Here is a 72089-nt window from a genome sequence, read left to right as displayed (position 1 = left end):
TGTTTTTAAAGCCCAAGGCCTCATGAACAGAGCTCTTTCCAGGTAATATAGTATCATCTGCATACTATTGATGAGTTATGTTAGGAAGATTTCTAGTAACAGTAATGCCCAAGATCTTCTTATTCAGATATGCATTTGAAACTGCTCTACCAAATGCTTCTGCCATAATAATAAAGAGGGAAGGAGATAATGGGTCTCCTTGTCTAATGCCCCTCAAAACTTTGAAAAAACCTTTAGGCATCCCATTAATAAGGATAGAGATTTTTGGAGTAGAAATAAACTTGAAGATAAGATTAATCCATTGGTGCGAGAAGCCGAACGCCTCAAGGACCTTACAGAGAAAATGCCAGTCTATCATATCATAAGCCTTTTGTATATCTAGCTTCATAAACATACATGCTTCTTTTTCTCTAGAAGCTGAGTGGATAGTTTCTTGGATTGTAAGAATACCATCCAAAATAGATCTTCCTAGAACAAATCTTGTCTGCACCTTAGAGATCAATTTGGGCAAGACACCCTTAAGCCTGTTAGCTAAGATTTTGGAAAAAAAATTGTATATCGTATTGCATAAGGCAATAGGATGAAATTCACCAAGGTGTTCTAGCCCATTCCTTTTAGGAATCAGAGTAATAAAGGAATAATTGATCTCAACCAACAAAGACCCTCCATTTCTTGAAGCTTCAATAGCTTTCCAAAGATCTTCCCTCAGAATGTCCCAGCATTTTTGAAAGAAGAAGGCCTAAAACCTGTCAGGCCCTAGAGATTTGTCAAGGTTCATACTAAAAACTGCAGACTAAACCTTATCCAAAGTAATTGGTCTATTCAAACTTTTATTATCTTTTGGCATAATCAGTTTAGGGATCACTTTTAGCATGCTGGATTGGGCCTCCCTATTTGATCCTTCAAAATTATTTAATAAACCCTTAAAATGGGAGATAAATGTATCTGATATTTCTTCTTGGTTCTCTATGCATTCACCCATAGAGTTAGTGATACTAGAGATTTTACTTAAGGATCTATTATAAATGGTTGAGTTATGAAAAAAAATTGTATTACAGTCTCCTTCATCCAGCCATTTCTCCCTCGGTTTCTACCTCCAAAAAGTTTCTTCTTTGGAGAGAATGTCTTCCTATTTCGTAAGAAGCTATTTTTCTAACATATAGCTTTCCTTATTCATACCATACTTTATAATGTGTTGGTTCAGATTCTTTAATTTTTCTTCAATTTCTAGCTTTTCTTTAAAGATATTATTAAAATGTTCTATGTTCCATCTAAGAATATTTTCTTTTAATAGTTTTAGTTTAGAAATGAAGATGAACATTTTATATCCTACAAAGCTTTCTTGCGTCCACCAAATCCTAATTAGTTCCAAAAATTTCGGGTCTTGGAACCACATCTTCTCACATTTAAATGGATTTCTAATAGGTTTAGATGGTTCAGACAACTTAGTGCATACCGGGAAATGGTTTGATCTTGCATAAGGTAGTATGAAAGAGTGATAATTTTTATTATGCTCTAATATGTTTCCTAAAATAAAGAACCTATCTAACTCTTTCGTAATGTAGGCATCATCCTTTCTTCTATTATTCCATGTGAAAGATCCATTGTATAAAGGGATATCTATCATACCATGTTTATCTATCCATGCTTTGAATTCTAGCAATGAAAGAGTTAAATGTTGCATCCCACCTACTTTTTCATTCAAGCAAACAATAGTGTTAAAGTCTCCTCCCATTATAATTGGGTAATCTTTATAATCAAGAAAGACCAAACTTAATTCACTCCAAATAGCTTTTTTCCCTAAGGGACTGTTTGGAGCATAAACGTTGATCAAAATAAATTTCAAATCTAATTTAAGGCTTTGTGCCTTGACACACATCCAATTATTGTTGTTCTTAAGGTGATATAAATCTACTTTCTTGGGATTCCAAATAATACCTAAACCACTAGATGCTCCATTGGCCTCTAGGAAGAGAGAATCCCATATACCTAACATCTTATTTAGTTTAAGACTATTTGACTGATTTAATTTTGTTTCTTGAATTAAAATTACCTCTGAATTAATTTTTTTTAGATATTGTTTAATTAACCTTTTTTTTCTAGGGGCATTTAGGACCCTAGCATTCCATGTGGTAATCCTCATGTTGCCTTGGGAAGGCACTTCCCCTTCCCAATATTCAGTAATTCATCTTTTTTGATCTATTCTCTGCAGAGTCCATCAGCTTCTCTTAACTCCTTCAATGATTTCCTTCCCCTTTTCCCTTTTAATTTGCCATAAATTAGGGAGCTCAGTCCTTCCTGATTCATGTGTAGACCTAAATCTTGTTGATAATCAATCAAACTGTGTACTGAAGGGGGCTTGATATCCCCTGATTTTCCAAATTCTTCCATTTCTATTTTGTTATAGACCTTGCTTCCAATGTCATCCTTATCCAAATCTGCCTCATGAAATTCTGCCATATCATCAATGTCTATCCTGCTCTCATCCTTATCAACTTTATATTTCTCATACTGATCCAATGATTTGTCCTCCATCTCAATCTTTAATATATCTCTCCTGAGATCCTCAGTTGTGTAGTCTTGACCCCCTAATCTTATAATTCTTTGTATTAGTTTCTCCTTCTGAGACATAGTACTATTGTTAATGTTGTCAAAGCTAAAAACCTAAATTAGTTCTTCTGATAACTATTCTAACTCATTATCATCTACTACTAGAGTCTTTTCCTTAGGAAAGTAATCCACTTCTTTGTTTAAAAAATTTTGAACATCTGTAACAATCAAATTCTCAATATTATTTCCTTCCTTCATCTTTCCTAACACATATTCTCTGGAGTAAAAGGAGAAGCAGTATGAACATCTGGAGTCTGCTAGAATTTAGAAGATGATTTGATTTTCTTATTGCTAGGAGTGACTGCCTCGACATCCCCACATTCATCTTGAGCCTGTCATGGAAAAACCTGTCTTATCTTTGGTGATATGTTATCCTTATTTGCTTCTTCTGATAGGGCAAAAAAGTAAGTTATTTTTTGCCTCAACTAAATCCATTTTCTCTACATCTTATGATGTCTTGCCTTGGTCTCTCCCTATATCAACTACAACTGTAACAACCTCTGGTGGAGTGGATTGTATTTCCTTGTTGCGATCTACTTTCCGTGTTTGCTCCATATTTTCTAGATGAGCTATCATAGCTCCCTTGTTTTTGTATGCCAAAGTAATATCATTTTCCAAATCCTCTTTGATAAATGTTTCCTCTCTTTCCTCTACCTCAAACCTATGTGATAAAGCTTTGGATGAATACTTATTTTTCTTAGTTTTGCTCTTTTTTGATTTTCCTTTCTCTTGGCATGGCACTGAAGCATTTCCATTGACTATGATTGATTTCATTTTGTCACTTTGATCAATTACATCATTATCCTTTTGTTGAACCCCATCCTTTGAAAACCTCATAACTGGTTGAGCCCTATTTCTATCTTCAGGTTGAGAGCATGATTCAAAATTTGTAAATTGTAACCCCAACTTATTTCTCAAATGGAAGATTGTTGGAAAAGTAGTTTGAAAATCTGAAGTAAGAGGTAAGTTTTGAAGACTCATGTCATTATGAGCCTCTATTCTCATAATCTCTAAAATGTCATCTTTATATTTATGTAGATTAAGCTCATATTCTTCCCTTTTAGTTTTAACCTTTTTATGAATTATGCATTCTTGATTAAATTTGGTGTTTATAAGAAGTTTAACATTGTTATCAGACTCATACAAAGCATCAATTCCAATAAATTCTCCTAATGCTACCCCTATCAGTTTGAGAATTTCAATTTGACTTAATTCTAGAGGTAGGGATTGCATCATGAACCAGATATGGCACTTAAAATATGCTTGTGATAATTTAAAGTTTGGTGACCATTCAATAAATTTAACAAAATGACCATTAAACAAACACTCAGAGACCTTTATTAACTCATCTCTAACTAACTTGTCAAAACAATTTAGATATAATACATTATCACCAAAGTAAGAGATACTTACCTAACCTCGACAGTTTTCTTCCAGCCAATTGGACATGAAAAACATTTATTTTCTAGATCTAGTCCAAATTGCAAAAATGCCAAGGTTTTTGCATTCCATTCATGCTTCCTCATTTTCCTCACTTTGAATCAAAATTGTATCTGTTGGATCTACATTATGGTTCATGATTTTTGGGGATTTTGCTAAACTCTCTTTATTTTTCTTAGTCGATCTTCGAAATGGGGGAACATATGATCTCAGTGTTGCAATCATAGGCGTGTCTAGATTTTCAAGCAGAGTTTTTGGAACCCTAGTTTCTTCCTTTGAAGATGAAACAGGGATGTTGTAGCTTGCAGTGAGATATTTGGTCATGTTAAAAAACCTAATTTGTTGCTTTAAGCTTTCTACTATGAATATTGTGTTCGCGTGAAACATTTGTGGCTTGTTTTGGCTGATCCCCTCCTTGAAAACTGTCCTGACAAACCCATTTATCTGTGCATCTTGATTCTAGTCCTTATGATTGTCTGATTCGGCGAGGATGGAGAAAGCATTGCTGGTTTCCAAAGCAAATTGTGCCTTATTGCTACTATTCACAAAGTGCTGGGAACGAGGTTTCCATGTGCTATTTGCAAAATTGTTCTTAGGATTTTCCCTTTTTCCATTCCTTGCACGTCTACTTAGATGTGTGGAAATTCCTTTACCGTCTGCTCTGAAGTAATTCAGATGTCTGCTCTTATTCGTATGACTGCTATTTTTTGCCTTTTTTTTCTATTTTTAAATATTTATTAAGTTTAATTAGTGATGAAAATTATTAATGATGTTTTAAATTTATTTAAATATTATTATTAATATTGGTTTTAATAAAGATGAATTTAATTGATTTAAAATTGAATTGGGATAATCGTGCAAATCATTTAAAAATAAAATGGGTTAATGGTAGGGGTTAACTGTGAAACTTATTGCTTGGAAACATATATGAAAATTGGAGACCTTAAACTATACTTTAACCCAACCATGTGATTCAAAACAAACCAAAACATGTACTTGCATCTTGTTTCTTATGCTATCTATGTTTGGGGTTTCGGGTTGACTAGATTATTGGCCAATTCTAGGATGTCTACCAGAGGCTTGGGAGTTTTGTGAGTGTGGTATCATGCTGACTCGATCTTGGTTACTTTTACTTAACCATGGTATGTGATGGTATGCTCTATGTTGAGTGTGTTTATATTACTGATTACTGTTTTCAATGTCTTTGTGGGATAGTGAGATTTATGCTTTGAGATATCTGATTTAACCATTTATGAGTCCTTGATCAGTTATACTTGGGTTACTCTCCAGTCACCTTGATGGGACTAAAGTGTTTTATTTTATCTTGGTGATGTCATGTTGTGACATGTTTGACTTAATTATTTTTGAGTCGTTGATCAGTATTATTGGGATACTTTACAGTTGCTCGTTGAGAACTGATGGATATTGTGATTTATCTTGCGATGCTTTCCAGTTGCTCACAGAGAACTGATGTGATTATTATGATTATCTTTATGATGCTTGCCAGTCACTTGTACAAGACTGAGGTGATTTTACTATGATTCTTTGATTTGTGATTCTATGAGCCTAGGGTAGGTTATCTACTTGTAGTATCGGGAACTGGCTTGCAATGGGGGTTAGGTCCCTAAGTGGCTACTAGGGTAACTCATTGTAAGTTGTTTAATAAGTGAAAGCATTACACTAAATGAGAATAAAATGAACCTAATAAGAGTCTTGTATGTTCTCGCCCATGCCTCGAGTGCTAGTATAGACTAGGATGGGAGTAGAGAGAATGCTTGGTTGCAACCTTGCATTCCATAGTATGCCTTGTCAATACAAGAGGATACTACTAGCCGCATAGGGATCACTAGGGACATTGGGGTCCTAAGAGACTGCTTGGGCAACTCCAACGTGATTCATGCAATGACACTTGCCCACTTACGTAGTAGGTTTCCTACGTGTCTTGTGTGCCTCTAGGAATTAGATGTTGATCTATCTTAGAACCCTTCAATTAGATTGCTTTTAGGATTTCCTAGACTTAGAGAGTATATTTTGATATGTGGTTTAATATCATGTTTGGGACTTGAGACTATCTCCTCAACGCGGTGGGAGTGGGCCATTTAGGTTCCACACGGTCGGGTGATAGTGCTTTTTCACTCTTACCATTGAGATCCATCTGTAGTCACCATGGCTAGAGCTTCTTGGGATGCTTGTTTATCATGTTTAGATGATGTTATTTTACTGACACATTTCCTTATATTAATGATTAGCATGTGATAGATGATGTTATCTACTTTGTAGGATCATGTTATGCTTTATTCTAGTATGTTAGATTTCCTTATGCTTAGGTTGTAACATGTTTTAGTAGTGACATCCCTATTATGATAGTACTAAAGATTTGATTAGTGGCTTGGGATGTCACGCACAGGGGATGGCCAGGGCCCACGATGGTCTTATGATGCTATTGACGGTTGGAAGGAACTGCGTGCTTAGTTAGTTGTGTTTTTTGATAGATGGTTATATCTTTTGATGGATGTATCATGTATGGTGGATGGTTTCATTTATTTTTATTATACTTTGTATCATGGATTTGAAGAGGATGATGTATTTCTATTTCTACATATGTAAATTCTCATAAGCCTTTCATACCCTATGACATGTATAGTGGATGATTAAGCATTCTGAATTAATTTGCCAAGAGGCATTTGGAACAAATGTATATTATTTAAATGGACATTAGACTTTATAATTATTCTTTCATATGGATGTGATATTGATGGACTTAGTATTAGATTAAATTTATATGTGATTCAATGTCTTGGGATTCTTAAGAAATGTAACTTGTTATGTAAGCTTTAGTTGATTGTATGTTATTGCTTCTGCTACTATGTGTTTGATGTGAGTGATTTATCTTTCTTGTTTTCAAATTTATTTTTTACCAAACTTAGTAAAAATTTAGGTCATTTCTTTTGGGTCCCTTGGTAGGGTGTTACATCTGGTATCAGAGCCTGAGTTTCTACATTGGGAGCTCTAGGTATATTGGAACACCACTAGTGTTAACTAGTTGAACAAAAATGAAAACTTTAAACTATTTTGTATATCCTTTTCAAACTGAAACTTGAACTAGTTGAATTGAAACAGAACTTAAACTTTTAGTTGTATATTTTTCATACTTCAACACTTAGACTTCAAACTAAAATTATATGTAAACCTAAATATAAGAAAACTAAAAATTGAAACTTATTCTATTTTCAAAACATGTGTCTTTTATCTATGCTTTACCATAGTATGTTTTATGGTTATTATAGCATCTTGTATCTTGTTGTAGGATGGTATCTAGGTCGAGATCTTCAATTAGAGGTCATAGCCTAAGTCGTGGTAGAGGCCCTGGATGAGGCAAAAATATTAGTGTACATGAATTTGTCCACAAAGACCTTAATCAGGAAGGGAATAGGGAAGAGCATGTTAGTGAGCATCAACAAGAGAACCATAAAGAGTAGCAGGATGACTTAGCGAAAGTTGACTTGATGCAAATGATGAAGACCATCATTGATCACCTACCTCCTTGTCAGGGTGTTGGTCAAGATGGGGCTCATCAGGTAGGATATGAGCATAGACCTAGGTCTAGGAGCCCTCGGAGGGATCGTCAAAGATTGATTGTATCTACTCAAATGAAGGACCTTCAAAGATGCAAGGTTAAGCCCTTTAATGGGTTGGGTTCAAGTTATGTAGCTGAGCAGTGACTTATTGCTCTTGACAGGGTTTTCGCTATGCAAGACTTTAACAGTAATGTCAAAGCAAGGTTTTCTATCACCAACCTAGAAAACTTTGGAGCCACTTGGTGGACAATCGAGGAAAAGAAGTTGGGCATAAACATGAACAATATCACATGGGAATTATTCTTAGAGAGCTTTCGTGAGTGATTCCTACTGGAGGAATGGAAGCAACATAGAGAAGATGAGTTCCACAACCTGAGATAGTTCACTATAATCATAGTAGAGTATGAGCACAAGTTCTATGAGCTTATGCCCTTTTTGAGAATTAGTGACAACCCAACACAGTTGGCACAACATTTCATCAAAGGCTTGAATAACCGTCTAGTTGGGGGTGTTAAGATATTTGAACCTGAAACCCTTAAGGGTGTGGTACATCGAGCCATTCTTGTAGAGCATAGTGTTAACCTAGGGCATGGGGGTTTTGTGGGAGCACCTTCAGCATTAGGATCGAAGGGTAATCAGGGAGTAGATGGTAATAGGAAACCTCCTTTTGGGGGTAATTAGTAGCAGGGAGGAACTTATCCTCCAGCATAGAGTGGTGGTGGTGGTTCCAATGCTAGGAACTATCACAACGTGCAGCATAATAAGCATAACCAGTATGATCGGTCATCTTAAAGTGTTCAGTCTTATCCTAGTGGGGGTAGTGTCCAATAGTCTAGTGCACCTAGAGTTCAAATGAGCTTTGATGGAGAGTGTTTCTCATGCATAAAATATGGACACAAGTCGTCTCATTGTCCTCAATGGAAATCACAATTCTTAGGCCAGAGACCCGCAACTTCAGAACCTATAGTTGGTGACATGGGTAGAGCCTAGAGAGTGTACTCAGTGGAGTCATATCCTCCTACAGGGGGAAATATTCAAATGGGATCCACATAGTGAGTCCTTAGCTTCACTTTTCTTGTAGGCTTCCAAGAGTAAGCCTAAGTCTAGCGGGGTGGATGTAGTGCCTGCCCCTAAGTTGCATTTTTGCTATCATTGCCAAACTCTTTTAGGCTAGTTTTATGCTTGATGTTTAGTAACATTACTTTCAAATTATCAGATATTGTTTTAGATTCAATTAATTTATGATGAGATGACTTGGTACTCTATATTTCATGTATGCATGAGGATTATTATAGTGCTTTTAGTTATTGATGATGATTAGTTAGATGGTTTATTATCCTATGTGTTTTCTTATGGATACTTACCCCATACTGCATGTATATGGTGTGTATGTTTGTTTTCTTTATGTATGGTATTTCTGATGTGATTAAGGAAGGGAGTCGTAGTCACCTACTAGTCAAGATCTACATGATGTACCACTTCCTACCATTGCCTGTTTAGCTTAGAATATTGTGTTTGTACATGCGTGATTTTATGCAGGTTGCAGGTATCGGGTATCGACTTCCCTGAATTGCTAGGATGAGTGTACCCTATCACATTATCTCAATGGTAAGAGAGGGGAGATAAATTCTTGAGTCCAAATCCTAAACCTTTAAGCCATTTGTCCTAATTCAAAATTAGGACAAGTATCTGAGTTGAGTACCCTCTAAATGCATCGAATGATGTCAGTTCATGATTATAAACCTTTAGTTTGATTTTTTATGTGTTTTTCTTTGATGGGTTTTCGTATGTTGCTTTATGAGTCATTCGTAAATTTTCTATTAATTAAGTCTAATTAAAAGATTAAATTAATGATTTAATTTAATGGAAAATTATTATGATATTTTAATATTTAATTATATTTAATTAATTGGTAAATTAATTAAATAATTTAAATTTAGAATGTGATAATATTAATTTAATTTAATAATAATATATTGGGAGTTCATTTTTAAATAAATGCTAAATATTATTATTTAAATTAGTAAATATTTTATCAATTAACATTTTGAAAATAAATTTAGAAGTGGAAAATATATTAATTTATTAAAAATTTCATAATCACATGATGCGTGCATGAGATTAAATTTAATAAATTAATTTTAAAAGAGTCAAGTGAAAATTAAATAAAGTAATTAATTAATGAACATGCACGAAAAAGATAAAAAGAAAGATAAATCAAAGTTAATAATGAGTTAAGGGTTGTGAGCAAGGAGTTCTCTGGGGTGAACGCACAATTAGTGCCCCAATTTTTGGGAGAGAACTCCATATCACAACTTGGGGGTTCATTTTTGAAGGATGACAAATTTTGGATAAGGGAGAAATTTTCGGAAAGGAGAAGGTTCTGAGAGGAGGAGTTTTCTCTACAATTTTCTGGGGCGTAGCGATTAGCATTAGTGTCTAGGTAGATGCTTGTGAATTTCACACATTTTATTATGCTCTTTCTCTTTCTTGTCTTCATCGTGTTTGTTAATGGTTGTTTGAATAATTCCTATGACAAATGTATCATGTTATGAGTTTCTGGTAAGTTTGTTAATTCTTCTGCACATGGACGGTTTAATGGATCAATATAATCTTTTCTTCAATAGAATTAAAATTGGAATTTAAATGGGGAGAGGTTGGTAATAAATCCAAAGAATCTATTGGTGAATTATATTGATTAGTTATGTTACCTCTATCAGATCAATTGGAATTATGTATAAAAAAATAATAATAATAAAAGTTAAAAGGGGGATGATTTAAATAAAATCGCCTCGTTCAAATTTGTAATACAGAATTCTGTGATATAAATTAAATTAAATTAATTTTAAAAAATAATAAATATATATATATTCTGAAACGTATTGTTTAAAAAACATTTTTTTCAAAAAAAATTTAAAAAATAATGTAATAAGGTGGGGTGGGGAGGGAATAACCCCGTACCCCCACCCTTGTTTTGGCACGAGTGTCGACAGCCACTGCAAGAGCAGTGTTGTCGCAGGTCTGTGTCAGCAAGCGGCCACGGCCAGTGCTGCTTTAAATGCAGCTGTGATTATTAAATCACAAGGGTGTATTGATATTTTTAAATTTTTTTTAAAATTTGTAATTAATTTAAGTTTTAATTAATATTAAGTTTTATTTAATAATATTTAAAAATGTTTATTAATTTATATAATTATTTATTAATACTTTTTAATCAATATTTATTGATTAAAATAATTAATTATTAATAATTTTATTTAATATTTATTAATTTATTTAAATAATAATAATAATTAATTAATGAAAAGGTAATATTTTTAAATATTTACTAAGTTTAATTAGTGATAAAAATTATTAATGATGTTTTTAATTTATTTAAATATTATTATTAATATTAGTTTTAATAAAGATGAATTTAATTGATTTAAAATCGAATTGGGATAATCGTGCAAATCATTTAAAAATAAAATGGGTTAATGGTAGGGCTTAACTGTGAAACTTATTGCTTGGAAACATATATGAAAACTGGAGAACTTAAACTATACTTTTACCCAACCATGTGATTCAAAACAAACCAAAACATGTACTTGCATCTTGTTTCTTATGCTTTCTGTGTTTGGGGTTTGGGGTTGACTAGATTGTTGACCAGTTCTAGGACATCTACCAGAGGCTTGGGAGTTTTGTGAGTGTGGTATCATGCTGACTTAATCTTGGTTACTTTTACTTAACCATGGTACGTGATGGTATGCTCTATGTTGAGTGTGTTTATATTGTTGATTACTATTTTCAGTGTCTTTGTGGGATAGCAAGATTTATGCTTTGAGATATCTTATTTAACCATTCATGAGTCCTCGATCAGTTATACTTGGGTTACTCTCCAGTCGCCTTGATGGGACTGAAGTGTTTGCTTTGATCTTAGTGATGTCATGTTGTGACATGTTTGACTTAACCATTTTGAGTCGTTGATCAGTATTATTGGGATACTTTTTGGTTGCTCGTTGAGAATCGATGGATATTGTGATTTATCTTGGGATGCTATCTAGTTGCTTACAAAGAACTTATGTGATTATTGTGATTATCTTTATGATGCTTACCAGTCACTTGTATAGGACTGAGGTGATTTTATTATGATTCTTTTATTTGTGATTCTATGAGCCTAGGGTAGGTTATCTACTTGTAGTGTCGGGAAGGGGCTTGTAATGGGGATTGGGGCCCTAAGTGGCTGCCAAGGTAACTCATTGTACGTTGTTTAATAAGTGAAAACATTACACTAAATGAGAGTAAAATGAACCTAATAAGAGTCTTGTATGTTCTCGCCCATGCCTTAAGTGCTAGTACAAACTAGGATGGGAGTAGAGAGAACACCTGGTTGCGACCTTGCATTCTGTAGTATGCCTTGTTAGTACAAGAGGATACTAGTGGTCACATAGGGATCACTAGGGACCCTGGGGTCCTAAGAGACTACCAGAGTAACTCCAACGTGATTCGTGCGACGACGCTTCCCCACTTACATTGTAGGTTTCCTATGTGTCTTGTGTGCCGCTGGGAATTAGATGTCGACCTATCTTAGAACCCTTGAGTTAGATTGCTTTTAGGATTTCCTAAACTTGGAGAGTATCTTTTGATATGTGGTTTGATATCTTGTTTGGGACTTGAGACTATCTCCTCAACGTGGGGGGAGTGGGCCATTTAGGTTCCACGCAGTCGAGTGGTAGTGCTTTTTCACTCTTACCATTGAAATATGTCCGTAGTCACCATGGATGGAGCTTCTTGGGATGCTTGTTTATCATGTTTAGATGATGTTATTTACTGGCGCATTTCCTTATATTGATGATTAGCATGTGATAGGTGATGTTATCTACTTTGTAGGATCATCTTATGCTTTATTCTAGCATGTTAGATTTCCTTATGGTTAGGTTGTAGCATGTTTTAGTAGTGATGTCCCTATTATGATAGTACCAATGATTTGATCGGTGGCTTGGGATGTCACGCGTGAGGGATGGCTAAGGCCCACAATGGTCTTATGATGCTATTGACGGTTGGGCGGAACCGTGTACTTAGTTAGTTGTGTTTTTTGATAGATGGTTATATCTTTTGATGAATGTATCATGTATGGTGGATGGTTTCATTTATTTTTATTGTACTTTGTATCATGGATTTGAAGAGGATGATGTATTTCTATTTCTACATATGTATATTCTTTTAAGCCTTTCATACCTTGTGACATGTACAGTGGATGATTGAGCATTCCAAACTAATTTGCCAAGAGGCATTTAGAACAAATGTATATTATTTAAATGGACATTGGACTTTATAATTATTCTTTCATATGGATGTGATATTGATGGAATTAGTATTAGATTAAATTTATATGTGATTCAATGTCTTGGGATCCTTAAGAAATGTAACCTATTATGTAAGCTTTAGTTGATTGTATGTTATTGCTTCCACTACTATGTGTTTGATGTGAGTGATTTATCTTTTTTGTTTTAAAAAAAAAATGTTACCAAACTTAGTAAAACTTTAGGTCATTTCTTTTGGGTCCCTTGGCAGGGTGTTACACTATGTTTCCATAAGACTATTGGTTGTATCGGGCATTGACAGGTTGATCTTTTGGTGCAACAAAAACTTTGTCCTTTCTAACACATCCAAGTTTGGCCATAAAAAATGATCATGATCTAGTTGAGGACAATTTAGGAAATATAACTTCTTTGTAGAAAGAACATCTAATATTATCATCTTTCCCAATCTACATGCTATGTGGGCATCTATTGTGGCTAACCAAGGTCTATCTAGTATCACTGGACAACCTCCAAGAGTTAATTTTTGAGAGAAAATGACAAAATCTGTAGGGTGTTCCCAAGAATCTAAAGTTACCATGACATCTTCAACTACACCATCAGGTTTTACTATGGATCTATCAAAAAGTTGTAGGATAGTAGGTGTTTCCCCCATGTTATGAACATATAATTACAACATGAGATCTTTGGTCATAACATTGACGGTTGCCCCTAAGTCAACTAAGACATTTTTCACTTAAACCCCATTGATTTTTATGGGAAATACATGACTTCTTGGGTCTAAGTATTTAGGAATTACAAGTTTTTTGACCATAAGATCAGATAGTTGTCCCATGGCTTGGATGCTCTGAGGATCTTTCCCCTTCCTACTAGGCCTTTTAACACAGACACCTCTAATAGCTTTGGTATAGAGTGACACTTCCTTGATGGCATCTAGTAAAGGAATTTTAATAGTCATTTGCTTTAATTGATTCAAAAACTTAATAATAGCTATATTATCAAGTGTGGGTATAACTTGAGTAAGCCTTTAAGGGAAAGGATGAGATATAATTCTAGGATCCCACATTGGTGTGGGAGTAACTTCAACCTTTTATTCCTGATATAAGAGCATCTTGTGTCAATGAGAAATATTGCATCAACCAAAAACATGTTCTATTTTCTATAGCAGTCTATTGATTGTGAAGTTGTCATTGATGCTTTTGATTTCCAGTTGTGCATGGTTGACATCTTGTTGAGGACCTATTTTGGATCCTTACCCTAAGATCCCATAAGCTAATGTTCCTTGTGTTTTATGTTCTATATCATTTTCCCCAACCTTTATTTACTATGATTTCGTCCAACATGGCATATTATCTCTTTTGGCATGATTTTCTATGATGACATGGCATCTTGCGCGATTAGGAGTCAACTCATTGCTTGTGTTTGGACCTATCTTTAAGTTTGCATGAATAATAAATGCCCATTTCTTTGGTTATGGAATACTCCTTTAAGGAAGGACCTATATTGTAATTAAATGCATGACTAGCTGACTTGTGGTCTAGTTGGCTATATATTAACTTGGATTAGATATAGGAAGGAAGATAATAAGGAAGTAGGAAGTTGGATAGATAGAAGAAGTATCTAGATGACAAGTTTTCAATTCTAAAATTGTAATTCATCGGTTGTAACCTGAAAGACCTCATAGTTGGATGCATTTGATGTTTGTTAAGTATGTTTTATTATAAGAGATGTGTAATCAATGAATAAATCTATGAACGGGTTGTCTCTTTGTTGGAATTCTATGTTTTTCTTCTATGTGTACTCTTTTCAAGTTGTTAGGAAATTGGATTTGGTCTTGGACTAGCTCCTTCACCCTCTTAGCCTCGTGTTAGGTGGTATTAGAGAAAGGTGTTCTTTCCTTGTGCATTAGGGATCATGGAGAGCCTTAATTAGATTGGTTGTAGTGTGGCAGATCTTGAATCTAACCTATAACTTGCAAAAGGTTACAATCTTGTAGGAACTATTATCAAGATGGTTTGAGGTAGAGAAAATACAGATAAAGTTATAATGGATATGTTGAGGTAGATTGTAGTGAGAGTTAAAGTTGTTGAGACAACCCAAAGAAGAGGTTTACATCTTAAGGATGCTAGTGATGATGAAGAAGCAATAGCTAATCTAATCTTAAACCTAAGGTACAACAAGATGAGGAAAGGCTCCTGAGAGTTTTGTTTAGAGAAAACTCCAAACCTGTTATTGAAGTTGTTGTCTATGATGGAAGACTTGAGAGTAATGTTTTATTGAATTTGATCTCTGAGATGGATAAGTTCTTTGAGTATAAAAGTACTCCTAAGAATAAGAAGGTTAAGATGGTAGTCACCAGGTCGAAGGGTCATGTTTAACTTTGGTGGGATTATTTGTAATTGAAAGGTAGAAAAGAGGAATAAAAAGGATGAAGACATGGGCAAAGATTATTGGCAAGATGAAGAAGAAGTTTCTTCCTACAAATTACCAAGTTAATCTGTTAAGGAGAATGCAAAATTTGAGACAAAAGGACATGATTGTGAAGGAATACACTGAGGAATTTTATAAATTGAACATCAAATGTAGACATATAGATGATGAAGTTGAGAGGGTAGTTGGATACCTAAAAAGCTTAAGAACATCAATTTAAGATGAGATTAGCTATTTCAAGATGGATAGTGTGGAAGTATCATATCAGTGTGTCTTGAAGGTTGAAGAACGGTTGGCAAGTAACATTATCAAAGACAAAGAGGAAGAGGTAGTAGATTTCAAAGAAGTGGAGGTAGAACCTATGGAAAAAGTAGTAGATATAACAATGCAATGAAAGATAAAGGGAATATTGAATGGAAAGAAGAACTTTCTGATAAGAGAGGTAATTGCACTAGAGGTAGCTATATTGGTTACCCTAGGAATAATAATGGTGGAAAGAGAGAAGAGAGGTCTTAGTTTCAGGGCACTTGTTTCAAGTGTGGAGCAGAAGAACATAGGGCCTTTGAATGTACTAATTATGGCAAAAATATTGGAGTTAGTAGCATACATACTTTGGTTTGTGAAGAAGTTGTTGAATCACCTAATGAACCTAAGCATGGTGAGAATCTGCTGTTGAGAATAATATTGTGGAATGAGGAAGTTGATGAAGAACCTATTCCAATAGAGAGTTTATTCAAGACTAGATGTAAGGTTGCTAGAAAATATTACAAAGTAATCATTGATAGTGGAAGTTCAAATAATTTAGCATCACAAGAACTAGTTAAAAAATTGTAGTTGTAGAGGTCGAGACATCCTAAGCCTCATCATGTTGGTTGGATCTAGAAGGAACATGAGTTACTAGTGAGTGAACACTACCTTGTTAAATTCAAAATTGAAAATTATTATGATGAAGTCTTGAGTGATATTATGCTTATGGATTGTTGTTATATTATATTGGGTAGACCTTGGCAATATGATAGACAAGATTTGCATGATGGTAGATTGAATCACTATACTATTTGGGTTTATGGGAATAAACAAGTATTGTTTCCTTTGGGTAGAGAAACCTAATGAGAATCATTGTACCACAATAAGAGTATGTTTGGTTGAAGGAAATCAATTTGCCAAAGATGTAAAGGAGCAAAATGTTTATTTTACCTTGATTCCAAGGAAGATTAAGAAAAAAGATGAGCTTGAGCATGCACTTGAGATTGAATTCTTGTTGGTTGAATTCAAACATATTATTTATGATAATGTACTTGATGTTTTACCTCCTGTAAGAAGTATTAGTCATTGTATTGATCTGATACCTAGAGCTAGTTTTCCTAACAAAGCACCACATAGGCTAACACCTACTAAAAAAATGTTGAATTAAATAGTCAAGTGCAAGAAATGCTCGATAAGAGTTTTATTTGAGAAAGCTTTATTCCTTGTGTTGTACCTTTTGTATTGGAACCTAAAAGAATGTTGAATGGAGAATGTGTACTAATTCTAGAGCTATAAACAAGATACCAGTAAAGTATAGGTTTCCTTTGCCTAGGATGGATGACATAATGGATTGTTTGAGTGGAGCAAAGTATTTTACCAAAAATTATTTTAAATGTTGCTATCATCATAACGAAATTAGAGAAAGAGATGAATGGAAAACTACTTTTAAGATTAATGAGGGTTTGTATGAGTGGATGGTTATGCCTTTTGGTTTAACTAATGCACCTAGCACTTTCACGAGGTTAATATCAAAGTTCTAAATAAATTATTGGGAAATTTTGTGATTATGTATCTTGGTAACATTCTAATATTCAGTAAAACTAAAGAAGTCCACCTTGAGAATATTAGACAACTATTGTAGAGATTGAAAGAAGAAAATATATTGATTGATTTGAGGAAATGTTCATTCTTGAAGGAGGAAATTGTGTACCTTGGTTTTTTTAATTTATGTTGATGGTTTGGAGATGGATCCTAAAAAGGTAAAAATTATTCTTGATTGAGCTAAACCTAAGAATGTTGGATAAGTTAGTTCATTTCATAGATTGGTGAGTTTCTATAGGAAATTCATCAAAAAAATTAGTACAGTATGTAATGCTTTGACTGAGCCTATGAGAGGAGATAAAAAGGATTTCAAATGGACACATGGAGAATGTAAGAGTTTTGAAACATTAAAATAGAAGATTGCATAATTACTTGTGCTTGCTTTGCCTTATTTTAATAAGGTTTTTCAAGTTGATTGTGATTCTAGTAGAAGTGTTATTGGAGATATTTTGATTCAAGAAGGATAACCTATTGCTTGCTTTAGTGAGAAATTGAATGATGCTAAGAAAAAAATTTCAGTTTATGATTAGAAATTTTATGTTATTGTTCAAGCTTTGAAGAAATGGAGACATTACTCGATGTCTAAAGGGTTTTTGTCATACATTGACCATAAAGCTTTAAAATATTTGGGAAGTCAAAAAAAGTTGAACCAGAGACACATGAAGTAGGAAGAGTATTTGTTGAACTTTTCCTTTGTGTTGAAACATAAGAGTGGAAAGTGAAATTAATTTGTTGATGCTTTGAGTAGAAGAAGGAATTTTGTTGATAGAAATGAGAATTGAGGTACTTGGTTTTGATGATTTGAAATATTTGTATGAAACTTATCCTAATTCTATAGAGCCTTAGAAGGATTGAAAGAATTAGACAATAAAAGAGAAAGATAAGTGGATTGATTATTTCATTTAGGAAGATATGTTTAACAAAATTTAACTGTGCATACCTAGAGGGTCTATGAGAGATAACATCATGAAATAGAAACATAGTGGAGGACTTGCTAGATACTTTGATGAGATAAAATAGTAAAGTTGATTTTTGATAGGTATTATTGGCCTTGGATTTATAAGGATGTGCTGAAGATAGTTAGAAGTTGCACAATTTGTCAAATAACAAAAGAAAGTAGTCAAAATTTGGGATTGTACTCACCATTTCCAGTACTAAATAAGCCTTGGGAAGATATTAGTATGGACTTTGTTCTTGGTTTTCCTAGAACTCAAAGAGGTGTTGATTTTATTCTTGTAGTAGTTGACAGATTTTTTAAAATGGCTCATTTCATACCTTGTAAGAAGACATTTGATACAATACATGTGGCTAAAATATTCTTTAAGTGGTAAGATTGCATGGTTTTCCTAGGACTATTGTTTCAAATAGATATACTAAGTTTATTGGTTATTTCAAGAGAACACTTTGGAAGAAGTTGGATATGAACCTAAAGTTTAGTTCCAGATTTCATCTACAGATAGATGGACAAATTGAAGTTGTGAATAGAAATTTGGGTACTTACTGAGATGTTTGGTTGGAGATAAGCTTGCAAATTGGGATTCTATTTTGCATGAGGAAGTAAAGATGTATTTGAAGGATAGTAATAAAAAAAATAAATAGAGAACAACTAATGGAAAAAGACATAAATCTTTTGAGGTTGGAGATGAGACTATGGCTCATTTGAAGAAGAACAAATTTCTAGTTGGTACCTATAGCAAGATGAAGATGAAGAAGTTTGGTCCTTGTAAAATTTTGAGGAAATTTGACAAAGGAAATGCTTTTGAAGTTGAGTTACTAGAAGATATGAATATTTTACCAATATTCAATATTGTAGGCATAATTTAGTATTTTGATTTAGATAATGAATTAAAAGATAACCTAGATCATCCCAAAAGGAAGGCTGACAACATTGAGAAGGTTTTAGATAGCAAAATAAGTAAGAGTACCAGAGGAAAAGACTACATGGAGTATTTAGTTCAGTGGAAGGATAAACTAGTGGAAGATAGTTCATGGATAACATAGGCTAAGTTGGATCTTTTCAATTTAGGGAAGAATGTCAAGGTTTCCTCACATGGACATCAATTCTTTACTTACCCTACATGTCTAATGCAAGAGCATCTTGGGTCAATGAGAAATCTTGCATCAACCAAAAGCATATTCTGTTTTCTATACCAATTTGTCATTCATGAAGTAGTCATTGGTACTTTTTATTTCTATTTGTGCATAGTTGACATCATGTTGAGGACCTATTTTGGATCCTTACCCTAAGATCACATAAGCTAATGTTCCTTTTGCTTCGACTTATGTGTCATTTTCTCTGGTCTCTATTTCCTATGATTTCATCCAGCATGGTGTGTTATCTCTTTCAGCACAATTTCCTGTAATGATGTGGTGTCTTGCATGGGCCTATCTTTAAATACACATGAAAATTTGATGCTCATTTCTTGGGTTATGGTCTACTCCTCCAAGATAGGACCTATATTGTAATTAAATGCCTGACTAGCCAAGTTGTGATCTAGCTGGCTATATGTGAACTTGGATTGGAGATAGGAGGGTAGATAAGAAGGAAGTAGGAAGTTGGATAGATGAAAAAAGTATCTAGATGACAAGTATCTAGATGTCGTAACTTAAAAGGCCTCACAATCAAGCATGTTGGATGTTTGTTTAGTATATTTTATCATGAAAGTTGTGTAATCAATCAATAAATCTTTTAAGGAAGTTGTCTCTATTAGAATATATTGTCCACCAATATAACTAAGAGGAGGGGGAGGTAAATCAGTTATCCAACTCTTATCACAATTATCAACCTTAAACAAACTTAACCATACGAGCAATATAATTAGAAACCACAACAAGATACTCATACACAATAACACTATATATGTTAAGTAGGGAAACCCTTGATCAGAGGGAAAACCCTAGTGAGAATGGTACCCATAAGATGATGTACTAATATAAATGTTCCTTGTTAGAGGATGGATCATATTAGGGGTCTATGAATACATTCAGTACATGTGAGTCTCTGTTAGGAATTGTGCCAACCCTATTAGGAGTTGTGCCAATCTTGTTAGGAGTTGTGGAAGATAGCTAGACCAACTGCTCAAATAGCTTCAAGGTTAAGACCAATGAACCCACTATCCAAATGATCTTTGAATTATTCCTTGTAGAATAATAGAAATGAATAGTACTTCCTTCCTCTATCTTTGTCTTCTCAATTGAACCTATGCTCCTTATGATCTTGTAACTAGATCACAAAATTCACATCCAATAATCCCTTAGATCCCTTACTTGCATTCAGTAAAACACTCTACTCTTTTTCGCACTTCGCACTTTGCACTTCATACTATGAATACATTTAGTACATACGAGTCCCTGTTAGGAGACTTTGAATCCTTGTTAGGAGATTCTAATCCTGTTAGGAGTTGTGGCAACCCTATTAGGAGTTGTGGAAGATAGCTAGACCCACTTCCCAAATAGCTTCAAGGTTAAGACCAATGAACTTATTGTCTAAATGATCTCTGTATTATTCCTTGCAAAATAATAGAAATGAATAGTACTTCCTTCCTCTATCTCTATCTTATCAACCGAACCTCTACTCCTTACGATCTTGTAACTAGATCACAAAACTCACATCCAATAATCCCTTGGATCCCTTATTTGCTTTCAGTAAAACACTTTGCTCCTTTTTGCACTTCACACTTCATATAAATGCTTGATCCACTTCTTATAAACAAGGAAAACATCTTTCCTTTATACCATATCTTCAAATTAATTCCTTGAGTCGGCCTTGAGGCTTTCCCAATTAATTATAATAAGATAATTAATTAATTATAATTACAATAGCACGATCAGCTCATAGTCTATACAAAACTTCACATGTGTGGTACTAGGGCTTGCACACTTGTTGATGTCACCAACACACTATGCCTTGTCACTTGCTGATTGTGCATCTCTTCATTGCATCTGAAATGTAAGATAGTGAACAAACATTAGGAATTGATTTCCTAATGCTCTATTTTTGTATTGCTCTCAGTAAATCAGGTACAACTTTTGTACATCTTTGACTTACGTGTTGTGTATTGAACCACATCATCAGGACACCATGTTGAACATGTCCATGATTGTGCATCACCAGAAAAGAAACACCTTGTCTGTACAACTACAATCTTTCTTTATTACTTTTCTAGTCTTCATAGACTTATTGCTATGTTGACATTAGTGACAAACACAATCATGAATGCAACATGTCAATACTTTCCAATGCTTAAGATACTCCCCCAAAGTAGTATCATCAACATTCATGCTAACAATATCTTTGGTGTAATTCAATGTTTTACTTTTGTGTGTACTCTTGGAAAGTTGTTACGAAATTAGATATGCTCTTGGACTAGCTCCTTACCCCTCTCAGCCTTACATCATTTCCATGTTTAAATCCACATCAACAATAACTTTAGTTATAATAGGTTAAGTTGGTAAAGGTAGGGTAGCTCCTAATCTTAAATGGATAGCATGTACCCTTATGGCATAGGTAGGATACTCATTCATATCAGATGAATAAACTTATCACTGTGGCTTCTTGATATTTGGGTTAGGCATAGGCTGAGATGGCAATTGGGTTTGCTTAGAGGATTGGCATTATTTGTAGTAGTTGGAGGCATTATAGTCTGCTGATAGGGTTACTATAGGGAACTATATTTTTGGTTAGACCTCCATTGAGGTGACTATTGCTAGTTATCTAGTGGAGGTTTCCATTGGCTAGGTGGTTACTCCCAATTTTACTGTGATTATTGCTAGTTTTTCTGAGGTTGTTTCCAATTTAGTCGTGGTTGTTGTCACTAGTTAGGTGGAGGTTGTTGTTGGTTATTAGGAGGGGGTTGTTGTCAATTATGTTGGTTATTCCACAAGTTAGGAGGTTGGTTATCCCATTTTTTCTAGTTTTTTTTTTTGCCATTGATTATTATAATAACCTAAATTTCACAAAGGGTCCAGAGGTATACCTTGTCTTTGGGCCCAAGGCCTACATTGAGCAATAAAAAATACCTCATCTCTATCAATAGCTTTAAACTTTGTAGGTAAAGGCTTTGTCTCTAAATTAGAAACTTCCTTGCATTAGGAATCTTTTTTCTTCTCCTTACAATGTGAGTAGAACTCAACCACCATAGTTTCAACTTCCTCATATTTTCTTTTAGCTTGCATAGTATCCAATTGAGTAGCAATGCTTTTGATGATGTCCTACTTTAAGTCAGATAAGAGATTATAAATCTCTATGTTGGATGCCCCCAAAACATTTGATTTGCGAGGTGAAGGTCAAAACCTTCTTTACTTCTTTACAATTTCCCTTGAGTAATTAAGGAAAATCTTTTTGATGTCTTGCCAAGTAGGCTGAGTGATATAACCACCTGCTATAAGGTCTAAACCTCAATATAGGCATTATTAACACCTTTCATGAGAACATATTTATAAGACTCTTCATTCAATCGATGTTGAGTATTTTTCTGCAAATTGAACATGAAAGTTGAGACACAATCCTCCAAGGTCTTGTCCTCCTTTTGTGATATTTTAAAGATACGATCTCTTTTAATATCACTTCATGTACAATATTCCTTATACTTTGTTAAGAACGTATTCTTCATCTCATCCCAATCTACTACAACATTGATACCCAATCCCAGAAACCACCTCAAGGCCACCTCTTTTAGAGTAGATGGAAATAACTTCAATCTATGACCATTAGCTGCATAGTCATAACTCCTAAAGAGGGCATCAAACTCAAAGAGAAAGCTTTCAAGATCTCCAGTGATTAGGCCATAGAACATTAGAAGTGCAAAGGCAAGAATATTCTTCAAATTATTATCATCATGTAGGTCAAGGATAGGAAAGGTGTGGTGGTGGTGGTGGTAATCCTCCTTGTTGTCCTAGTTGATAGATGATGAGACCTGAGCAATTATATTTGTATTATGGTTCAACAAAGAGGTCATTTAGGTGCAATGATCCTTCTAAGCATGAGGATGAAGGTAAGTCTTGTGGGACATCAGTAAATGGATTTTCAAATGGTTGGTCTTATTCTTAGGTAATTTTGGACCCAAGATAAATAATTTATTCTATCTAGAAGGGATATTTCTTAGGAAGGAATCTCCCAAGGTGGTCTCTTCTTCTGTGCATGCAAATGTGTGAAAACAAAAACTTTCTATTCTATGGAAACTAGGAAAATGACCCTTACAAATGGTTTACATTGACAGCATCCATGGTAATGGTGACAAAAATGCTTGGTCTAATTAATTATGTTGGGAACTAGATCGATTTACTCTTGCTTACGGATTAGGAATCCTTAATTAGTAACCAACTGACCTTTTGGGCTCATTTTTATGTCAAAGTAGGATGAAAACTTGAAATGTTATCTACAAAGTATATGCTCTAAACTGGGATAATTGTCATCACTTATGCCATGGAAATGAAATGCTTGGAAATTAAATGGTGAAATTTAATTCTATCTTGAAACTTGGAAGTGAAAACATCTATATTATTGAAAGTATTTCAATTACAAGAAATGTTCTACTCTATATGCCTATGCTACAAGAACAACTATCAATTGTGTTACTATGTGGCTGCAGGAACAACAAAGTTCTAAGTTACTCCTATGAATGCAGGAAAGTAAAACTAATAGAGTTCGCTCGCCAAGTGGGCCCTCTAGGAAGAGTGAAAGGGAAATGTGCGCAAGAAGGACTAATGGAGATCAACACCATCATTATATTCATTTTCAAGACACTAAGATTACAAACCGAAATAAACTGCTATAATAACTAATGTTGTTCAGATTGCAAATAATATTTTGATTGGCTACTAACTCAAAGAACTCTAATAAAAAACTTATTTATAGAAGACTACTTAAAAAAAACTCCCTAAATCTAAGGTTCTTTCATCAACAAGGATATAGAATAAGACTTGAATGAGTTTACAATAATTAAGATACTTTCTCTTCAAACGAACAAGTATTTTGAGAAATAACTTACCCAAAAATATAGCTCCTCATAACACTAGATTCATGCACATGTATATACTTTGAGAAATATAAATTCATAAAACTCTAAAGAATACTTGCATGCAAGAACTTGTCATAAGAAGTAGATATAAAAAAAAACAAGGGTTTTTCTCTAATAATATGCAAGATTGTATTATCAGACCAAAAAAAGAGTAAATATGCAATGGATCAATCATTATAGAAAGAGATCAAAACCCTAAAAGGGAAAACCTAAGAGGTAAAAACACTTAATAACTAATATAAGTATTAAATGACTAATGCAAGTGCATGAAAGTGAAATCTTAGGAAGGTAGTAAAGTTGGTTTAATTAATATACAATAATGCATCTACAAGCAATGTAAGAAAGATAACAAAGGAACTACAATGTTGAAAGAAAACTTGGTTCCTGAAAACATGGCCAAATGAGGTACCAAATCACAACCAAATCTCTATGAAATGAAGAGATAGAAAAAACCACATGGGAAGAACCCTACTCTAGAAAGAGATAGAAATAATATTGAATGCTAAAAAAAGGAGGAAGGTTGGCCTCGTTGAGACAACCCCCTACCCAAGCACAACTTCCTTCACCCCAAGCATAGAACAAAAATGAAGATACCACAAGGATGCAAAAGGTTTAATAAAGATGTTAGCGAATTTTTCTAGAGTGGGAACATACTCCAAGCTAAGATAGCCATCCTGAATCAAATGCCAAATGAAGTGCATATGAAGCTTAATGTGCTTGGATCTTTGATGATCAACTGGGTTATGGGAAATGTGAATAATACTAAAATTGTCACACCAAAGAATAGTGGGACCATCAAGAGGGAAACCAAACTCTATCATCAACTGTCGTAGCCATAAAACCTCCTCAATACCTAGCATTGTTGATCAATACTCTACCTAAGTTGCATATGACAATGCGTGACTTGTATGCTTCTTGCAAGATCATGTGATGGGACCGAATCCAAGATAGAAGATAAAGCTATAAGTGAAATTTTATTCATTAATATCACCAGCCCAATATGAGTCTATGTAACCAATAATATAAGGAGCCCTTGATGAATAGTGAATGCCATAAACTGTAGTGCCTCATATGTACCTCAAAATATATTTCATAGCTTTCCAATTACTCTCATGAGGATCAAGTTAGAATATAGAGACAATTCCAACTGCAAAGGAAAGATTAGGATGAGTGTGTGTCAGGTGCAACAAACTACCCACAAGTTGTCTACATAATATGGAATCCTCTGTAGGAGTAGAACAAGTGGTAGATAAAATAACACCTGGCTGAAAAGGTGTGGGTGTACACTTGCAATCAAGCATGATGAATCTCTAAATCACATCAAGAGCATACTTCTACTGGAGTACGAAAATCCCATTCGAAGATGAATAACCTATAGGCCTAAAAAATAGTGCAAAAGACCAAGATCTGCCATCTCAAACAACTCCATCAAAGCTTTTTGAACACTCTAAATCATAGAGGATGAGCTACCTATAATAACGAGATCATCAACATATAACACAAGAACAAAAGATTAGTCCAATGAAGTTGAATATATATTGTAGGATTGGAATGACAACATGTAAAGTGTGAGGCAAGAAAAAAAGAGTCCATCTTCTCATACCAAGCTCGAGGGGCTTGTTTGAGACCATATAATGACCTCCTAAGTGTGAAAACCATAAAAGAATCTTGTACAAATCCCTTAGGTTGTGCCATATGGATCTCCTCATAAAGATCTCCATGCAAGAAGACACTCTTCATATACATTTGATATATTATCTATCCTTGAGAAGCTTTAAGAGAGAGTACAAGGTGAATAGAATTCATCTTGGTGATATGAGCAAAGGTACCAGAGTAATCAATACCATCCATCTGTGAAAAAACATTTACAACAAGATGTTCCTTATACCTATCAAAAGAACCATCTACAACAAACTTGGTACAATACACCCACTTGCAACAAACTGACTTTCTTCCTTTTAGAAGATGATAAAGATCCAAATTGTGATTCTTCATTAAAGAAGAGTATGCCTCATCATAGCCCTATCCCACTCAAGGTGTCTTGTCACCTCTAGAAACTTCTAAGGGTCATCTGAAATGACATGACTCAAAAGACTAGTACCAGATGTCTGAGCATGAGTTGGACGATGATCTGAAGGATCTCCTGCCAAAGGTATAGTTGCATCAACAGTATCACAAGACCACTTGGGAGCACACTAAATATCTGGTGGAGGTAGGGAAGGTGGATCATAATCTAAATCATACTAAGTAGATATGAATCATGTAGAGCAGAAGAGGAAGTACTAGGCAATGAGGGCGAAGTTGGTGATGGAGGCTCTGTATAAGGATAACACTAATCAAACTGGAAATCTTGTTGAAACAAGACCTCTTTGGAATCATGATCAAGTAACTTGTATGCCTTCACATCCTCATAGTAGCCAACAAATATAAAAGGTCAAATATTCCTAACCATGGCTTTCCTCTAAGCATTTGGAATAAATGCCCAAGCCTCACCACTAAAAACTCAAAAAGTAGAAATATCATGCTTGACATGAGTCCAAGCCTCCTCAAAGTCAAATGTCACAATGCCTTGTGAGGCATCTGATTTTGAATATAGTTAGCACAATTGATAGCCTCAGCCCAAAATGAAGAGCTTGTAGCTCAAGACTGTATCATACAATTGGCCATCTCTTGTAATGTTCTTTTCTATCTCTCAACATCGCCATTTTGCTAATGGGTATATGGAATTGAAAACTGATATTATAAATCATGCTCAATGGAAAAATATCTATAAGACTTATTCACATACTCCCCCTCATTGTAAATGTGTATATGCTTGATAGAAATACCAAACTACTTCTCCACAAATGTCTTAAAAATTCAAAATGAGTAAAAGACATCAGACTTGTACTTCAAGAAATACACCCATGCGTATTTAAAGAAATTATCTATGATGGTGAGCACATAACAAGCACTAGAAAAATGAGTGGGAAATGACATAAGATCACTGTGTATCAAATCCAATGACACTATAGCATGCGAGGATCTACCTATTAGAAAATCATCTCTATGATGTTTTCCAAGAGCACAACCTTGACAAACACCATCAATACAAGCGATCTAAGGTAGTCCAATCACTGGCTCCTATGTAATCATCTGTTGTAGATATATGTAATTGACATGGCCAAAATGCTCATGCCAAATCTTTCTCACTATGTCTGCATGAGGAACAAGAGAACATATGTAGAATTAGAGCTCTCAAAACCATCAAACCTATATAAGTGAGTCTCTCAATCAACACTGTCTATAGAAACAACCAAGTTAGGATTATGGAGGTCTCATAATAACCACATCATGTGGGGAGAACTCAACTATTTTACTAGAGCTAGAATGACAAATCTGATAAACAAACATGAGGCTTATAGAAATGATAGCAACCAAAATAACATCTTGTAGAGAGTTACCATCCAATGCAACATTTTTAGAACATGTAGCTAAAAGTGTGTTGATTCACCAAGTACAATTTTTAAAGTAGTACTTTGAGAAAGTGAAGTAACTAGATCAGGTGAGTGTGACATATGGTGCAAAGCACCAGAATCAATAATCCAAGTAGCAGAAGAAGACAAAGCCCATGTAGAAAGAGCATGTTCTTTCCTTGAAGGAGGGGGTGGTGGTTTTAGATAAGTAATACTATGTTATTGCAAGGCCTCCTCTAAAGCCTCAAGACATTTCCAACACCTAGAAACTGGATGCCCTTCCTTGCCATGAAAACTATAAGGATCACCTATAATCTTCTTAGTCTTAGAGGAAAACTCACCAAACTTAGAAGGTTTAACCTTTGGGGTATATTTCTGTGTATCTGATCTAGGAGGTTTAATATGCCAACTACAATTTTTAAAGTAGTACTCTGAGAAAGTGAAGTAACCAAATCAGGTGAGTGTGACATATGGTGCGAACCACCAAAATCAATAATCCAAGTAGCAGGAGAAGACAAAGCTTGTGTAGAAAGAGCATGTCCTTTCCTTGAAGGAGGGGGTGGCAGTTTTAGATAAGCAATACTATGTTATTGCATGGCCTCCTTTAAAGCCTCAAGACATTTCCAACACCTAGAAACTAGACGCCCTTCCTTGCCATGAAAACTGCAAGGATCACCTATAATCTTCTTAGTCTTGGAGGAAAATTCACCAGACTTAGAAGGTTTAACCTTCAGGGTATATTTTTGTGTACGTGATCTAGGAGGTTTAATATGCTAATTAATTTTTTTGTGGTGACTTAGAAGTTTTACCCCAAAATTTTGATATTAGAATAGGGGTTTTTGGGCATTGCAGCTTAATAGTGAGGTTTGTTTGAGCTCAAAGTGCTCCAAAAAAACTTAGGAGAAAATATAACATATCCATATATACACATATCCTCTGATCATCTTCATTTATAACCATAAGTACTATCCATAGTATTTAAAGTTTAGAGTATAAAACCATAAGTATAATAGTATAAAAGTTTATATAGAAGTTTTTTTTGTTAGTGTTTATTTAAAAGGTCTTTAAGTAAATAGCAACAAAAACCCTTAAACTAACATCAAACCTAGGAACAAAATAGGCCATCAATTGACCTCATTAACCATTGCCAATCAAAATTCAAAATGTGTGCAACAATTTTTTAAATCTCATTCGCTGTCCACATCCTCTGCATTATTATCTAACATATCTTCTCCTATTAGTCAAGAATTAGTTTTTCCTAAACTTCTTTGTGCTAAGGATATTACTAGACCTAAATTAAAATGAAACATAATAGAAAACTTATTAATCTTCCACTTCGCATGTATCACCACTATCATGATCTCTCTACTAATGATTTTCAAGCTTTATATTACAAAAAAATAATAATTCATTGATAATGAGGTTATTTACATAACTAATTACATAACTTCTATGCCAATCCTTATTTATCTAAATTATATCTAAGTCCCTATTATGTTTCTCCATGCCATGTAACATTGTTAGCCTATATCTTGGGGGATCATTGCCATGCATGGTCTACTTTATGAGTATCATAATAAGTTCTCTTTTTTCTTGTTCATATACTTGGAGGGAAAGATAACCATATATATCTTTCTATTTATCTTGGGGTTCCACTATTTCTATTGATTAAGTGTTATTCGTTTATCGTGTGGCATCCTAACATACACATTTGCAATTGGGTTTCCATGGTAGATAAGTCATTTACCTTCAAGCCTCAAATAGTGTTTTATCCTTCAGAAGGGTACTTTTTTGACATCTATAATGGTATCTCATTGCATTCTTCCCTTCTATGGCCTCATAGCAATCGACCTATTTGGCTTGGATTGGTAGTTGCTTGTAGATACTATCTTGATGTTGAAATTTTGTTATCCTTGTTCATAACCTCCTTAAGATTCCAAAATAATCACTTATTTTTCTATCTTAAGAGGGGCATACATAACCTCCTTTTTGCACAATACTTTTTTCATTTAAAGTGTGACATATAGACTACACTAGCATAACACAACTTGCTAGGGCCAATTAATATTGCCTTTTACATATTTTATATTGGTTGACTAGCCTAACACAGATTGCTAGACCATTCAACCTATCTTGACATATACACCAATTATCATCATGATATAAGAGTACTATATTGTGGTGGTGTACACATGCAAAGCTGTCAAAATACACAAAATTTTGTAGGATTGACTACTAGGCATACAACTATGGTAGACTATATATTTGATCGTATCTTTTGTTTTTATGGGATTGACTATTAGACAATAAGGAACAGAAAAATTATTGTGCATGTTAACCCCCACTCTCTCTCTCCAATAGTATCTTCTTTATTATAAATATGGAATTGGCAAAGACTTAAGTTTGTTGGGAGCTTGGTATATTCTATATCTCCTTAGCCATGATACGATTATCTCTTTCTCTTGATCTACTTTACCACAAGAATTAGTTAGGTTCAAAATCTTGCTAAAGTGGGGGTTGAATGTAGCATCTTAAAATAGAATCAGCCATCACTTAAGACCTTTTAACTCCCACCCTTAGTGATTTTATGGTCCATGGATGCATTTGTGTTCAATCGACTATTTTTCTCACTTTGTTTTTTTTTTCCCAGTTCTTTTTGCACCATCTCTGAGACCCCAGAACTGTCCCTCCTCAAGATAAGTTTAAGGATTCAGTATTGAGACCTATTTTGTTTTAGGTGTTTGATTTGTTTCTCCCAATGCTCCAATCGACCCTCTTTTTTTGCATTAAAAAATGACTATTTAGAGGATGATTGAGCATTTCATTTTCACACACACACACACACACACACACACACACACACACACACACACACACACACACACACACACACACACACACACACACACACACACACACACACACACACACACACACACACACACAAGGAGACCACTAAAGGAATACATCAAGTTCTCAAGAATTTGTTGAGTTGCACTTCAAGATCTAATGATTCACTATAAGCATTTCCTCTTCAAGATCTAGTGTTTCATTACTAGCCATCATGAGAGGAGATCTACACCATTTTGACGATCTTCTTCTTCCTTTGTGTGTATCTACATCCTTGGATCCATGATTTGGTATTTGATTAGATCCATTGCATTTGTAGATATTTCCTACATTTCTCATTGAAAACTTGTAAACTACAATATCTAACATTGCAAAATTCTTCTTAATAAGGATTGTATAAAGTGAGGTAAATTATATACAGTTTATCTTGCTTCCTTACATTATTTGCATTTTATTTCATTTCAAGGTTAATTCCTCACCTAGGGCTTGAACAAGGCAAGCCCTCCCACAACAAACAAACCATTTTTCCCTTGCATAGAAGTTTTGAAAGCAGGTTCTCAAGACAAACCTGGATACCCTTTGCAGATAGGTTTTGAATCCATAGGATTTTGGGATCTAGGTACAGGTCAACCATGTCAACCTATACCTAGAAAGTTGACATATACTAGTATGGGTCATGTAAGTTGACTTGTACCTAGGCAACATCAAAGACCAACCCAATTCAATTTTTCAAGTTTTCCTGGTGGATAACATAGGGCCGTTTCAATTTTAGGGAATTTTAGGTGGTAGAAAATCAACATTATTCTCCCTCTATCTATTTTCCTCTCTTATGATATGCATTTTTCCATAATTCTTACCTTGATTTTTTAGATCCGATCTCTCATGTGCTTAGTTACCATTTATGCTTCTTGAAAACTTTATCAATGTCATCAATTCAATCTAACTAATTTACCTTCTAATTAGAAATCTAAAGTGAATGAACACTACATGAAAGAGGACTTGTTTGGGTATTTCCTTGATATAATTTGAGTTTTAGGATGAGCATCCTTTCATCACACTTGGGTTGTGTAAGTCTAACTTGATTTATATTAAGAGTTATGTTTGGAAGCCCCTTTTTCTCTTATATTAAATGGCTTAGGGTGAATATGTTTAACTAATAAAACCATCTCATCTAGTTAAAATTAATAATTTGATTGATTTTATTTCCCCCCTAAATACTTGCTAAAAAATTATATTACATCAAACTAGAGATAAATCTACACACTTCACTTTAAAACAAAAAAAAAACATACATTTGGTCAAATTATGCTTGTCATACATAAGAGCTTTTAAAAACAACAATTATACCTAAAAATTTACTCTGCTTGAAGGATTTGTGAGTTGGATGAGTAAGAGGCAACCCATGGTTTCTTTATCCACTACTAAAACAAAGTATATGATTTCTATCCATGCTTCTAAGGAGGTAATGTGGTTATAAATATTATGTGCAAGTATTGGTTTTGATTGCAAAATGAATTAGATTGATTGTGATGGCTATAGTGAAATTTAGTTGGACAAACATCAACTGTATCATGCCCAAATTATGTATGTGAATGTTTAATACCATTTTATTTGTGAAATGATTGCTAATGGACAAATTGAGTTGAAGGGAATTGACACTAAGGTGAATAGTGTAGATTATCTCACCAAACTAGTGAGCATAAATACATTTACTTGGAGTAGAGAGAACAAAGGCCTTATTTTTTTGTTCCTAGTTATTTCAGTGATGTTAATTTCATTGGCTCTTTTAAGATATTTGACAAATGAGAGAATGTTGAGAATTAAAGTGTCTCAATCTCAGTGAGTCTGAATTTATTTATTTATTATTATTTTGTATTTCCCATGTTTATTTGATATTTATGCTATTAAATATTTGTGCTCCATCTAAAAGGGGTGTGATATTTTGAGTTAGCACTTTTGCCACATGTTAGTGCCTCGAAAACCAAGTAATACTAGTTGTCAAAAGATGCCCATTAACTAGTCTAACATAGAAAACCTATTTTTAAGGACGTTGTGATAGATTTTACGACCCCTATAGTGGACACATAATTTTGGATGCAATAATCAACTATGACACATCTAAGATAATCTTTGCATAAGGTATCCTTGGTATATGATGCATGTAAGAGTATCTCTTAGTTTTAGACGATCCTTATGACAACTTCTACAATGATATAATGTCATGTGATGTACTATAAGGTTGTATGGATTTTTAGCATGATATTTTAGAACCTTTCTTTGACCCATGCTAACATTTTATGGTGGTATTCCAAGCCCCACGAGTCTACATATTGAGGGGTTCAGATAAAGACACCATGTGGTCTTTTATAGGTACACAAATGTTGCTAGATTCAATACAAGATTGAAGAAAATATATGTACATCTTTAAAGAATAATACATAATTTTGCTCTTTTAGTTTTTATTTGAAAGAGTTTCCTCCATGCAAATCCATGTGCCATGCATATGATTTTTGAGATGTGTTATTTCTTTGGATTTTAAATAAATTTGCCATTAATTTCTACAAGATTATATTTCAAATTCGCAAGTTATATCATATTTTCATGTTGCAGTGGTTACCTACATTTTCAATACAACCACTGTAGATAATTTAAAGAAAAGATGCATACATAGGTGGTATATTAAGAAAGGTTGGAAATTTTTTAAAAGTATTCTTTGTTTGTCCTTTGCAACTCCTCGTGGATAGCTAGATGATAATAATAATCACTACTAGGAAGCCTTGAAAAGTAATTTGCAAAAATAAACCATGACCCTCAAAGTGAAATTCAAATGGTTTACAAACATAAGGAGCTTGTGACCTTTTATAAGGACCTTGCTTTATGTATAGATATCTTAAGGACAATCTTATTTGATAATAATTTTCTTTTTTTCTTTTTGTCTATCTATTCTTCCTTTTCTATCTTAGGAGATTATAATTATCTTGAGCAATATTCTTGTTCAAAGCTAGGTGTTAAGAATTTGGTTTGAAAGAATGAAAGAGTAAGTGAGACTGAGAAGGTGAAAGTGGACAATTGTCTATATTCATGCATAATCATGAGCTTAAGACTTTGATTAGCTACTTTAATTTGAAAAATGAATAATAGATAAAATAGTAATTATTATTAATAATAAATAAATTTATTATTATTCTTCAACATATAAAACATGAACAAAACATGAAAATCTATTTTTTTCCCTATCCTTCCAATATTATCATCTTGACTATTATAAATAATTTGTTTATCTTAAAAAATACCATTCTTAATTTTGTTTTGAAATTTATTATAATTGAAGAAAAACTTAAAGAACCTTAAGAAAGACTTCATCATGAAATAGTAAATCCTTAAAATGCCCGGCGAAGACCTAAAACGACCATTACACACACACATTGTCTGTGCGAAAAAAGTCCTTTTCCTGATATACGAATATCTGTACCGTGGCTTTGTCCGGGGCGAACAAATGAAATAGCCATCGGAAGCAGCGGCCAGAAAGGAAGAGAAGAGAGCGTTGTAACTGGCCAAGGGTAATGGCAGCCCCAATGAGATCGGTGGTAACGGTGGGAAGCTCGCTGACGGTAGAAGAGGCCAAGAAGCGCGCCTTAGATCTTTATAGGCAGGCGTGCCGTGCCCTTCCTCAAATAATGGAAATATACAACCTTTCTGAGATCATCACCACTTCCGAATTACGCTCAGCTATCTCATCCCAGTTCCGCAAGCATGCTGGTGTGACCAATCCGAAGGTATTCGATCTAACCCTTCCCTTCATTTAATTTCGTACAATACACCAATTCCCTGCGCACGCGTTGCTTTCTTGTAGGATGTAGCCTAAATTCAGATGTTTTCCTGCACTGTGTGCAATTGTAGCGCCTGGAACCTAAGCTGTTGCCCTATGTTTGCAACAGTCCCGTGAGGGAGGCTAGCAATGTGGAGTGTTTTTCCAGCATGAGCAAGCTATTTAAATGTATTTTACTTCGCAGCCAAGTCAGTTGCTTTTACCAGATGAGATCCCTCTCTGGAGTTATGTGTAGCCCGTGGCAAGGTTTGGTTTATTCTCAAACTTAGTTATGAGATCGAAACCCAGAGGTACAAAATTAGAACAATAAATAATCTTAATGGGAAGAGGTACAAAATTAGAACGATAAATAATGTGAATGGGAAGAGATGCATGTTGGCAGTGGGCCAGCTATCTCAAAGGGTTCGTGATACATCTTAACCACCTCCTGTGGCTCTCTAAGACTATTGGTTGTATTTAGCATTGATTCATCAAATTTCTTTACAATAGAGCTGGTCACATGTTGGAATGGAGGCCGCAGCAAGTGATACTAGGAGGGGGATTGTTGGCAGTGGGCCAGCATCCTTTGTGAGGTTCGTGACATGATTTATCTGCCTTCTGTGGTTCTATAAGACTATGGTCGTATCTGGCATTGACAAGCCGTGCATGTGAAATAGTATGCCAAATTTTATTTCCCTGGACTTGGCCCTGGCCTCAGGATTAATATTTATTTTCTAACTTTTGACATTTGCATCTCTAGTTTTTTACACTAAGACCTAGTTTGGAAGTAAATCCAACTTTGCCAGTTCACCTACAGTTAAAGCACATGATAGAAAAGTTTTTGTTCTTACCTTTTGTCGGCTGCTTTAGACGGTCAGTTTGGGGCTAAGGAAGGCTTACAATGGCAGATTGGGGTATAGTGTAGCTGCAGATGCCTACACTCACAACTTTCAAATGTGAAAGCAACCTCAGGAGAAGACTGTTTCCTTCCTAAACTAAAGAGTAAATTAATGAATTGAAGGAAAAGGGATGAGAGGAAGCATAGGCTTCAGATAGACGGACAAAACTAAAGCAATGCAATAAAATGCTGGTGGAGGTGTGCCAAAGAAAGAGGTCAGCTAACCCTCCCTTTAATACACAAATGGTCCTTCTCCATGAATATGCAAATGTCTGTAGCAGGACTGCCACAACTTACATTATGCAGACCTATCAATGTGTAAAACAGTAATAATTGACATCTATGGCTAGTGGATATAGAATGCAAAAAGACGATTCACTTCTGTGTGGGGTCATAAGCAAATGCACCAAACATGCAAAAATTGGATTGGTGGCGCCATTCAAGATGATATATGAGAAACAAAAGCTAAAACCAATAAATGAACAGTTAGTTTTAAATTTTATAACAGGATCCAACAACAAGAACACTAAAATTGTAAAGATAGCCAAAAGATCTTTACAAAGAGGAAAAAGTCTGTATACAGAGATTACAAAGCTGAAGCAATCAGAGCCATCTATCCAAGTGATTAAATTGATTTGCATGCTGGACATCAATGAAAGATATCTCCTCCTTTAGGGTCTTTACATCATACTTCTCCAAAAGGGTGGAGGAATTTTAAAATTAAATATTTAAAATAAGAAGCCACAACAAATGATACAGAACTTTAAAGGATATTAATAAAATAAGGGATTTTATTAAATTTTGAAATAGTCTTTTTATATTGCTTAGTTTTTATACTTTATATTAGGTGTTGCGATTAAGCCAAACCTTTTTGAACAACAAATATTATACAGATGACGAATGGCAAGGTAGATAGAGCTCACAAGGGATGATATCCTTGATAATAAATTATAATACCACATTGTCTCTTTTCCTTGAAGTTTATAGAGGCGAGGCAAGAGACAAACAAATTGTTTGGGGAATTGCATAATGTTTGCAAGTCGGTGAATACTTGCGGAGTTTGCAAACTATGTGTCAGACTACACCATATCAAATTGTAATACAAATTCTTCTTTTATATGAAAATATTTCATCGTGGGAATCCATAGAAGATTCCACCCTATCAAATCTCTGTTTTGTGGTGTGATCTACAAATTAGTGGATACTGCTTTTATGTCAAGCATAGTGGTGCAGTTAACCCTCAGAAAATATAAAAAGATGCTCAAACATAAACATTCTAAGTCATGGAATGTTCTATCGATATTTAAAAAGACAAAGGTAGGTCTCAATTAATAAAAAATTCTAATCTAAATACCTTATGTACGAAGAGATAAATTGGTAATTTCGAAGAGGTTAATTCTGAGCCATTAGCTCAAAGTATATTTGTTAACCTATGTGAATTAGATTAGCTCTTGTTACATTCCCACCCTTTATTTATGTGCAATATTCTGGAATAGTATTATATCTTTCATTTTGACAGAATTTGCAGGTTATTTCGTTGGCCAATGGTTTAATTCAGTTTTTTCATTTTTCGAAGAGTTTATTTAATTGGGTTGTTTCAAAAGGACATCCTTGCATTTTAAGAAATACCTTTCAATCTATTATCTTGTTTGGTAATGCCAACTAAGTTTAATAATAAATATCAAAAGGTTGGTCATAGGCCAACTGATTTCAGGTCATGTCTCCATCATATATTTCTAGAGTAGTAAGTTCCTCGAATCAGGCAGGTCTTATTATTTATTTTTACAATTGTATAGCACCAACATTTAAGGTTGCCTAATTCTTGACCATCTTATCAAACATAATTTTTATACTTAATTGGGTTATTTCAAAAGGACATCCTTGCATTTTAAGAAATATGTCATGTCCCCAATTTTTGGTGACAGTTCGATTTAATTAATTTAATTAATGGTTGTCCAAGGACGACTAATTAATTATTTTAATTAAATAAATAGTTATTAAAAGATAACTTTATATTTAATAAAGTGACTTGGATTATAAAAATATTTAATAAAGTCACTTGAGGGATAAGATCAAAAATGTTCTAGAAGTCTCTGGAGAGGATGGAGAGAAAAGAATAAATAGGCACCCCGGGGCTCCATTCGAATCAGGCAGTTGTTTATCTCTCTTTCGATTTCAGATTGTGATTCAATCACAGGTGCATTGTGGAACCTAGGGTTTTCGCAATTGTCACAGTTGGCCATTGAGAACGATAACTCTCAATAGGTACGCAATTTTGAGGGTGTGAAATATCATTTGAATTATTGCAGATTGGAGGTGACATTTCAGTCATTTCATCAGGGACAAATCTGTGGCCTAAGGCCAAATCTTGCGATTCATTGATCATTGGAGGTTTAGTTAGGAAGGAATTAACTTATTCCTTATCAGGAATTAATTGGAGAGAGTCGAAGGGAAGCTGGAAGCACATTTGTGATCATAAATTATAAAATATTCATTATCAGGATTGAGGGCCGAATGGAGGAGTTGGTATTGTGATAAGTTTCATAAGGAGTTCGAAGAGTAAGGGACATCTTCTAACAGCGCTGCCGAATACCATTGAGGTCATTTCAAGGAGCATGGAAGATTAGTTAAGGAGTTCGTGGGTCACCATCCAGCACCTCTGTATATTGATCAAGCCAGATTTCATTCACCTTGGACAGTCGGTGATGCCTATTACCGTGAGCTGTCTACCAATCAAGATGATTGACTTTAAGGAAACATGGCCGGTAAGTATCGAAAGGTGGAGCGTTTGCAAGTGCCAGAACTGACTTCCGCCTAAGATTGAAGAGGAACACGCAGAGGAGATCGAAACAGGAGAGCATTATAATCTGCGGTTTAGATAATACCAACAACGAGCATGTTATAGGAGATAATTGCCAAGTGCGGGTTTCATTATTGATGGCAAGGTTTTTGTTGTTCCAGAAAGTGTAAGCACACCAAATGTTCCTTATGGGAATTCATTCAGAGTAGAATTGTTTTTCTGCATTACACCCAGGTCCTGAGTTACCTTCAGGGGAAGAGACTTCCCATCTTTCCATTTCATGGAGAGTCAATTTCCTTCAGAGTACGATAACAAGAAGTATGATTGAAAGTGGAATGAGACAAGGACTAAAGGATAGCTTCCTGCGGCATGCCCAGTTGCTTTCCCAGACTGTTTCTCCTCTGGATTCAGCATTGCTATCCGAGGAAACACTGCAACTCCCAGTTTTTCTTCTGCACGATCTTTATCCACTTTCGCGTTAGGATCAACGGGTTCTATTAAGCCAGGAATTTCAACATCAGCGGTTCCATTTGGGTCGAGGTTTATGACTTTACCTGGCTCGGTCCGGGGCGAGGCTACTGTTGCTGAGGTGGAAACAAACCGAAGGGCCAGTTGAAAAATATGAATATCAAGCAGAGCTCACATTCAACCAAGGAGGGATCACCAACTTAAGGGAACCGTGGCTAAAGATACAAACAAAATCAGGTTCTCAATAGATCATTAGAATCAATTAAATTAACAGGCATTGTTACTCTTCCTGTATTACCCGTAGGGTAACTTGTTATTGATACTTGGGTCTGTAATCATTGCACTACTACGAAGAGTTTAATATTATTGGTGTTCCAGTTATCATGGCATCCCTTGTATAACCATCTTTATTGCAAGTAGTTCTAGAGACAAATTCATTCTAGCAGTATTAAGTTGATTGCTAATTGTTTGACGAAATGTCAAACTCTTGAAGTTTTAAAATTTTTAGTGCTTAAAGAGTCAATCATCCTGTCGGGGATATTTCAGTGGTATCAGAGCGGTTTTCTTGCCATCCTGTGGGGTGAGAACTGACTTACATGAGTGATCAGCACTCTACTTCAACCAAGATGTACAGGTACAGCACAAAGTCTCCAAGGACACAATCTCGGACAAGTAATAGACACAGTATTCAGAGTTGAAATTGTGGAAAGGAGGACTATTCAGACATTCAGGATGAGCTCAGAAAAATCAGACATAACATGTCTGAACTGTTGGTTAAGCACCATCGTATGATTGACAGGCTGTCCGTCCCAGCTAAGGTGAATAAATCAACTAGATTTCGTTTTGTCAAATCTTCTCACAAAGCGTTGACTGATACAATGAGAGATGTTACTAGGAACCTTAATGAGGAATTCGAGGAACAAGTGTGCAACCGGTCAGAGGCTTCAGTTCGGTCACAGGAAGAAGTGGTGAAGGATATTACGCTGATGGATAGTAACTGTCAACTTGATACTTCAATTAAGACAGTTGTATACAGGTTTCCCAAGGGTGATGTCTCAGATACTAAAGGTGGTTTGGTTCCGACAGTCAATGATTACAGTGAAGTGAGTTCAGATGATGATGAAGATGTCATTGTGCATGATAATGAGATACCTGGTGGAAATGAGCAGACATCGAGCATTTATGATTTTGCTGACAGAGAATACCAGGCTCAGTTAGATGCTTCGTCACATGAGGATGAAATTGGTGGTACTTCACATGATTGGTCCAGCCAGCTGAAGGTGAGCGAAGATAGTGTTGTGACTTCTTTATCTCATCATGACAGGATGCGGGAGATGATAGAAGAGCACATCCGGATGATTCAGTTACAGGATAGACAAAAAAAAGTCCAGGCAAAGTTCTCTTGTGTTGACCTACAGGGGATAGGAGAGGGAATGGGAACGATGAAGTCGAGTTATCTACATCTTCTATCAGATCGTGACCATCTTCTTAGACTTGTCAGAGACTACTCAGATGCCTTGAGAAGGAAGGAGGAAATTGACAAGGTTTCTCGCGAGCTTGAGGACACTCGAGCAACTTTGGCTTTACAGGACGAGGAAAGACATGGGAATGAGCATGGCATGGAGCTAAGCTTAGTTTCATCTGGCACGTCTGACACTCAGCTTCCTACATTTGATGGGTCATATTTGGTTGCTGATAATGTTACGCATTCATCTAGCATTCACATCCAGGATACAAGGACAAGGTCAGACAGGTTCGTAGAGCCAGTTGGTCACATTATTCAGGTAAGAAGTTTGCTTAAGTTACCGGCTGTCCCTTGTTCACAGATATGGACTCGAGAATGTTTCAGCAGTGTTTGGGATTCAGTTAACCAAAGAACTTTAACACTTTATGGTAGCCATAATTGTTTGAGTACTATCATGGATTTGATTAGCAGAATACACGGTGTTGTCTTTCCTTGTGCTAGCAGTTTGTCCGATGTTGGTATTAGTTTTTATACACTGGTGTTAGGTTTGGTTCATATATGCAGACGACCATTCTTGCTGAAGGGTGTTGAAGATTTTTCATATTTGCAATCATGTACAGATGAGTCCCAGGATTGTTTTGACCTTGGGGAGGATGAAATGGACAGTTTTGAAGACATAGCTTCTTTGACAGTTTCTTTAGTTACAGAAGAGCTTGATAGCAGAACTACAGATTTTGATACTCTGGATGTTGATATGAGTTTTGGAGTTGATTCGCAAAATATGGGTGGTAATAATCCAAAGACCAGTATCTTTAAAGATACTCCTTTAGACAATGCGTCAGAGGGAGTTTATAAAAGACAGTCTAGCCAGAGCCATCATGTGACTAGCCAATTGAAAGTTAGTGAGCGAGACATTGCTATCGCTTGTGAGCATTTTGATACTGCTCGTCAGTTGTTGGCTGTTACTGGTTGGGGTTCTTCTATGACAGATGAGTCCAGCGGTGGTTACTTTTCTTTGGCAGAGATTCATGCCTTGCATGAAGCTGTTCGAATTTTGAATCAGGATTATTTACGATTGGTAGCCGACCGTGGTCACTTGGTTGAGTGGGGGAGTACAGCATATGAGGCACTCTTGGATCGTGAAGAGGAGGTGAGTGAGCTTTCCCAAGAGCTCATAGCGACTTCTGAGGCGTTAGAGGACACACAGCGAGATCTACAGAAGTCGCAGTTTCAGTTGAAGGAGGTGACCGTGGAGTTGGAGCATTTGCGGTCAAAACCAACCCCAGACCCAGTTCATTTGACTACTGAGGTGGATGATGGTAAGTACACTTCCGCAGTTACTACTAAGGAGCATATTGTTGAGGCTGACACACATATTCAGGATTTGGTAGTAGCTGGTTCTAATGAGTTCGGGATACCGGTAGAGTCAAGTTTCCAGATTGATTCTTCTCAGATAGAGGATAGTGTGGTACAGTTGAGTATGCCACCCTTACAGGAGGACCAGTTGTGGTGTAAAGGGGAGTATGTTAATGTTTCCTCATATAATTTTTACTGCACTGAACCGTTCATGAAGTATTTGTTGGATAGCGCATGTGTTCAGTTAGACTCGCATAAGCTGACAGAAGGTGTTCTCATCCAAGATACTAGTGTTATTTGCAGATTGGTTGAGAAGATTATAGGGGTCCTTTCTACTATGCTACCTCACAAGGATCTCGAGGAGGGGTTTGTTGAGCAGAGTGCACAGGGACCTATCCGACCTACAGTCACTCGGAGTCAGAAAATGGAGCCATCTGTTGATTCCCAGTTCAGTGATGATGAGCCAGCAGCAGAGTTTGGAGGTTCTTACCGGCATTATACGGTAGGGTACGCTCATCATTGTTCTTTTGACACAGAGATAGAAGATTTTATTTCACGCAGATGTAGATTGGCTCCAGTTTCTTACCATCCATTAGGGGATAGATTGGCACCATCTTTTGAAAATAAAACTGGTAGTAGCAAGTTACTCGGCCTGCAGCATCGACACACTCGGAGCAGTTTTTCAGAGATTGAATTTGATGGCAGTAATTCAGGTACCTATAGCTGTTGTCATATCTACAGTGCAGTTGGGTGCAAGTGTCATTCTGACGGGGGCTTGAGTTTTGATAGAGTTGATGTTTCAGTTGGCTTGAGTTCCGCAGAATGGTTTCTTCTACTGACATCTACAGTTGGTTTACAAATGATTTCATCAGAGTTGTCAGTTGTTTGGATGTTGAGTACAGTTTCTCAGCTACTGGTATTGATGTTTTCTCCACGGGAGTATGATGAGGATTGGGATGATACACAGATTTACATTTGGGATCCAGGAAGACTGATTGGTTCATGGTTCAGCCATTGCTTGGGGACAAGCAATTTCAGGAAGGGCGGACTGTCATGTCCCCAATTTTTGGTGACAGTTCGATTTAATTAATTTAATTAATGGTTGTCCAAGGACGACTAATTAATTATTTTAATTAAATAAATAGTTATTAAAAGATAACTTTATATTTAATAAAGTGACTTGGATTATAAAAATATTTAATAAAGTCACTTGAGGGATAAGATCAAAAATGTTCTAGAAGTCTCTGGAGAGGATGGAGAGAAAAGAATAAATAGGCACCCCGGGGCTCCATTCGAATCAGGCAGTTGTTTATCTCTCTTTCGATTTCAGATTGTGATTCAATCACAGGTGCATTGTGGAACCTAGGGTTTTCGCAATTGTCACAGTTGGCCATTGAGAACGATAACTCTCAATAGGTACGCAATTTTGAGGGTGTGAAATATCATCTGAATTATTGCAGATTGGAGGTGACATTTCAGTCATTTCATCAGGGACAAATCTGTGGCCTAAGGCCAAATCTTGCGATTCATTGATCATTGGAGGTTTAGTTAGGAAGGAATTAACTTATTCCTTATCAGGAATTAACTGGAGAGAGTCGAAGGGAAGCTGGAAGCACATTTGTGATCATAAATTATAAAATATTCATTATCAGGATTGAGGGCCGAATGGAGGAGTTGGTATTGTGATAAGTTTCATAAGGAGTTCGAAGAGTAAGGGACATCTTCTAACAGCGCTGCCGAATACCATTGAGGTCATTTCAAGGAGCATGGAATATTAGTTAAGGAGTTCGTGGGTCACCATCCAGCACCTCTGTATATTGATCAAGCCAGATTTCATTCACCTTGGACAGTCGGTGATGCCTATTACCGTGAGCTGTCTACCAATCAAGATGATTGACTTCAAGGAAACATGGCCGGTAAGTATCGAAAGGTGGAGCGTTTGCAAGTGCCAGAACTGACTTCCGCCTAAGATTGACGAGGAACACGCAGAGGAGATCGAAATAGGAGAGCATTATAATCTGCAGTTTAGATAATACCAACAACGAGCATGTTATAGGAGATAATTGCCAAGTGCGGGTTTCATTATTGATGGCAAGGTTTTTGTTGTTCCAGAAAGTGTAAGCACACCAAATGTTCCTTATGGGAATTCATTCAGAGTAGAATTGTTTTTCTGCATTACACCCAGGTCCTGAGTTACCTTCAGGGGAAGAGACTTCCCATCTTTCCATTTCATGGAGAGTCAATTTCCTTCAGAGTACGATAATAAGAAGTATGATTGAAAGTGGAACGAGACAAGGACTAAAGGATAGCTTCCTGCGGCATGCCCAGTTGCTTTCCCAGACTGTTTCTCCTCTGGATTCAGCATTGCTATCCGAGGAAACACTGCAACTCCCAGTTTTTCTTCTGCACGATCTTTATCCACTTTCGCGTTAGGATCAACGGGTTCTATTAAGCCAGGAATTTCAACATCAGCGGTTCCATTTGGGTCGAGGTTTATGACTTTACCTGGCTCGGTCCGGGGCGAGGCTACTGTTGCTGAGGTGGAAACAAATCGAAGGGCCAGTTGAAAAATATGAATATCAAGCAGAGCTCACATTCAACCAAGGAGGGATCACCAACTTAAGGGAACCGTGGCTAAAGATACAAACAAAATCAGGTTCTCAATAGATCATTAGAATCAATTAAATTAACAGGCATTGTTACTCTTCCTGTATTACCCGTAGGGTAACTTGTTATTGATACTTGGGTCTGTAATCATTGCACTACTACGAAGAGTTTAATATTATTGGTGTTCCAGTTATCATGGCATCCCTTGTATAACCATCTTTATTGCAAGTAGTTCCAGAGACAAATTCATTCCAGCAGTATTAAGTTGATTGCTAATTGTTTGACGAAATGTCAAACTCTTGAAGTTTTAAAATTTTTAGTGCTTAAAGAGTCAATCATCCTGTCGGGGATATTTCAAAATACCTTTCAATCTATTATCTTGTTTGGTAATGCCAACTAAGTTTAATAATAAATATCAAAAGGTTGGTCATAGGCCAACTGATTTCCGGTCATGTCTCCATCATATATTTCTAGAGTAGTAACTGCCTTGAGTTAGGCAGGTCTTATATTTATTTTTACAAATGTATGGCACCAACATTTAAGGTTGCTTAATTCTTGACCATCTTATCAAACATAATTTTTATACTTAATGAACTGTTGCTATCTTGAGTAGCTTCTTCGTGATGTTTTCCATATCGTCTAGGACAATCAAGAAGGCACCATTATGGTTAGTTGAAATACAGGGAAAGCTCTTCCCGTGGCAGCGGGCCAGCGTCCCTCGTAGGATTCATGACATGACTTAACCTCCTCTTATGGTTCTATAAGACCATTGGTTGTATTGGGCATTGACAGGTCAATCTTTTGGTGCAACGACAACCTTGGCCTTTCTAACAATTGGTATTAGAGCTTTGTCACGGGTTCAAATCTTGCAAGCTGTGACGAGTTATGCTGGGAGGGGGATTGTTGGCAGTGAGCCAGCGTCCCTCGTAGGATTCACGACATGGCTTAGCTGCCTCTTGTGGTTCTATAAGACTATTGGTTGTATTGGGCATTCACAGGTCGATCTTTTGGTGCAATGGAAACCCTGACCTTTCTAACATTTCCAACTGCATTGGCCAATAGAATGCTACTTTGTAATCTTACTCAGTTGGAGGCACAAGCTTGTCTCTTGTTTTTTCAAGCTCTCACTTAAGGGGAATGAGTTTACCACTTTGAGCTTACCTCATTATAAGATCACTGCAAAGAATCTGGGTTTACTTGGGTTTTCCTTTTTAGACTTACGAGACAAATCAACTATTGTGTTCAAATCTATAATAGGGTATTTAGATTAGAATTTTTTATTAATTGAGACTTGCTTCATCTTTTTAAATATCGATAGAACATTCCATGAGCAGGAGATTGTTTAGAGAAAACTTTGAATGTTTATGTTTGAGCTTCTTTTTATATTTTCTGAGGGTTAATTGCACCACTATGCTTGACATAAAAGCAATATCCACTAATTTGTAGGAGATCACACCACAAAATAGAGATTTGATAGGGTGGAATCTTCTATGGATTCCCACGATGAAATATTTTCATATAAAAGAAGAATTTGTATTACAATTTGATATGGTGTAGTCTGACACATAGTTTGCAAACTCTGCAAGTATTCATCAAGTTGCAAAGTACTCTCAATTTTTTTGGCTGGGCGAGTACTCACAATTTTAACTCGCGTATTTTTATAGATGTAAAAAAATGTAGGTAAAAATGTCATATTTTCACATTTTGTTAATGCTATAAAACTATGCATTTTCTCTATTGTGATGTCAATTTCTAATCTAATACATTTCTAAATTAATTTTGTAAAAAATATGTTTCTTTCAGAGATTGCTTCCTGAGTGATCTCCGAGTTTGAGTCTGTAAACTATGGTTTGACAAATGTCATTTATAGATAGAACTTGAATTAATCACATGAAAAATCATTTGGTCACTCAAGAACCTAAATTCTTGACCCATATCAATATTTAATATAAAGGAAGGGAATACATAGGTTAGATAAGAGAAATTTGTATCAACTTTGGCATCCTTACTAAATCACGACTTAGGGGGCTTGGAGGAATATGGTATTCACTCATCGACTTCTCCCATGGAAGAGGAAGTTATTCACCATTCCTTCAATGACAACTTTAGAAAAATCTCATGGCTTCTCACGAAATGCGAATCCATTTGTCTATCATGAATGTTATGTCAAATGAAGTGCACTTGGACACTAAATGCAACATTCTTCTCCCCTTGACTGGATTACAAGCAATTGCAGTAGTACCTGACTGCCATTGTACAACATAGCTGGCAAACCATATGGAAGACATAGCTCCATCTAAATTTCTATGATGCAACTTGCAAGCAATCTTTTGTGCTGCATTAACTTCTCCTCCATGCTTAGTGATAGTGGTCAGTAGAGAAATGCTCCTGTTGCTTGCGAGCCTAGACATAATCATTGAAACTCAAATTAATGATTATGTGAACTAGATTTTTCTGATCAATTCTTCCAGTTACTTTATGTGAGAAGCAAGATAGCTCTAAAAGGTGGTAAAGGCATCATAAAGGTATGTGTGAAAGTTATGTTATATATTCAAAGTTTTCTTTATATTATTATATGATATGTCAATAAATACATAGAGGTATATAAATGTAATTACAAATGTGTGTTTGTGTGTTTGTACATACATACATACATGGAAATCTATATCAACTCAAAGTAATGTGGTGCAGGAGCACCTAACATACAAGATACCAGGAGGCTACAACTGGTTAAAGGCTATGATGAGCAATTTACAAGTCTTTAAGCTCATTTGAACATGTTTTGAGTTATATTAAGCCATTATCCGAAACTGTGTAATTCAATTGTAACAAGTTGCTAATTTGAGCAACAAGGGGTCCTGAGTAGGTCTTATTAAAATAATATTTTATTATTTATTTATTGCTCAATAATGTACTTTATTTTAATTTTAGGTGATAAGATCGTCTTTGATCTTATCTATAGTTTCTTTTTAGAAACTTGCTTATCCTGTAAATATTGTAAGCCTATCTATTGAGCGTCTTTTCTCATTGTTAATACATCAAATAATTTACCAATTACTTGCGTAATATGGTATCTGAGAAAGCTTAGATTTTTCCAATTTTTAAAAAATTTCTCTTATAAAATTGTTTGCTTTAACTTTAAATGTGTCGAAATCAACTTTTCAGGAAAAATCGAACCTTTCAAAACTCTAATTGGTCTTCTCAATGATTTCTTTGTCTGCAAATTCCATCTATTATTGGTTGCTTTTATCTGCAAATAGTTTTGGCTGCTGGGAAACATCATCCTGCAACTTGCATTTATTTTTTGGCGTTAATTTCTGCAAAATTGTGGCCATTTTTCATGTGACCTTCGACCTTGTTTGGACATATTTTTTCTGGTTGTTCCTTCTCCAAAATGTGGCTCCATTTTCTTTGCTATTGGCCACATTTTTTGCAAATGTCTCTCTATCTGCCATTTTTCTTGCAGATTGTGTTCTCTTTTTGCACCTTGGGCACCATCTAAGGTTGTTAAAATCCTCTGTCTTTGATTTGTGGTTAACAGAGTTTTATTTCCACCAATTTTTTACAGTTCTATCTACAATTTTTTGGTTTTTACGGTTCTCTAAGGCACTCTGTCATTTTGAAAACCTAATTGCAGATTCTTGGTGGGTTTTTTGAGATCGCCTATGGGTCGTTAGAATTTTCTGGGTACCTCATTTTTTGTGCATCATTTTTTGTCATCAAAATTTCATTATGATTTTAGATTTTTTTTGGGTTTTTGAGATCTCTTTTGGGTCTTAGTCAGATTTTTCTGGGTCTTTAGATTTTTGTCTCGAAATATGTGGCTTGATTTTTGTGGAGAAAATTTGTATTGACATCTGTACCCGTCTCAGTGCATTGAAATTCATGCATAGAATTTTGGGGAATCAACATCTTTATAGTCTCTTATTTTTTGTGCCTTGAAAAATGTGAAGATGGTTTTATTGAATACCATCATGTTGAAAGGCAATCACTGTTCTAATGGTAGAAAGTACAACACTTGGAAGTAGCTAATGATGACCATTTTTTAATATCAACCTTGATAAGATTGTCTTGGGCATGCTTTGTAGTGCCTGCCCTAGTTCGCATTTTTGTTATTGTTGCCAAACTCTTTTAGGGCTAGTTTTATGTTGATGATTAATAGTGGCATTAGTTTGAGATTATCAGATATTGTTTCAGATTCAGTTTATTATATGATGAGATTACTTGGTACTTTATAGTTCATGTATGCATGATGATTATTCAAGTGATTTTAGTTATTGATGATGATTAGATAGATGGTTTATTCTGTATGTGTTTTCTTATGGATACTTACCCCATACTTGCATGTGTATGGTGTGTGTGTTTGTTTCCTTTCTGTATGGCATTTTTGATTTGGTTAAGGAAGGGTCTCGTAGTCAGCTGCTAGTCGGGATCTACACGATGCACCACTTCTTTCCATTGCCTATTTAGCTTAGTATATATATTGTGCTTGTACATGCGTGGGTTTTATGCAGGTTGCAGGTATTGGGTATTGAGTTCCTTGAATTGCCAGGATGAGCGTACCTTATCGCATTATCTTAATGGTAAGAGAGGGGAGATAAATTCTCAAGTCCAAATCCCAACCCTTTAAGCCATTTGTTCTAATTGAAAATTATGACAAGTATCTAAGTTGAGTACCCTCCGAATGCGTTGGATGACGTAATTCGTGATATTAACCCTTTTGATTTGATTTTGTATGTGTTTTGCTATGATGGGTTTTCGTATTTTATTTTATGAGTCTTTGGTGTATTTTCTATTAATTTTTTTTTTTTAAAGAGGGGTAAACGCTTTGACCTGGAGCTATGAACCAGTGAGGCCACAAACGGGGGACCTTATCCCCATGAGATTTGAACCTTGATGGCAAGGATAACAACACAACAACGTAACCATCACAACATGCCACTATTGGCCCAATATTTTCTATTAATTAAGTCTAATTAAAAGATTTAATTAATGATGTAATTAAATGGAAAATTAATATGATATTTTAATATTTATTTTTATTTAATTAATTGGGAAATTAATTAAATAAAAAGAATTAAATTTGAAGATTAAAGTTATAAGTTTAAATTTGGAACGTGGTAATATTTATTTAATTTAATAATAATATATTTAGAGTTCATTTTTTTAAATAAATGATAAATAATATTATTATTTAAGTTAATAAATATTTTATCAATTAAATTTCAAAAATAAATTTAGAAGTGGAAAAGATATGCATTCTTGGTATGCAATTTTATGGGATTCTTGGTATGCAATCTACCATTTTTCTCCTCTCTTCATTTGCATGTTTATCTTGATGATGGATCACGTAGTGTGATCCGAAACGTTGATGATAAAAAATATTCACACAATCAAATCCAGAAGCTTAATATTATACTTATGGATTGTGGAAATTTGATAGCTCTGGTGGAAAAGATATTAAAATTATTAAAAGATTCTAGATCACATGATGTATGCATGTGATTAAAATATATTAAGATAAAACAAGTGGATTTAATAAAGTGAGTGCATGAGATTTAAAATTAATAAATTAAGGTGTATTATTTTAATATTTATTCACATAGGAGTATGCAAACTCTTGTAAGTTGTCATGTTGACAACACAGGAGTTGGCACTCTAATTATGCACACGTTGTCTACACTTAGGAGTTAGCATATTATTTGAGCACATGGTGTCTACAACATTCTAGACACCTCATCATGTTTATCTTCTTATTGTGGAAGTTATGTGCTTAGTTGTCATGCTTATCTCTTAGTTCTTTTTAGACACATTCTAGATGCATCTTAGAGGCTTTTATATAGAGGCTCTTCTAGTGTGTTTGGACAACTAACATGCATTCGAGAAACTCATATGCTTCTACAAGCACTCCTAGTCACTTGGGGGGGTTTCGGTTCTTGGAGGAATTGCGAATGTTGGAGAAGGAAGAAATTTGCGAAAAAGAGAAGGTTCTAAGAGGAGGAGCTTCTCTACAATTTTCTGAGGTGTAGCCAATTAGCATCAGTGTCCAGGTAGGCAGTTGTGATTATTTTGCATATTTTATTACGCTCTTTCTCTTCCTGTCTTCTCGTGTCTGTTATGCGTGCTTGAATAATTCTCTATGAATGAATCTTCAATTTTGTAATTCGGGCATGCATATTGTTTCATCCAGTTATGGGAATTAAAATTATTATTGCAATTTTCCCTTAGTAGAGTCAAGATTTGGAAATTGATTCGGATTTGGGTTTAAATTAAAATAGAATCTTATTGTTATGCATTAGTTTTATATGATTTATTAACTAATCTAATTTAATTTAATTTAATTAAGATTAGTTAATAGTAGAAGAAGTGTAATTAATTATTAGTCAATTTTAGTAAATGGATTTTTAAATAAGGGCAAATTAAAAGAAAAGAGATATTAATAAGTATTTAGTGGAATTAAATAATTGAACTATTAATAAGATTGATTTTATTTAAAATCAATAAAGATTATTTTAAATAAATGATTGTCCTTGAAGTGTTTAAAGGAAATTGTAAACTAATTATTTGAAAGTTGATAAGTATTATTCTAATGTTTTGAATAATGTGAATGATCTTATCTAAAAGTCAATGGGAACTAGTTCAATGATTTAAATAAGTAAATAATTATCTTATGATTATTTTAGAGAATTGTTTTAAAATAATGGAGGGATAATTCTATGTTTTATTCAAAAAAATAAATGGGTTGAGTTGTAGATAAATGAAGAATCTTATACACTTGAAATGTACTTGAAAACGAAAATTAAAACCTAATATTTGGCTTAACCATGTGATTGTGAAAGCAAACTAAAATATGTGTTTGTATCTTGTTCTTTATGCTATCCATGTTTGGGGTTTGGGTGGTCCTAGAGTGTTGACCAGTTAGGATGTCTACCAGAGGCTTGGGAGTTATGCGAATGTGATGGCATGTTGATGTTATTTGGTCTCGATTCTTTTAAAACCCAACCATGGTAATGTGATGGCATGCTCTATGAGATGCTTGTATTTACTGATTGTTATTGCTTTCCAGTCTTCTTGTGTGAAGCTGAGGTGTATGTATTTTTGATACTTGAATTAATCATTTTTTAGTCATCGATCAGTTATACTTGGACTACTTTCCAGTCGCCTTGATGGGACTAAAGTGTTTATTTTGATCTTGATTATGTCATGTTGTGACATGTTTTGACTTGACCATTTTGGAGTCTTTGATCAATACTATTTTGAGATACTTTTCAGTGGCTCGTTGAGAACTAATGGATATTATGATTATCATTGGACGCTTTTTAGTTGCTCATGGAGAACTGATGTGATTATTTTGATTATCTTTTGATGCTTTCCATTCGCTTGTATAGGACTGAGGTGATTTTGTGATTTGTGATTTCATGAGCCTAGGGTAGGTTATCTACTTGTAGTGTCGGGAAGTGGCTTGCAATGGGGGTCGGGGCCCTAAGTGGCTGCCAGGGTAACTCATTGTAAGTTGTTTTAATAAGTGAAAACATTTACACTAAATGGGGATTAAAATGGACCTAATAAGATAATTGTATGTTTTTGCCCATGCCTCGAGTGCTAGTACAGACTAGGATGGGAGTAGAGAGAATGCTTGGTTGCGAGCTTGCATTCCGTAGTATGCCTCGTCAGTATGAGAGGATACTAGTGGCCGCATAGGGATCACTAGGGGCCAAGGTCTATTGAGAGACTACTAGGGTAACTCTAGCGTGATTCGTGCGATGACACTTTCTCGCTTACATAGTAGGTTTCCTGCATATCATTGTTGTGCCTCTGGGTATAGGTGTCGACCTTTTATGTTGGAACCTTGAGTTAGTGTGCTTCTAGGATTCCTGGACTTAGAGAGTACTTGTGTTATGTGATTTGTTATCTTGTGCTATGTGATTTGATATCCTGTTTGGGACTTGAGACTATCTCCTTAGCACGGTGGGAGTGGACCATTTAGGTTCCACGCGGTCGGGTGGTAGTGCTTTTTCATTCCTACCATTTGAGATCCGTCCCTAGACACCATGGGTAGAGCATTTTTGGTTGGTATTAATTTTCACTCTGTTCTTGGATCTTATGATGGATGTTATTTACTGGTATGTTTCTTTATATTAATGATTAGCATGTGATAGATGATGTTATCTAATTTGTAGGATCATCTTATGCTTTATTCTTGCATGTTAGATTTCTTTATGCATATGCTGTAGTATGTTAGATTTCCTTCTACATTTGTTGTAGTGTATTTTAAGAGTGACATCCCTACTATGATAATATCGATGATCTCTTTGGTGACTTGAGATGTTACGCACGAAGGGATGGCTAGGACCCACGATGGTTTAATGATGCTATTTATGGTTGGGAGGAACCGTGCATTTAGATAATTATGTGTAGTGATTATGATTTATGGCTATCTTTTATGATGGATGTTTATATTTTCTATGATGACGTATCATGTATGGAATTTGGTTTCATTTACTTTATCATATTTGCATCATAGATTAGAATAGGATGATGTATCTTTAATTTTACATATGCATATTCTTTTAAGCCTTTCATACCCTGTGATATGTATAGTGGATGATTGAGCATTCTGCATTTAATTGCCAAGAGGCATTTGAAAACAAATGTATGTTAAGGACTGTGGACCTTTAATTATTCTTTCATGTGGATGTGGTAGTTGTTAGACTTAGCATTAATTAGATTAAATGTGACTCAACGTCTTGGGATCCTTAAGGAATGTAACTTGTTATGTATGCTTATAGTTGATTGTATGTTATTACATCCGCTACTATGTGGTTGATATGAATGGTTTATCTTTCATGTTTAAAAAAAAAATTGTTTGGCAAACTTAGTAAAACTTTAGGTTAATTCTTTTGGATCCCTTGGCGGGGCGTTACACGCTTCAACATCTAGCTATAGTGGATGTAGAGCAGCCAAAGTCTGATGAGCGCAATCGTGAAGCTGTTATGCTCATTAAACTTTTTGTTACAGATGATTATCTTCGACAGGGTCTTTTTAGAAAATCAACTGCCGAGATTTGGGAGCTTCTAAAAGCCTTGCATTCTTTTTAAAGAATCAATTTTTCTCCATCATGATGAATGAGAATGTCCTTACAGGAGCATCTGACAAAGATTAAGGACATTCGTGATCAGTTGAAGGCGAATTGTCAGAAGATGAAGGAAGAAGACATGGTAGTTATTACCTTGACGAGCCTTTCAAGGTCCTATGTGCATTTTGTTTGAACTCTCAACATTACCTCCACGAATGTTGATCTGAAGTTTCCAAACCTCTGTACCAAACTTTTGTAGCAGGGCCGTTGGAAACAACAGTTTGGTTCTGGTCCATCTTCTATAGAGCAAGCTTTTGCACTGGTCAATGTTCGTAGCAGAAGGCTCAGGTCAACTTCATGAAAGTTCTAAGAAAAAGAACATGTAGTGTAATTGCTGTCATAAATACAGTCACATGAAGAAGGATTGCTGTTAGCAATTGGCTTCTAAACAGAAGAAGCAGGGAGGGTCTCAATAGAATGCGCATGTAGTTGAGCAAACTGAGCAGAAAGAATTTGCCTATTATGCCTTCATGGTTAAAAGATCTGCAGATCATGTGAAGTCTTTTGCCTGGTATGTTGACTCAAGTGCATTGTGTCACTTTATTAATCGAGGTGATTGGTTTACAGACTTCTTTCCGTTCACTGACTCAGTTGTTTTTAGAGGAGGAGAAGAATACATAGTTGTCAGTAAGGGCATTGTTCAGGCACATTCTGGTAGGAGGGATCTCATATTCCTCAATGTGTATTAAGTTCCTAATATGGAACTAAATCTTCTCTCAGTCAGTTAGATCAGGCAACATTATCCTTAGTTGGATGTTGTATTCAGCTCACACAAGTGTTTGATTATTAATTGGGAGACTCACACTATTGTGGCTATTGGCATCAAGCATCATGGTCTTTAACCAACTTGTGAATATTGGTGATTCTCTAGAGTTAGTTATGGCAGCCAAAAGTTCTTCCATCACCAGTCTATGGCAATTAGCGATATGGACACTTAAATGTGCACTATCTCTCGCAATTGACCTGGAGGGGCTTGTAGTTGGTTTACCCAAGATCTAGACTCATCATCATGGTGTTTGCAGAGCTTGTCAAGTTGGGAAGCCGCACTGGACACCGTTCATGGATGGTGACTCATGGTGAGCCTCTAAAGAATTTCGGTTGGTTCATGTTGATATTTGTGAGCCAATGCATACACCTTTTATTGGTTGTAGGTATTTCTTGCTTTTTGTTGATGATTTTAGTCGTAAAATGTGGGTGTACTTTCTTAGATAGAAATCATATGCTTTTATTGTATTTTAGAAGTTTAAGGCCTTGGTAGAAAAAGAGTCTAGTTGTATAATCACTCTTAGGTTAGATAATGAGGGGAATTTAGTTCTACTGATTTCTCCAACTTTTGTGATACACATGGTATAAAACACCAGTTAACCACACCCAATTCTCTTTAGCAAAACGGTGTTGTAGAGTGGCACAATCGTACTATCGTTGAGATGGCCTGTTCCAAGTTACACCATAGGAGTGCTCCTAATAAGTTTTGGGCAAGAGTAGTTTTCATTGCGGTACATCTCCTTAATAGGTCCCCTATACAGGTTTTTAAAGTAGAGACTCTTGAAGAAGTTTGGACTGGTCGCAAACCTAGGATCAGTCATCTTGAAATCTTTAGCTCTTTAGCTTATGCATGGATTCTAGATGCCAAATGCTCTAAGTTGGATTCCAAGAGTCAAAAGCTTATGTCTACAGGGTACAGTGACAACCATAAGGCTTATCGATTGATAGATGCAAATATTGATCGTCTTGTCTTCAATAGGGATGTTGTCTTTGATGAAACATGTGGACCTTTTCACCCATCCTCATTTGTGCAAAATTTTGAGGATTAGCCTTTGAAGGCTTTCGATTTGGGTGTCCGTCTTCTAATAGGTCTACTTGATGGGAGGGATGATGCAAATCCTGAGTTTGAAGATGCTCAACTTGAGTTTTGTTCGGATGATGGTAATCTTCCACCTGTTGAACCTGTTCCAATTTAGTACCAATTTTAGCTCCTACATCCAATGTTGGTTCTTCTACTCTCTGGCCTATATGGTGGGCTAAGACTATTGGTGATCTTCATCATGATGAGCTCATTGAGGGTAGATCATCCAAAAACAAGAGCAAATGACAACATATAGTTAATTTTGCTCTCATGGCCAACATTCAAATTGTTTATGAGCCTCAAACATATTCAGAGGCTAAAGGGATACCTGAGTGGGAAAAGACTATGAAAGCCGAACATTTGTATGTCAAACAGGTTGGTAATGAGATTCTGCTGGTTAGTGTCTATGTTGATGACCTGATCATTATTGGCAGCTCTAAATAGTTGATTGGTGAGCTCAAATAGAGTTTGTGCAACTCATTTGACATGACAGATTTTTGACTTCTCCATTATTGTTTAGGTGTTGAGGTTTGGCAGGCAGAGCAGTATCTTCATCTCCCAATCTAAATATGTTCAAAGTCTTTTGGATAAGTTTCAAATGCAGGATTGCAAACCTGTCTCGACGCCCATGGAAAAAGGGCTTAAGTTGTCAGCTAAGTTTGGTTCACCTATACAAAGATGAATCATTGTTCAAGCAACTAGTGGGTAGTCTCATCTATCTGATTGCCACTAGACTTGACCTCAGTTTTGGAGTGAGCTATATTTCACGCTTCATGAGAGCCTCCATGGTTGATCATTGGGTAGCAGCGAAGTGTGTGCTGCGTCATGTGAAGGGCACTTCCAGCAAGAGGAACTAATTCATCAATAGTAGCCCTCAGATGACCCCTAAGACATTCACAATACACCTGTGCAAGTACATTTGCGTGTTGGTGAGTGAAGACTTTGGAAACTGCTACCATGTGAACAGCTACAGTCATCCCATCAGGAAATAAAGGAATGCCTGGAAGTGTTAGAAAACTCATGAGTGCTTCAATACCCTTCCTATCAACAAATATTCTACAAATATCAGAAGTTTCTAATGCTGATTTTGGACTCTTGTACACTTGGAGTCAAGATCCTAGACTTCTTGGTTACACAGATTACGATTGGGCAGGTTCAGTTGATATAGGAAATCAACATTTGGATATGTGTTGCGTTTGGGATCTACTGCAGTCACATGGACTAGTAAGAAGTAGCAAGCTGTGCCTCTCTCCTTGACAGAAGCAGAGTACAATGAAGCTATTAAAGCAACTTGTGAGGCAGTTTGGCTTCGGCAGATGCTTGCAGATATGCAAATATCTCAAGCAGGTCTGACTTCTTTGCTTTGTGATAATCGGGGAGTTCTCAAACTTGCCAAGAATCCAGTCTTCCATGAAAGAACTAAACATGTGGAAACTCATTGTCACTTCATACGGCAACTTGTTGAAGACAGATCCATTCAGTTTCTGTATGTTCCAACAGCGGATCAGATAACAGATATCCTCACCAAGTCCCTCATTCCTTACAAGTTCGTAAAATTCAGGGGCTCTATTGGTGTTGTTGATAGATTGAGCATTAAGGGAGGGTGTTAAAATAATGTTTTATTATTTATTTAATGCTTAATGATGTACTTTATTGTAATTTTAGGTGATAAGATTATCCCTCATCTTGTCTGCAATTTTTTTTTAAGAAACTTGCTTATTCTGTAAATATTGTAAGTGTATTTAGTGAGCGTCTTTGCTCATTGTTAATACATCAAATAGTTTACCAATTACTGACATAATAGGTCTATGGAGTCAAATTTGTATAAAAGAGCCATGAAAGGGTAATTATATTGTAAAATGTCATTTTGAAGTCCATTTAGATGTATTCAGAAGGTTCACGAAGAGTTTGAAATCATTTTGTGTTGAAATGCATAAAGTTGCACAAAAGATGACAGAGGGCAGTTGATTGGTTCAAACTTCAAGGGTAGTTGGTGCAGGTTGAAACTATCAAAATGCATTTTAAATGCCTTGCAATGGTTGATGTTGAGGACATAGGTGAGTTTTGAGGAGTGAAGACAAGAGAAATCAGCGACACCTCATGACTGCCATATCTTTTCCTACAGGAATAACATGACAGCCTTGGGTTGAATGCCAATGTCTAATAGGGAGATTGTAAAAGGACAGACTGGAGGTTATTCTGCATCAAAAAATGAATGTTAAGATTTTATATGTTGATTTTAAGAAGCAAATTTAAGTTTTTGATCAGTTTGCATTAATGATTTCTTGTGATGACTCTCATCCCTTACCATTTCAGAGTTTTAACTTTTTCTTGATAAGGAAATGGATTGAATAACCACCAAAACGTTTTTGGACATCAAGTTGGATGAATAAGCTTTGATTTAAACCAAGTTTGGTTGTTAGTCTTGATGTATAATGGAAGATCCAATAGAATTTGTAAAAACTGTCAAGAAACCCTTGATAACAGAGCTCCTTATGAATTCTGGGAATTTAAAGTAGACTCACAACCCTTCAAAATGGAATTGGTTGGGATTGGGTTATGACGTGGGGAAAAAGTGATTTCCTAGCAGGCTAAACAATGAATTTCCTGAGTTTTTTTAAAGAAAATTCAGCATTGGTATGAGGGGCATAACTTTTGATTGCACTGTTGGATTTTCCTAAATTTTAGATATGTTGTTATGATCCTAATTACCTACAATTTCTCCAGAGCGATTTTCCGAATTCATTCTCTGTCAGGAGATACTAATGTCTGAGTGCAGCTCTAAATACTGTCATCATAAGACAGTCACACTAATGCGAGGACAACTTATTTGTGATAGGTTATTGTTATGTGGGTCAATATTGGAATTTGGCAAAAGATCAACAATCAAGAGTTGCTGATCAGGATTAATGGTTGTGTTGAGGATAAAATATGAAGGAATCCTAATGACAGTGTTGTTACAGAGTTATAGTTGTTGTGTTCAGACTTGATGGTTATCCCTGATGTTGAGTGGACAATAAGGTTTGATATATATTAATGCTTGCATGTGTAGACAGGTCTAATCCAATGGATTAGTGATCAGTGGATTGGCATTTTGGCCAATATGTTGGAAGCCTATTCTTATGGTAAGAATCAGAATTGTGAAGAGACCTTGAATATGTGAAAGGACTGTTGCCATTGGCTTGTAATGCTACTATGATGAAATATCTTGTTTTTCTTTGATGTATGGATAGGAAGTTGGCATTTCAATGAAAGATTATACATAGATCCTAGATAGATCCTTATGTTGGTATCTGGTGGTTTGATGGAATAAGGTGTTAAAGTTGTGGATAAAACCTCTAGAAATGTGAAATGGTTGATTGGACCAGCATGATTCTAGAAGGATGAGTGGGTTATGTAAGATGCTATGCATCAAATTTGTATTAGAGCCGAACAAAAGATCTGGGCTGGTAAAGGGAAACAATATTTGGTTTTGTTAATGGATTTTGGTTGCAGGTGTGGATCCACCAACTTCAACAATAGGTTGGGAGCCTGTTAGGGCCATGGGATGGTCCATTGATTGCCAAAAGAGTAGGGAGTGAGGCAAAGAGAAGAACTAGGTGAGACATAGGAGGATGGGTTGTGGGTGTTGGAAGCAGTATGAGGGGTGGATGCCTGCCATAGCACCATGAGTTGCAACCATTACGTAGTCCACTGACAGTAGTAATTCAGAAGGTAGAAACAAGGACAGTCCTGTGTCCTTAAGGGAAAGCTGAAGATAGCAGAGGCACGGAGAAGATGAAGGAAGATAAGAGGCATACAGAGGCAAAGTGAATGAAGATAAAGGTGAAGGTTCCAGTCTAATATTTTTTCTTGTTGGTATCCATGTTATCCAAGGGACTTGGAAACTTTCTGAGGCTGGGAATATGTTGCAGTAGCACCCAACACCCAAGCATCCAAGGATGCTACAAATGGTTAAAGGCAATGATATGAGCAATTTACAAGTCTTTAAGCCTTTAAGGTTATTAACTTATTTAAACATGTTTTGAGTAATATTAAGCCATTATATGAAACTATGTAATTCAATTGTAACAAGTTGCAAATTTGAGCAACAAGGTCTCGAGTAGGTCTATGGAGTCAAATTTGTTTAAAAGAGCCATGGAAGGGTAAATATGTTGTAAAAGGTCATTTTGAAGTCCATTTAGATGTATTTAGAAGGTTCATGAAGAGTTTGAAGTCATTTTGTATTGAAATGCAAAAATTGCAAAAAGTGTGACAGTGCAAAATTGCACATATGCATAAGTTACACACAAAAGATGACAAATCACAGTTGATTGTTTCAAAGGTAGTTGGGTCAGGTTGAAACTACGAAATGCTTTACAAATGCCTTGTAATGGTTGATGTTGAGGGCAGAGGTCAGTTTTGAGGTGTGAAGATGAGCATTCAGAGACACCTCATGACTGCCATCTATTTTCCTGCAGGAATAACATGACAGTCATGTGTTGAAGGTCAATATCTAATAGGGAGATTGTAAAAGGATGGAATGAAGGCTGTTCTTCATCAAAAAATGAATGTAAGGTATTTATATGTTGATTTCAAGAAGCAAATTTAAGTTTTTGATCAGTTTGCATTAATGATTTCTTGTGACCCCTCACGTCCCTTACTGATTCAGAGCATTTCTTGATAAGGAAATGGATTAAATAGCCACCAATATTGTTTTGGACATGAAGTGTGATGAACAAGATTTGATTTAAACCAAGTTTGGTTGTTAGCCCTGATGCATAATGGAAGATCCAATAGAGTTTGTAAAAACTTTCCAGAAACCCTGATAGCAGACCTGCTCATGAGGGTTGGAGTATAACTTCACATTTAGCCATCCAAAAAATATGAAATTCTGGGAATTTTAAAGTAGATTCCTGACCTTTGAAAATGAAATTGGTTTGGGATTGAATGGTCATGGCATGTGGGAGAAAAGGGATGCCCTAGCAGACTAAACAATGAATTTTCTGAGATTCTTTGACAGAAAAATCAGTCTTGGTACGGGGGGCACAACTCTTGATTGTACCATTGGACTTCCTAAATTTTAAATATGTTGGTTTCCATACCCCTGGAGTGCGTACAGGAGACTGGTACACGTACCCAAGCAAGTGGTAAAAGTACCGGGCACTCAGTGGATACTCGGGAGATCATCATAGCTAAGGACCTTGATTAAGATTTCTTATTTTTGTTTGCATATCAGCTTGTTTATTATGCTTAATTCAATATGTAATCAATTTGAAACTTTGATACAATACTAATTAACAATAAACCTTATCACTTTTCAAGTCAAAAGTTTGTCATTTGCAATATGTCATTGTTATATGATTTATGATTTTGTTCATGTTTAAGTTTAACTTCTCTGTCTTACATCTAAACATTTAGCATATAATATTATTATTACAAAGATATTGCAAATATGAAACTGAAAACTATACGTTACATCTGCAAGCTTTATCACTGTTATTGTTTTGGAAACTCAGTCATGACTCATATATTCAGATTTTCTATAAAATATTAAAATATATGTAAAAAAATTGGTGTACCCAAGTATCCCCATTCCCTGTTTTGAAAAATAGGCGAACCTGTGTCTGTACCCCAAAGTACCCCCGTCCATTGCCTGCCATTCAAATCCTTCACCTGATATCCAGTTGAATTGAACACACTGTAGCTTGTTGTCAATTGAACTAAATATATACAAAATGATGATTCAGGTGGTTTATTACGCAATAATAGTGGGAAAATTTCATGCAGCTTAATCCATGAATTGCTAAATGTAGTAATACCAATTACTATAAAACAGTGTCTCAGGCAAATGCTGTTATTGAAATTCGTTCCAATTATAGATAGAGGCCAACTGATGCTGTGAAACTAGAGGCTGTTGAATGGCATTCTGTTCAGAAACAATTTAATTTCAGCTAAGGTGCTGGTCTCCTAATGATAAGCTTTAGAGAGCTAGCCTGGCATGATGGTCAAATGGAAGCACCTAAATGCTCAAATGCACACAGTCAATTGTGTTTATAACAATTTTAAACACGCTTGCCATCAATCTGAGGGTGTTGATTTCTTTTTTCATTTTTAAAAACATTGGAATTATCAAGTCTTATCAAATGGACTTCTGATGGAAATGTAAATATTATTTGTTAGCAGAGATAATACAGTTGTGTCTAAATTTTGAATGAAAAATACTAGGATGCCGGTTGGGGTTCGGTTTCGAAGAACTGGTTTGCCGATATGGCAAAATTTTGAAAAGAGGTTTGGGTTCGTTAGTACAAGAACATGTAAAAATTATATAGCACATTGCTGCACCCTAGAAGCATGAGTTAGAATAAGAATGTTACATAATAACATAAAAACAAGAAGAAACTTGTAAGTCATTATTCATGCCATTCATGCTTCAAAATACATTTAAATAAAACCAACCAAAGGCTTCGTGAGATAAAATAATCCAAAAGAATTTGCATTCCATCTGATCAAATGACTAGAATCATGTTTCAAAGATTTCAAGTAAACTATGGCTTTGGGATTTTAAAAGCCCCTCGTGAACCATCTGTATAGCAGTTTAAAATTTAAATCAATGGTAATATGGCTTTGGGATTTTAAAAGCCCCTTGTGAACCATCTGTATAGCAGTTTAAAATTTAAATCAATGGTAAATGCAAGAGACAAAAGCAAAGCAAAAGAGGAATGCATGCAAAGGAAATTAATAAAATTGATCTTTATGTTTGCTTCTCAACAACTTGAGAAGACTTCTAAACAACATTTAGCATGCAAAAGCAATGATAAATACTTGGTCCATATGTAGAACAGGAGCTTTTGGAACTGCTTCTATGAGCCTCTCGGGCTATTGATTGGAACAATCAGCGATCTTCTCACAATGCAAGTCCTTTACCCTGCAGACTCGTCTATCTTTTTATTTCAGTCAATGTCTAGATTGTATTTGTAATTTGAATATATGCAGAAGAGTGGTTCTCACCCATTTGCTTAGATAAATTCGTCTGTGGATTCGCCCAGGTCCAAACTGGGTGTGGTCAGATTCAAATCATCCTCCCGTGGGCTGGACCAGACCAGAACTGTGTACCAGTTTGTATCATGGCTGGGGCAAACTGGACATCCTAGGAAAAATATCATTGATGGTGTCAGATTGGCTGTAGGAAATGTATCTTTCAGAGTATCTCCATATTGTAATGTAGGAGTGAGTATTAGGATGCTATAAACTCTGACACAATTATTTGCCTCTTGATTATTATTGGAACATAGCAGTGATCGATTATCATGTTATATCAAGTCACATTGCCATGCCTATTTTCATTTGTTTAGATTATTTGTTGGCAGTCTGTTGTTTCTTTCTGTCTGATTCATGCATCGATTGCATACCTGTCATAGTAGGGAATGGGTGTCAATCTTAAATGGCATATACATTTTGTATACATGGATCTTATAAATTTCTGCCAATCTGATATGTCTAATAAGCATTATTTGAACTCCTCTCTAAAGAATTATTATAAAATAGTGTCAGACACCGTGATTGCCGATCTTGGTGGGCTAGTTTTATGAATATTACATAAATTGTTTAATTGTGTTACAATTCTACCTAATTAAATATTATTTTTTAATGTCATTTGTGATCTATTCATCACCAGTCCTGATGCATTGTGCTTATGTAGCTCGCTGTATTCAAGCTTGATTTCCTTGGAACCATATAAACTCAATGGAAACATAACAGAATTAAGCACGGTCGATAAACTTAACTAGTAGCAAGAAATATAAGCAATGCTTCAAACACTGCCATCGGTGCTGATAATTTAACTAGCAGCAGGAAATAAGCAATGTTTCAAACACTTCTATTGGTGCCACTGTAGCAATATTGAGCTTGAACATTCTGCCTATTGGTCTTTCATATGGCAGGTGCTTATTCTGGATGTATTGTACGTTAAATTATGAGGCTGTTGTTCAGTGACTCATTCTATCTACATTATTAGTTGGAAGAAAACACTTTAGCTTCATGACCAGGATTGGAGGCTTATTAGGTTTTTTGTCTCTTGACACCTGCTTATTTGTTTCTGTAGCATGTCATGACAAGTTTTACTGCTATTGCAAGTCTACAGTGTGCTGAATGTAGTTTTTAATCTTTTCAGGTTATTGATATGCTTGTTTTCAAAGGTGATGAAGAACTCAGGAACTGTCTTGACCATTCCAAGCAGCGTCATCACATTATTGGTCAATATGTTGTTGGTCAAGAAGGGCAAATACCGTCAAATATAGGCGTTGTCGACAATTTTGGAGACTCCAAATTTCTTAAGAAATTCTATGATAGCAATAACTTTTAAGCTAAAGATTGAAAAAATACACATGCCAGGTTGGATAAAATTTACAAATATGAATTGTTTGAATATTCCTAGGCACACACTTTAAATAAGTTTGATGATGATGCCAATTTATATATGGTTTAAGATGTAGGGCCAGATCTCTATGTGCATCATTTCTTGTTTTTCTTACATTTTTTATTTTCACTGTGAAATGCAAAGATTCTGGAATGCAAGGAATAAACTCTTGCTTGATTCTCCAAAATGTACGATAGGTCTTTTTTTAATTTGATTACTAAGTGTTCTCTTGAACCTGTATATTGTTTTATAATTTCTCAGTGTTTGTGTTGAATTGGGTTGGTACTTGAGCAATGCAATTTAGTCTGGCATTTTTGTTTAAACCTTATCCACCCTTACAGAAAGAATGATGAAAGAAATAGTAAAAAAGAAAAGGTGATTGCAATATTATTGTTGAAGTTGGTCCTACTTTCTGCAATTGATTTCATGAATCCATCATTTGAAATTCTTGTGTGCGTTGCTTCGGAAAATCAACAAACAGATAGAAGTGCACTCTCAAAATATTGCAATATCAAAGGCTTTAAAACAAGCAGCTTTCAGGAATATATACGTTCCTTTGCCCATTTTTAAAGATTGCCATTGCTCCTATCCCTGTTTTCTGCCTTCTCTTTTTACTCAGTTATATTAACATTCTGCTGCTCTTCGGTGGCTGTAAAGTTCTTTACAGGAGGTTGTGATAAAATCTTTGCTTAGGGGCTTGCTTCCTCATGTATAGGCTCTAATATGTAGATATTGATTGTTAAACAGAAAGTCTATGTTCCCTGTTGTTGCCGTGTGAAAATTGCTGAAGTATTGATCCTACTTGCGCACAAGTTTTATTAAAAATGATTTGGTAAGACAGCATGCTTGAAGTATGGTTGGATAGAACGAGACTCTGCTAATGGTATGGTGGTTAATAGAATATTCATTTCTACAGATGATTAGTTATTCAGAAGCTTTTTCTTTAACTGAATGGTGGTTGTGTAGAACTCGGGTGTAGATTTTAGGTTCCAGTTGATCTAGTTGCTAATTTGTATGCTGGGATTGTTGTGCTTGCAAACAAATCACCTCAAATACACTCAAATTGATGCAAAATGATACAGCTGGTGTCTTGAAACATTACACCATATTGAAGTAATACCCCAAAGAACTATATGTGACGTGTTTTATTGTGTGAAGTTGTTCTGATACCTATCCCTCACAGAAAGAGCACTGTGTTGTAATACTTGCCAAATATATATTGGATGAGGAAAGTTTTTCATTTATTGCTACAATGGAATCTCCAGCATCTGGCCACAGGTATCTGGAAACTTTGACTGCATTTTCTTGACACCAGGTGGTAATTACTTCATGGATTTGGAATTATAAGTTACCAACCTACCTGCATCAACCAAAATATACTAAAGGATTTATGTTGCAAATCTGAATGGGCATGTTAAATAGTGGACTAACCTTTTCACAGCTATGTATATATGCCACACGCGCTGGCATTTGGCTTAGATGCAATACCTGAGAGGCATATCTCTTACCAAGTTTACCTGAGGCTTGAACCTGGAGTGGTCTTTTGGGTTGTGTCAGACCTGGTAAGTTTTCTTGTAGTTTTTACCTATTTTTAACACTTTATTAAGTTCCAGAGGACTTTAGAGGACTTTACCCTGGGAATTTGCTTGAGATGCCACACCAAATGTCTGACTCAGCATTAAAAAATTGTTAGAAGTCGATAAAAGAATACCCAGAATATTTTTCTCCTTATGCGATTCCATAGAGTAGAACTAAACCACTGCAAAGGGTGGTCATACACATTGAGGACTTAATTATCTCCTCTCCACTCTGAGCAAACCTTGAGGTTTTTGGAAGCCTATGTTCACTCAGTGTAAGGATAGAAAAGTGTGAAACTTTGTGATGTTGACAGAAAAAAATGTTCGTCTATGGGAACCGAAAGTATAGGTGCCGAGACTATCTTGGTAAGCTCCATGTGCTTTCTGTTTATGATGCACACACAAGTCGAGGACCAAAGCATGGCATGCAAATGTCTTGCACAGATATAACACAAAAGCTGTACCAGTAAACACAGAAATGAACAGACAGGTTCGAAGTACTTAATGCAATGAAAACAGAGACAAAAAGATAAAACCTCTGTTACCCCAAGTTTCCGGGACGGGGGGATGTGGGGACGGGGAAACGGTTTTCCGGGACGGATTTTTTTTTTTTCGGATCAGAGGACGGCAGTGGGAATAGCTATATAAAAAGTAGGGAAAATTTAAAATATATAGGGAAATTTTAAATATTCATATAAAAACATGGATAACACATGCTTATATAAATTATAGAACCTTAACATATAATATTTGTGTTAAATAATTTAACTTTAGAGTTCACATGAGAGTGGAAATCAAACAAATTATTAAAATTGAAACATTAATTTTATGGGACAGCCAAGGGAAAGGTTTCCAGAAGTTTTCGAGTTTTTGGGACGGGGGGATATGGGGACGGGGTTAATTTTTGCCGGAAATGTGTCCTTGGGTAACATAGGATAAAACTAACTAAAATGAAGCAATACAAAGACAAAGATGGGAGGGAGAATTTCACATGAGGTCCAATGAATGAAGCCTCCAGCCAACTCTACTCCATTCTTCTTCAAACTTGCATAACAAGTGAGTACAAAAGTGTTGGGGTTGTGATTTAGATGTCTGCCACTGTCGGAACCTCCACTTGCACCTATTATTCAGATAGATAAATTGATAAATGATAATGAAAAAATCATAAAAGAGATGGCACAAATGATATACTATAGCAATTATGAATAAATGAACAATAATATGGGTGAGAGATTTCCCTTCAACGCCAACAAGCTGAGCTTACTAGAGTTAATACAAAAACATATCCCTCAAAAGAGTGAAGCTTTGACAAATGGTGATAGTGCAACGAGCTAATGGATGAGATGTGGAAAAACTAGTACCAAAACCTTAGGAAGCAAAAGAGTAGGACTCAAGAGCTCAAGATTTTGCAAGAAGACTGAAAATGAAGCATAAAGGCAAGATAAAAGAAACCTGAAGATGTAGTGGGCTCAAAAGGAGGCATTATATTTGATGCAGAGTGCAAGAGTATCCGTCAAGAATGCTTAGGGTAAGGTTCTTTGGTCTGTCTTCTAGGCACCAATCACTCCAACTCTTCCAAGGTTGAGTCTTCTCTTCAGCCTTGCTCCTAGGCATCCCTCTAAGGCCCTCTCGTCACTAGAGAAATCTGATTTGCAACTTGGGTTTAAACCCCTTTCCCCCAAAGACCTTAAGGCAATTCCTCCTCACTTGCAAACTAGGATCTTTTAACAAGCATCTAGGGTGTGCGAGTGTCCCCTATATCCTTCATGAACCATTTTGCCATTTTGGCCCACTTGACAACATACATAAAGGTACACCCAATGACTTCGTGCAATTAGCCCTAAAATAGATCTAATACAATTAGCCCTTTGAATCTGCTAATTTGAATTTTACTCTAAAACGTCCTAAATAGTCTTCGAAACAAATTTGAGAATGGGTTCTAGGTTTTGTCACTTACTTGGCTAACCTAAATTGGGTGAAAATGACTTATAAACCCTTGAATGGTGAGGGTTTGATGGAGCACCTACCAAATGGATTAGTCAACACAAAAGACCATTTGATCCAGCCTTCCCCATGTTTAAGAACATCAATTCAACAATAACTCGGCACCCACACACCTTCCATGGTTTTGTAACATCAACTTTCCCTTCAAGTTTGGTTTGCCACATATGAATGCCACGCCTAGGGCATCATTACAAAGAGATTGATCCAAAACCAAATTCATTCTATGTTACATTGGACGACCTAACATTCCGTCAAGGATCATTGATTTCCAATGGAATGTCAAGGAAAATCCATTAGTTTGTGAAACCCTTGTTCTAGGTGCTTTCCCAGGCTAGTTTGTGTCAAATCCCTTATAACTCCCTCAATACTTGATCAAATGAGTTCAAACCAATTGTTAAAGTATGTTATCTCATAAGACTAATGATTCATGACTAGAAATTAAAGGAACCGATACAAACCAATCTACACAACCAAGTTCAATGACCAAAAAACCAGTAAACCTTATATTGATCATCACCAAAAACTCCTTCAATTGCCTTCAATCAACCTAGTTATATCATTCATTAACAAAAGGCTTAAATCATGCCTTGATAAATTGTTTTAACCATATTTTGAATTGATTGCTGGAACTCAACTAATAGAACAATTTGCAAAAGTTGTCAAAGTTGCACTCTGACAACTTTGCAATAATATGCCAATTGTTTGTATTTTAGGTTCATTTATGCAAGTTGACTCACTTCAATCTAAAACATTAAATATCGATAAAGATAGCCTCCTAACATCCTAGGATCCTTGTAATTATGGTTTGAACGTAGTTGACCATCATTGGTCAATTAGGCAAAATGAGACCATTACAAGAAATGAATCACAACCAAGTTAAAAAGTTGGGCAAATTGTCTTATTACAACACAAAGAAGATGAAAATAGATTGGTCCTTGATCAAATGATCTAGGAGCTTGCCCCTACACCATACTCCCTAGGGCAAACAAAACTCAAGTCCCTTAAGTTGCTAGTTGTTGTAGAGTGGTACCATGTTTGGTGATAGCTGCTTTATTCGTTCAAACTACCTTATACTTTGGAAGTCTTGTTGTAATGTCCCCTAGTGAGTTGTCTTTGACTCATTTCATTATATTTAATTAAAAATCAGAAATAATCTATTTGTGGATTAGGGAATTTAATCTATTTTAGTTGCAGCATTGAACAAGAAGAGTGTTGGAACATAGAAGATTGTATGAATCTATCATCAATGACTTTCCTCAAGGTTTCTATGGGTTCAAGCCCATGATCCCATCTTGGAATGATCTATCAATTGGATTGAGCAAGCCTTCACTATACTTCATTCTTCTAATTTAGTATTCTAATGATTATGATATTATACACTAATTTAATAACAGGAGGTGTGGAACACTTACCTCAATATCTCTAAGATAGATCAATGATTTAGAGCAATTTACTATAATATGCACTGACATTTTCCTGGTTATACTAGATGTAAGTAGTATTAGTATAAATAATTTCTTAATCTTGCCACTGATCACCTTTAGAACATATTCTATCTGAAATCTACAGATTAGTCCAGGTATTTTTATTATTGTGATTTGCTTGTTTATTTTGGTTTGATGTCTCCTAATAATGTTTGTCTCGTGTTATATATGGTTTGCGATTGATGTCAAATGTGACTTATGAACTCGTTCTAGTGAACACCTCTTTGTGACATCAACTCATAAGTTTGGGTGGTGATTAGTTTTGACTGGGTGTTGGATTACCCTTGATGGAAAATATTATGGGGTAATTGCTTATTTGTTGACGCGTAATGAGACTCTCCTTTTGTTAAACATTTTTAATTGATTATTTATTGATTGCTGAGAATTTGGAAATATGCGATTCCTTCACTAATTAATTATGAATTTGTATTTATTTATTTATTAATTGTTTAATTAGCTTATATATTAAGAGCTTTAAAATTCATTCATTTATTTAATAGTTTATTTATTTTATCCCTCTAGTATTAATGAAGGATTTACTTGTATTATCTATCAAGTAATAGATTCATTTATTTAAATAAGTAATAAAATGTATTTATTTATCAATGAAAATCTTATTACAAGTAGGGGGTGTCATAGTCTACCGCTCTTAATTTTTCTTATCCTCAAGCAACTTAAGGTTTGAATGTTCAAAGATTCAGCTCCTTCTCGAGTTGCATCTTCTTGTGGTAGACCTTTCCATTTAACAAGGTATTTAGAAACAATTTTATTTCTCAATTTCTTTTCTCTCATATTAACAGTCCTTTTTGGTTCTAGGATAAGCTTTCCTTCATCATTGAGTTGGATGCAATTCTTCACATGGAGTGATATGTTGTTCGAGAACCTTCTTGAGCGATGATGCATGAAAGATGTAATGAATCCTGCTATTGTCAGGCAGTTCCAATTCATAGGCTACCTCACTAGTCCTCATTACAACCTTGTCTAGTCCATAAAATTGTGGTTTTAATTTCTCGGCTCCGGTAGGTTTCATTGATCCTTGCTTGTATGGTTGTAGTCTCAAGAAATCCAAATCTTTGACTTCGAACACTTACTCTGTTCGGTTTCGATCAGCGTATAGTTTTTGTTGGTTGTGTGCATGGTGGATATTATCTTTTGAGGGTTCTCATGATATCTAAATATTTTTGTACAAGATCCTTAGCTCTTCGTACTCTACTTTCTAGAAGGATCAAGCTTCCAGAGGAAGTGGCATCGTAGTTGTATGACACCTTAGATGGACCTAACCCAATTGATAAATGATGTGTGGTATTGTTTTCATTTTTTAACCTAGAGTAAGGTATACTCAATTCTTGTATAAAATAACTCGTTCCACTACCTTATAATCTTTAGATTGTATAGTTCCTTCCATAATGTCATTTGCACGTGAATCTTTAGCATATTCTGCAATGATGGAATGTTTCCAATCTGCTGTAATGTCGGTTATGATGTATAAGTGAGGTCTTCTAGACAATGCATCAACCACTATTATTTTTGCCTTTGAATGTCAAAATTGTAAACTTGTAATTTGCTTACTCATTTCTGTTGTTGGTCATTTAAGTCTTTTTGCTTCAAGAAGATTTGGAGGCTTTTGTGATCCGTCTTGACCAAAAATCTACCGCAAACCAAGTATTGTCTGAATTTTGCTAAGGCATATGTAATTGCCAACATTTTTTTGTCATATATTGAGTAAGATCTTTCAGTGAGGTGTAAATCCATACTCTTAAAGACAATTGGGTGTTTATTTTGCATGAGGATTGCACCAATGCCCTCCCTTGATGCATCACATTGTAGTTCAAAGGGTAGAGAAAAATTAGGAATGGCTAGTACATGGCATGAACTCTTGGTCTTTTTGATCTCTTTGAAAGCTTTTTGGGCTTGCTCATTCCATCCAAAAACTCCCCTCTTGGTCAAATTTGTAAGTGAGTTGCTAGAGAATCCTTTCACAAATCTTCGGTAGTAACTGCAGAGTCCCACAAAGCCCCTTAATTGGGTCAAGGTTTTAGGTTTAGGTCATTTCTTGATAGCTTTAATCTTGTCCTTGTCCACTCACCCCTTGTTCATTGATTTTGTCACCCAAGTATAGGATTTCTTTTAAGCCAAACTCACATTTTGAAGTTGTGGCATATAACGTTTCTTGCTTGAGGATTTTCAATATTTTGTCAATGTGCATAAGGTGTTTTTCCATAGTTTTGCTGTAGATTAGGTTATCAAAAAATATTAGCCGGATTTTTTTGAGCTGCTTCCTAAAGATGTGATTCATGCATGATTAAAATGGACTGAAGCTTGGTTGAATGTGATGCATTTACAATAGTTCATTTATGGTCCTCTCTATTTCCTCTTTTAATTTTTTTGGGTGCTGATATGGTGTGGTGATTATTGGCTGTACTCCTTTTTCTAATTCTATAATATGTTCGAATCCTCTTTTTGGGGGGTAATCCTAGAGGAATGTCTTCAAAAAACTTTTTATGTATTTTAAGAATTGGTTTTATATCGATGTGGGCTGATTTTTTCTGGAGGACAAGTTTTGTCAAGGATCATGCACTATGTTGCCCATTCTCCTTGCTCCTTCCTAATTTTTTTCCATCTTTGTGCAAGAGACTACCTTTAGAGATCCATTGGGTAGTCCTTTTAATGTTACTTCCTTTCCTTTAAGTTGAAAATGAATAGATAGGTTGGGTAGATCAAATATAAAACAACCCAACGAGTATATCCAAGGAGTGCCCAATATTATGTTTGAGTTCAAGGGTACTACGTAAAAATTTCATTTAATATTTCTAGTTGTGGGATCTTCCTTTTGCATCTAACTAGGGCTCTTGTTGCCGTTGTTGCTAAAAATCCCTTGAACTCTTTAGTTTCTAACTTCCATTTTGCCTTTAAGGATTTGCTTATAAAATTATGAGATGTCCCATTGTCCACTAGAGTAATAACCTTTTTCCCTTCATTCAGTAAGGATGGTGTTTTGCCCTTTGAGAGGTGATAATGACTAAGGTCACTTGTTCTTTGTCATCATATTCCTCATGCTTGGCTTTCTTTTTGGGGTTTTCCTCCTTAGTATAAGCTTCTTCAATTTGGTGGATTTGAATTTTACATTTGTGCTTAGGCTCCCATTTTCCTTTGCGACTACAACATGGGAAGTATTCCTTTTTGCAGCATTGGTGACCCCTTTCCTATGGCTCGACATTTATAACATAAGTTTTTATTTTTATTTTCTTCTTTGGCACGATCACCTTTGTGTTCCTTCTTTTGGAAAGATTTAACATGATCTCTTCTACTCTTGTGGTTGGTTGTTGTTTTTTTCAACATTCAGAACAATATCTATTGTGCTGTCTTAGGTAGTTGGCTTGAAAGAAGACACAAGTCCTTTAATTGAGTCTTTCAATCATTCTACAAATAAGTATGTTAATTTATCCTCATCTATTCCCTCTAGTATAGTAGATATATTATGAAATCTTTGGGTGTATTCATCTATTGATCCAATTTTCCTTTGTCGAGTTAACTCTTTAAAGTCACTTTGGGGGTGTTTACTGGTAAATATTTTAATCAACTTTTGTGTGAATTCTTCAGGAAGTGATATTTTTATATCCTTGAGTACAAACACCATGTTTACATCAACCATGTGCTGCTTTCTCAAGGTGAAGGATGACAAATTGGATTGTGTCCTCTTCTGTCATGGGAT

The 72089-nt window shown here is 35.4% G+C and overlaps 1 protein-coding gene and 1 long non-coding RNA gene across 2 annotated transcripts; both read left to right on the top strand.

Moving 5' to 3' along the window:
- Positions 1-33930: 33930 nt before the first annotated feature.
- LOC149534094 (LYR family of Fe/S cluster biogenesis protein) lies at positions 33931-63552 on the top strand. Its single transcript, XM_089803740.1, has 2 exons — positions 33931-34306; positions 63067-63552. The coding sequence occupies exons 1-2, from the start codon at positions 34094-34096 to the stop codon at positions 63256-63258; spliced, it is 405 nt and encodes a 134-aa protein (XP_089659866.1). The 5' UTR covers positions 33931-34093; the 3' UTR covers positions 63259-63552.
- Positions 56673-62412, top strand: LOC149534095 (uncharacterized). Its single transcript, XR_016356795.1, has 2 exons — positions 56673-61807; positions 61943-62412. It is a non-coding gene; the product is annotated as an uncharacterized LOC149534095 (long non-coding RNA).
- Positions 63553-72089: the final 8537 nt, after the last annotated feature.

Source organism: Cupressus sempervirens, chromosome 10, assembly GCF_028749045.1.
Source record: "Cupressus sempervirens isolate cs-2001-9-10 chromosome 10, ASM2874904v1, whole genome shotgun sequence".
NCBI classification, from domain to species: domain Eukaryota; kingdom Viridiplantae; phylum Streptophyta; class Pinopsida; order Cupressales; family Cupressaceae; genus Cupressus; species Cupressus sempervirens.
This window is presented reverse-complemented; position numbering and strand designations above follow the sequence as displayed.

Coding starts and splice junctions, on each gene's coding strand:
- LOC149534094 (XM_089803740.1), top strand. CDS start 34,094: ATGGCAGCCCCAATGAGATCGGTGGTAACGGTGGGAAGCTCGCTGACG. Junction 34,307..63,066: donor CTGGTGTGACCAATCCGAAG/GTATTCGATCTA, acceptor TAATCTTTTCAG/GTTATTGATATGCTTGTTTT.